The sequence below is a fragment of the Saccopteryx leptura genome, chromosome 2 (assembly GCF_036850995.1).
Source record: "Saccopteryx leptura isolate mSacLep1 chromosome 2, mSacLep1_pri_phased_curated, whole genome shotgun sequence".
Lineage (NCBI taxonomy): Eukaryota > Metazoa > Chordata > Mammalia > Chiroptera > Emballonuridae > Saccopteryx > Saccopteryx leptura.
Window position 1 is genome coordinate 182,550,787 of NC_089504.1, and position 53,048 is coordinate 182,603,834.

Consider the following 53,048-nt stretch of genomic DNA (forward strand, 5'->3'; position numbering starts at 1 on the left):
CCTTTTCTTCTGGGGCCAGAGACCCTCATGAGAATGAAATGAAACTTTATAACGAACCCTCTCCAGAGAAGGGCAGAGGTAAACAGATAAATAACTGTGGGTGGGGACACCTTAAAGACCTGAGGCCCATACCCATCTTACCAGAGGTCCATAGGGTCTGATCTAACAACCCACACTGGTGGCCGTGGGAGGCCCAGACACTCAGGATGGGCCCCGTGCCCTGCCCATCCTCTCACCCAGGCTCATTATATCCTATTTCCTTGGTTCCCCTGAGAAAGCTGCAAAACTCATTAGTTTAGGAGCTCCCCCTCCTCATCCAGTCCCTCCTCAGGTTAGCTGGTCCTTTCCCCCACCGACACCTCCTCAAAGGAACCACATCCCATGAGTTTCCATCACTTTATTTTGCAAAAATAGAAAACTCAGCAATATGCAATACAGCGGGGTGGAGGGGAGATGTAAACAGAGGGGAGGGGACAGCACCCTGACCCCCCGGAGGAAAAGGGGAGCCAGTGGGAATCTTATTTGGCAGCTAAATACAAACTGGGAATTGGAGAAAGAAGGGAGGAGTCACAGGGGTCCTGGGCTCCCCCTCCCAAGACCCCAAGAGGAATGGGTCAAGTCCAGGGTGTAAACAAAAGCTAATAAATAAATAGAGGCATCCTCTGGGTCAGGGCAGGATCAGCTAAGCAGCACCCCCCCCCCTTTCTCTGGACCAAGCTGCTCTGGGGTCAGGGCGAAAGGCACTAGGGGGAGAGGGATCCCCTGGTCCCTCTGTAGTGTAGGAGGGTCCCTGCCCCGATGGCTGAGATGGGGGGCAGGGGGAGCCCAAGGCACATGACAGGGATGGGAAAGGGCTTATAACGGAGGGCCCAAGGTAAACTTTGGGCCCAAGCAAAGAGGTGCAGAATGGGCCTGCTTCTGTCATTTTCACCCTCTGGCCTCACACAGCAATGCAGGGCTCAGCCTGCCCTATCCTGACCTGGCACAAGAATGGTGCACAGAGGGTAGCATGCTCCCAGCAGGTGCGTTACGTGGCATAAGGCGCCGAGGGTAAGGGCAAGAGGGTGGGCTCAGCCCTTCCTCTACACTTCCCTTTTGATCTCTAATGTTCCTGTTTGCTCCCAGAGGCCTAAGCCCTGGCAGAGGAAGGGACTGTGGAATTGCAGGGTCTTTCTCCTTTCCTGGGAAGCCTGGACCCTGGTGTCTGAGGGGCAGTGCTGAGATTTTAGAGTCCAAACCAATGCTCACCCATCTACCCTCTCTCTTAGAGGGAGTAGAACAGGCCCCCAAGACTGGAGAGGGAGCCAGTTAGAGTAGTAAGGGGATGAACAGAGGCACCCCTAGAAACTTTGGCAAAAACAAGGAGCTCATTGGAAGGGGTGGGGAGAGGGCAGAGCACATCCTCCCCCAGTCACTCGTGGTGTCTAGGAGATGGTCAGTCTGCTGCCTGGAGCCCCAACCCCCATAGCAGGAGAAATCAGGGGCCCTGGTCAGGCTGGGGGCTACAGTCCGCTTTGCTCTGGCCCCCCAAAACCTCATCCTCACTAGAGGCCCTGGGGTGGGGACCAGTCTGCGAGGAGTCGTCCTCAAACATTTCAGGGTTCTCCAGCATCTCTCGGATCAGGGGAGGCATCGGGCCTGGAATCTCCATTTTCAGGGTAATGGCCCTTTCTGCTCCTGCAATGGAGGGATAGAGTTTCAGGGGGGCAAAGGGACATGCCCCTTGAAATCAACTCTTTTATTTTAAATTTAAAAAAAAATTTTTTTTACAGAGACAGTGAGTGAGTCAGAGGGATAGACAGGGACAGACAGACAGGAACTGAGAGAGATGAGAAGCATCAATCATTAGTTTTTCATTGCGCGATGCAACACCTTAGTTGTTCATTGATTACTTTCTCATATGTGCCTTGACCGCGGGCCTTCAGCAGACCGAGTAACCCCTTGCTGGAGCCAGGGACCTTGGGTTCAAGCTGGTGGGCTTTTGCTCAAACCAGATGAGCCCGCGCTCAAGCTGGTGACCTCGGGGTCTCAAACCTGGGTCCTCTGCATCCCAGTCTGACGCTCTGTCCACTGCGCCACCGCCTGGTCTGGTGAAATCAACCCTTTAACCTCTCTTAACTGCCCTATGACTTCCTCTCTAGGGGGCTCCCAGCATAGGCCCTGCCACCTCTTCGTCCCATCTCACCCTCTCCCTAATTTAGGGTTCTTGTGAACCACTCCTCTGCCTGGAGCCTCTACCTGTGTTTTCTGCCAACCTGCTGACCATTCATCCCATTCTTTCAGACTGTCTTCTCAAAGATCATGCTGTGCCCAACCTCTAGCCCAGGGGTCTCAAACTCAACTCAGCATGTGGGCCACAGAGCAAGATCACAGCCGTTTGGCGGGCCACACTAGGTCTACAAAAGGCAACTGTTACGCAACACTTTTCTCACTGCAGTTGAAAACAAAAAAAAATCAGTACAACAAGCACAATCGTATATGCAGTTTACTCAGTGTCACAAAACGACCAGAAACTGTAGTTCACATCACAACTGCTGTTAACTAAGCTAATATCTAGCTAGGATGCTAGAGAAATGAAAAATACAAGTAGGCCCCTAGGCTTACTTAATTTTATCCAAAATATTTTGAACTTCGTGGATTAGTCTGTGGGCCGCACAAAATTGTTCGGCGGGCCGCATGCGGCCCCCAGGCCGCGAGTTTGAAACCCCTGCTCTAGCCCCTTTCCCCAGGGATCCTACCCTCTATTGTCCACAGTTCACCAGTTGTTCTTACATCTGTTCTTCATAACACTTATATTAATATTTATTACTTATAAAATACTCTGTCAGGCCTGACCTGTGGTGGCGCAGTGGATAAAGCATCGACCTGGAATGTTGAGGTCACTGGTTCAATACCCTGGTCTAAGGCACATATGGGAGTTGATGCTTCCTGCTCCTCCCCCCTTTCCCCCCCCTCTCTCTCACTCTCTCTCTCTCCTCTCAAAATGAATAAATAAATAAAAAAATTTTTAAATAAAATACTCTGGGCCCTGGCCGGTTGGCTCAGCGGTGGAGCGTCGGCCTGGTGTGCGGGGGACCCGGGTTCAATTCCCGGCCAGGGCACATAGGAGAGGCGCCCATCTGCTTCTCCACCCCCCCCTCCTTCCTCTCTGTCTCTCTCTTCCCCTCCCGCAGCCGAGGCTCCATTGGAGCAGGGATGGCCCGGGCGCTGGGGATGGCTCCTTGGCCTCTGCCCCAGGAGCTAGGGTGGCTCTGGTCGTGGCGGAGCGATGCCCCGGAGGGGCAGAGCGTCGCCCCCTGGTGGGCGTGCCGGGTGGATCCCGGTTGGGCACATGCAGGAGTCTGTCTGGCTGTCTCTCTCCGTTTCCAGCTTCAGAAAAATACAAAAAAAAAAAAATAATAATAATAAAATACTCTGCCAGGTATCCTTCTAAACCAGCACTGTCCAATAGAACTTTCTGCAATGATGGAAATATCTGCTCTATCCAGTACAGGAGTAGCCACATGTTGCTACTGAATATTTGAAATGTGGCTACTGCCACTGAGGAACTGAAAGTTTCATTCAGCACAATTCGAAGCCCACTGTGTATTTTTTTTTTTTTTTAAGTAGAAGGAGGGGAAATCATGAGACATGTGGCTGACTGAGATCCACCTGGCAACCCCGTCTGGGGCCAATGCTTGAATCAACCGAGCTATCCTCAAGCGTCTGAGGCTGACGCTCAGACCAACTGAGCCACTGGCTGCAGGAGGGAAAAAGAGAGAGAAGTGGGAGAGGGAGGAGAAGAGAAGCAGATGGTCGCTTCTCATGTGTGCTCTGACCAGGGATTGAACCTGGGACGTCCAAATGCTGGGCTGACACTCTACCCACTGAGCCACCGGCCAGGGCCCATTGTGTATTTACTTGTTTAGACCTCATGATAACAAATAAGGTAGGTATAAGTATAACCCAGTTTATATGCAGGAGAACAAGGCACACAAATTAAAGGAACTTTCCCAAAGTCTCTCCACCAGCATGTGGTAGAGCTAGATTCCACTGTAGGCTCCTTGGTTCTCACACACTCTATTTTTGTCTCTACCTGTCCACCTAACTGACCTGGAAGACCTGCACTTCTGGGAAGAGAGAAGGGAGGCTCACTAATGACTAACCCTTGGTGCTGATGCCCCGGAGGTCAGTGATCTTCATGAGCATCCTTGGGAACATGTAGGGCTGGCTAGGCCGCCGCCGCCGGGCATATAGCCTCAGGGCTTCCAGCAGTGGCTCCTGTAGCTTGTCCACTTTTTCAGGTTCCTCCAGGTCCATGCGGTCTATGAAATCAAGCACAATGGAGAAAGGAAAAGGTGGGGAGGACAGTGACAAGTGCTTGATTTCCAACTGGCCCTGCCTTATGAGCCGCCAGGCCTCAAACTTTGTCCCATTAGCCCCTCACCTATTATCCTTGAGCCCCACCTAGGTCATCTCCCCTGCTTCAGGCTCTTTACCTTCTCCCCATCACTAAGAGGCTTGCTCTGGCAAACCACTCCTGCCGAGACACCTATCTCAGCACCAGAATCTGGGGTCTCCCCAGGTCCCCCTGGCTCTTCCCCAATTTGTCCTATGTTCCAGGCTTTGGGGAACCTGCACTGGATATAAGATGTCTGTGGATAGGGCCAAGTACAACAATCTCAAGGGTAGGAACAGAGGTCTCCAGCCTGGTGAGAGATCAGGTATGAGGTGTGGTGGGAAAGGAATCAGAGAAAACACCAGGGGGCGCCCCCACACCTCCGCAGATGAGGCAGATGGCACTGAGCAGCCCAGTCTCTGTGTCATCCATCTCCAGTGGCAGGAGTTGACCGGCAAAGGCAAAGACAAGGTCTGTGAGGGGTCCGAAGCCAGCGTTGTGCATCTGAGTCCGGTTCAGGGTCAGCCCATCAGAAAAGGTCATGGTGTCCTGCTCTGGGGTGTACCTTGTGCAGATCCGAAGCATCTAGAGGTGGGTGAGGGGAAGGTTAATGCTGTCTCTAGAGAGGGGCACATATGGGGGTAGGGCAAAGAGGGAATGAGGTACACATGGTAAGTGAGGAGGTTTGGTGGAAAAGGAAGGCAACCTGAAGCAGGCATAGGGAGAAAGGCAAAGAGATGTGTAGGATCTGAAGCTTGGGGAGGGAAGAGAAGTCAGGAGGGAGGATGTACAGAAGTCTAGGATCAGGCCTGACCAGGTGGTGGCGCAGTGGATAGAGCGTCGGACTGGGATGCCGAAGGACCCAGGTTCGAGACCCCGAGGTTGCCAGCTTGAGCGCGGGCTCATCTGGCTTGAGCAAAGAGCTCACCAGCTTGGACCCAAGGTTGCTGGCTCCAGCAGGGGGTTACTAGGTCTGCTGAAGGCCCACGGTCAAGGCACATGTGAGAAAGCAATCAATGAACAACTAAGAAGTCGCAACGCGCAACGAGAAACTGATGATTGATGCTTCTCATCTCTCTCCGTTCCTGTCTGTCCCTGTCTATCTCTGCCTCTGTTAAAAAAAAAAAAAAAAAAGGCCCTGGCCGGTTGGCTCAGCGGTAGAGCGTCGGCCTGGCGTGCGGGGGGCCTGGGTTCGATTCCCGGCCAGGGCACATAGGAGAAGCGCACACTTGCTTCTCCACCCCCCCCTCCTTCCTCTCTGTCTCTCTCTTCCCCTCCCGCAGCCAAGGCTCCATTGGAGCAAAGATGGCCCGGGCGCTGGGGATGGCTCCTTGGCCTCTGCCCCAGGCGGGCGTGCCGGGTGGATCCCGGTCGGGCGCATGCGGGAGTCTGTCTGACTGTCTCTCCCCGTTTCCAGCTTTCCAGCTTCAGAAAAATGAAAAAAAAAAAAAAAAAAAAAAAAAGACCTGATCCTAGACTTCTTTTTTTTGTATTTTTCTGAAGCTGGAAAGCTGGAAACGGGGAGAGACAGTCAGACAGACTCCCGCATGCGCCCGACCAGGATCCACCCGGCACGCCCACCAGGGGCGACGCTCTGCCCACCAGGGGGCGATGCTCTGCCCATCCTGGGCGTCGCCATGTTGCGACCAGAGCCACTCTAGCGCCTGGGGCAGAGGCCACAGAGCCATCCCCAGCGCCCGGGCCATCTTTGCTCCAATGGAGCCTTGGCTGCGGGAGGGGAAGAGAAAGACAGAGAGGAAAGCGCGGCGGAGGGGTGGAGAAGCAAATGGGCGCTTCTCCTGTGTGCCCTGGCCGGGAATCGAACCCGGGTCCTCCGCACTCTAGGCCGACGCTCTACCGCTGAGCCAACCGGCCAGGGCTTAGGATCAGGTCTTAAGAGCAGGGGTTAAGACAAAAAGGGCTGGGCCCTGACAGGTTGGCTCAGCGAAAGAATGTGAACCTGGTCTGTGGAAGTCCTGGGTTCGATTCCCAGTCAGGGCACACAGGAGAGGCAACCATCTGCTTCTCCACTCCTCCTCCTTCCCTCTCTCTCTTACTCTCCCACAGCCATGGCTCAATTGATTCAAGCACTTTGACCCCTGACACTAAGGATGACTCTGTGGAGCCTCTGCCTCAGGCACTAAAAATAGCTCCGTTGTGAGCAGCACTAGATGGGCAGAGCATTGGCCCTAGATGGGGGTTGCCAGGTGGATCCCGGTTGAGACTCATGCAGGAGTCTGTCTCTGTATCTCCCCTACTCTCACTAAAAAAAAAAGAGCCCTGGCGGGATAGCTCCATTGGTTAGAGCATCATCCCAAAGCACAGAAGTTGCCAGTTTGATCCCTGATCAAGGTACATATAGGAACAGATCCGATGTTCCTGTATCTCTCTTTCTCTCTCTCTCTCACACTCTCCTTTCCTCTCTAAAATCAATCAATCAACATTTTTAAATAAGAAAAGTAAAAAAGGGCTGGAGTTTAGAGGAGATCTGGGAAGCCCCAGATTGAAGGGGGTGAGGGAAAAATCATAAAATCTTTGTGTGGTCCAACTCCTTGGTCTCATATGAAAGTCAGGCTGTGGCCATAGGGTTATTAACTTACCAGGATGTCCAGGCAGGCAGCCTTGAGCAAAGTGATCTGGTCAGCAATGCTGAGCCCTGTAAAGCCAGGCAGCCGTTTGGCAAACTCCACAATCTTGATGATGCACTTGGTGGCCAGCTCACTGAACTTGTCCCACAGCCCCAGATCCAGCTGCACCCGGTGGTCTGCACTGGAGTTCTGCAGGGAGGACAGATAAGAATTCAAGCTAAGACCTGCCTTGCAAGCTGTCTTCTTTGCCAATACCCCAAGCTCTCTCCTCTGGATTCTGATACCCTCCTTGTCCTCAGCACCAGACCATGGCCTCCAGCTCAATGCCTGTCCATTCCCCAAAATGAACAGTCAGTCCCCTGCCCTCACTGAGGCCCTGCCCAGTCCTCACCGTGGTGTATTTGCCCAGCTGACAGAGCGAGGGGAAGGTCTCCTGATGGGCTTTGCTGACCTTGGTGATGAGCTCTTCTAATTGGGGGCTCAGCTCATAGCTGTCAAGCGACCCTTCTTCCTTCACTTCTTTCTTTTTCTTGTTCCGGTCATTCCGAACAGCTTGGGGGTAGATGTGCAAAGAGAGGGTCAGGACCCTCAGAACCTCCCTCTGGATATCCCCTATCACCCTAATTTAATGTGTTCCATCCTTATCATGCACATCTATTCATCCTGGGACCCTAGTCAGTACCTCAGTTTCCCTATCTCCTCCTACATTAGCTCCCATTTCCAGGCTGGCTCTCCCCAGCCCCACCCAGGGCCTACAGCCCCTGCTCCTTCCCCAAGCCATTCAGCTCCATCCTGCCCTTCCTGTCACCCTGCAGGAGCTGAGGTGGGGGGGGGGCAGGATATGCAGGCGGCAGGATATCCACTTATAGCCTTGGCAGCACAATGGCGCGGGGGGGGGGGGGGGGGGTGAGAGGACGCGGGGGGGGGGGGGGGGGAAGACACCCCAGATCCACCTCAGGCTTAGTCCTGGGAGAAGAATAGGGGACTGGCAAAGCCCCTCACTGCTCCATGAAACAGGGGGATGTGAGATGGTAACCCCATTTACTCAAGAGTTAATTAAGCTCTGAGAGGGGAGAATGGGCAGAGCTTCCTGGGTGAATGCAGCTAATCAAATAACACTGGTTAGGGAGAAGCAACACCCCAGGGCAAGCTAGATCTCAGGTGAGGGAATTAGAAGAGGGTAACAAACACAGGATAGGATAGGAGTGCTCCTGCCCAGGCCAGGGCTAGGGGCCTACCTTCCTTGGACATGCCCACTTCAAAGCACTTTTGTAGCCGACAGTACTGGCAGCGATTCCGGGTCACCTTGTTGATGATACAGTTTTTGTCTCGGTGGCATGTGTACACCATGTTCTTTTGGATACTGCGTCTGAAGAAGCCCTGGAGTTGGGGGTGGGGAGAGTGTTAGTGAAACAGGATGCTGGGAGTACCAGCCTCTCATAGGCTTTGCAGGTTGCCCCAGGCCCACTCTATCTGCCACCTACATGCAGAGCACCCCCTCCCATTCCAGAGGGATGCCCACTCTCATGCAGTGTCTCACCCCTCTGCTCTGGTCCCTGATATCACCAGGCAACTACAGAGGCCCAATGCATCCACTGCCACCACCTTCACCATATACACACCTTACATCCTTCACAAGAGCTGACCCCATAGTGGTAGCCAGAGGACTTGTCATTGCACACGAAGCATGGCTTGTAGACCCGAGGAGGTGGAGGGGGTGAGGGTGAGCTGGGCACCATCTCCTCAGAGCTAGTGCTCTGTGTCTCCACCGCTGAGGGGGAAGCAGTGTGATATGAGGGTTGGGGGATAAGATCCCTTCAGATCTCCAGGTATCCTCATCATACATACATACTCATTCCCACTTCCTCCTGCTCAACAGTGACAACACCATCACCACCACAGTGATTTAAAGTCCCAACAACTATGTACAGCCCCATAATAAACACTTCCAGAAACCCCCAAACAACGGCGATTACTGTACTTCCCACAGTCTGATCATCTCCCCCTAAAATAATGCCAGGCAGAGGCTTACATGACACAGTTCAATTCTCCAAAATCCAGGCCAAGGCTATCCTGGAAGTTAGCTTCCCTGGGCCTTCCCAGCTATAAAGTGGGTAGGTGAAGGGGTTATGACCCATGGCTCTGAACTCTCTAGTCACTCAGTTGCATCAATATATCCTTGTCCGGTAATATACCTCCTACTGAGCTCCTCCTCATGAGGCAACAGATCTGGGGGTGAATGGCACTTATTATAAGTCACCTATAGCTGGCACCTAGCTAAATGACCTGCTGAGATACTTAGTAGGTAGAATAGGACTTCATTTTCTCTCAAGAGTACAGGGTAGATAGTCCTTAAGCTTATCCCTCTCACACTGCCTGTCAACTAATTGCCAATATCCTTATCCCCAGAAACCACTGAGATAGTGGAGCTAACGGGACACAGGCATCAGGAAAGTAGGTTAGAGGCTATGTAACAACCTTATTTTACACCTGAAGGAACTAAGGCCATGTAGGGCCAGTGACCGTGGTCAAGCAAGTTCACATTGGATCCAGGCAGACAGTAAAGGAACTGTGGAGCCAGAGGATGGTGGGCCATTCTGTTTATTAGAGTCTCACAATAGCTGACAAGTAAGCAGGCAGGGCAAACTGCTTCTCTCTCTCTCTCTCTCTCTCTCTCTCTCTCTCTCAGGACTCACAAGCAAAAAGGGGGGGGGGGCGCTTCTCCAGCAAACAATAGCAAAAAATGGCCCCTCCCAATGGCGGCAGGCAATCCACAATCTACAATCTGCCACCCTGAAGGCAAGCACCTGCAGCTTTACATAGACTACACACAAAGTGCTGCTCCATACTCATGCACCAATCAGGCAGAGTACAGGTGAGCAAGACTAACACACTTGTTTGCCCAACAGGCCACCAGAGGGGAGTGCCCAGCCCAGTACTGCACTGCCAGTTGACAGTGGAGCCATGTCACTTACGTATTCTGACTATATCTGAGTAGCCTGGAAGAGAGTTATAGAAGTTGGGGAAATAGACTGAGCTATTTGCTCAGATTCTCAGGTCTAGAAGCTGTTGGGGGTGTAGCAAACTGGAGAAGTCAGGTGACGGTGGGTAAACAGGGCTGATGGGGGAGGGGAGCTATCTCTGGATTCTCTCTGAGCCGTGTCTTCACTCCTAAACTTCCCAACAAATACCTAATCACAGCTCAAAAGGGGTCTCGACCCATGCCACACAGTGTGTGGAGAGAACACCGTCTGTTCAGCGGCTGATAAGTAAACTTTTTTTGGACGTGTGGTTGATCTTCAGAGGCTGGAAATACCTATAAATTATTCAATCTATAGGACCTGTTGCCCAAAGCTGGAGGGCCCAAGCAATGCAAGAAAATCCTAAGACCCTCCCTAAGGAGTATGCCACTCACCCACCTCATGAACACCTTCCTTCTTCTAACCTGCTGCAGCCCACCTGGTCAGAAGTCTATCCCATGCCCCAGAAGGGCAGAAGGAATGCCCAGGATGCAAGTCTGGGCTAGCTCCACCCCCACTTCCCAAGAGGGAAGCCCTTCCACCCCCTTAACACACCCAGACACTCAATTAACATAAGAATCCCGCTGGAGGGAGAGTTCCCAATGAAAAAGGAGTAAGAGAGGAGGGGAAGAAAGAAAGGTACTTGGAGTCTATTCAGACTAGGGGCGGGAGACTCTAGGAGGGGCTGGGCTGAGAGATGGGTGATGGGTTGGAATGCTTTTCAGGACCCCTCCTGGTGTCCTCTGAGGGCACCGGTGCTGCCACAGGCCACTGTGCAGGGTGGTGCAAACTGCTGACACCCTCCCAGCCCACAGAACACTGCCTCATTTCCTCTCTTGTAAAAGGGCTTGGGTGTGGTCAGACTGGCACAGGGCAGTGCCAGCCAATTATAAGACTGGGGGCCGCAGGAAGACAGGCCCAGGGACAGCTTTCCCATCGATGTGACACTGTCACCCCTTCTTGGCACTCCTCTGGTACAGCCCCACCCCTTGAGCCTTAAAATAAAGTACAGCCCAGTGGGCGAAGAGCGCAAGAAGGTGAATTGGATCAACTCAGCTCAGATCCCCTTCTCAGCTGAGCCCCCACCATCGGGATGCTGCTCCTGGGCTAGGCTGGGGCCCCTACTGGGGAGGAGGTGGTGGGCTCTGGGTTTTTCTCCTTTTAAAGCCCAAATTGCTGAAATTGAGGAAATTCCTGGCTAGGCTGAGCGGAGCTTCAAACAAACTCTTTATAACTGGCTGTAAACGCTCCCAGCTGCGAGGCCCAGGACTGAGAAGCCCAAGCTCACAAACTGCCACATACTTCGTTGGAGAGCCACACACTCTCACACGTCAACAATACACAGGGCACCGAAGCACCTATATCACCAATGGGCTCCTGGCTACAACTGGACCTTGGCACAGAACACACAGGTGGCATAAGGACACACTAACTCCAGCCACCCTGTGGAAGTGGACACAAAACACACCCGCATTCCACTTCACATATGCAAGTGAGCAACTCTGCCACCAGAGAAACACCCAGGCCTGCCAAAGCAGCACCAGGACACCAAAGCCGCCAAACACGCACAAACACACCAGGGGGCCCTTCCCTCAAAGAACCTCTTTGCTTCCCTGGTTTAGAGACCCAGATCTAAGTGACTTTCTCTTTAAAAGTGTGTGGAGTAGGCATGAAGTCCACCAAGATTCTAGAGGCCAAAATTATTGGTCCAAATTTAAATGAGAAAACGTACTGCCAGCCAAGTGCAAGTGGTCTCTGTGGTCCTGAAAAACCCAGGGTCCCTGCCCAGCTCCCACAGAAACCCTTTCTGAGTGATTTTCTCCACTCAACACCCCTTCCAACATAACCCAAATCCGCATCCTATTGGGCAATGAGAGGACGGTTAAAAATTGACAAGGATTGGCAAATTGACCTGTGGTGGCGCAGTGGATAAAGTGTCAACCTGGAAACGCTGAGGTTGCCGGTTCAAAACCCTGGGCTTGCCTGGTCAAGGCACATATGGGAGTTGATGCTTCCTGCTCCTCCCCCCTTCTCTCACTCTCTCTCCCCTCTCTATAATGAATAATAATAATAAAAAATCTTTAAAAAAAATTGACAAGGATTTGATGCGAAGCAATGGTCCCATGCTTTCCCCGCCCTTTAAATGCCATACATTTAATTCTTGCCCCTTCCCACCCCAAAGTACAATCTCCTGGTTGCCACCTCCCTCTTTCAGTCTCCCAGTTGTTAAATCTAAGCAGTTCTTCCCTGGAACTAAAAGACCAAAAAAAAAAAAAAAAAAAAAAAAAAAAAAGCCGAACTCGTAAACAGCGCTGCGTAGTGCCAAGGAGCGAGGCGCGTCGGTGGGGGCTCAGTAACCCCGCTGGCGCACTCCCCCAGCGCCTGCCGCCGCCCACCCCTTCCGAGCGTGCCCTCAAACCCCTCGTCCCCCAGAGTCCGCACCGGCTACGAGTGCGGTCCCACCCCCAGTAAATTTGGGGGGAGAGGGTTCCAGGCTCCCTCCATCCCCGGCTCCTCCCCACACCCCACCCCCGCCAGGCACTTGGGCCCAGGCTTCAAAGCCGCCTCTCATCTGGACTTCATTTTTACTGCCTCTCAGTCCCCAGCTTTTTATTACCTCCCTGGAAAGGGGTTCCAGGGCCCCAGGCCTGGCATCTCTCATTTCACAGAGGGAAAATGAGTATCTGAGGACCCAGTAGTCATACTCCTACCCACCGCCCCCGGCCTTTGCCACCTACAGGCCACCCTACACACACCCCCGCCCCAACACAGATTTAGCTCTAAACTTTTCGCTTCCTACTCAAGTTGTGTGTGTTGAAGTCAAAGGAAAAAGTCATCTCTCTACATACACTCTATACACATTTCTAAACATTTCTTTTAATGTGGGGGAGGGGGATGCCAGAGTCCAGCCTTCGCTCGTTGTGTGCACCACCCCTTCCACCCTGCTCGGAGAACACACAAGATGCACGCTCGAACACAGCACTTTCTAAAGGCGCCCCCGCAGCCACGCAAGGGCACACGCCCTCCCGGCCTTACGCCACAAACATCCCTACACAGGGCCATGTGGACATGCCAGCGCTGTCGGAGGGCGACACTGCGTGGAGAGACTCTTTGACCCACACCGCCCAGGCAAAGCGCTGCACACTCTTGGGATTCACATGCTCTGCAAATACTTTTTACATTCCCAACTTCCCACATGGACTTTACAAACGCCACGCATGGTCCCGGGTGCCATATCCCTCCAGAGCCACGGAACTGCGGGCACAAAAGTACCAACACACCTAGGTCTCTCCCTATCCCCAGAAACTTCGTAGTGGCATCAACCACAGGTCCTAGTGAACACCCACCATAAAAACCACACACACGCATAACACTACTGCACACACCCAAAGGAGTCGCTGAGGACCCCACGTTTAAAGGGCCAGTACCTCTTTCCTACACACTCGCATAGAGAATCAGAATCTCCGCTTACACCCCAGTTCCACGTTTTACACATGGAAAGAGTGAACCACTGCCTCTCCTGCACCCCACACCCCACCCCCGGGCTCGGGTACCTACATTGCAGACTGGCGGAGCGCGGCCAGGCAAAAGACTCAAGTCCAGCGAAACAGGAGCTGCCCGTGGCTCTGCGCAGCAAGCCAGCCCCGGGCCCGACAGCCCCGTATAGCCGTCGCGGACCCGTGGCAAACGTTTCCATGCAGTCGTACATCGAGACCCGGCTTGGAGGGAAGCTGGGTGCTAGGAACACCAAGGACCCGCGGCCGATACCCCCTCCTCCCCCAGCGGCGCCCCGCTCCTGGAGGGGGAGGGGGAGGGCTAGCATAGGGCGACGGGCTGCATGAGGGGTATAGGGTGGGCGGGGAAGAGGGGGATCCCCAGCAGGGGAAAGGGACTGGGCGGGGCGCAAAGCTGGGACTGCCGCCTCAACAGCGGTGCGGCACACACCGGGCGTCCCGGCGGCTAGCACTGGGGAGACCTTTTGTAAAAGCGAAGCCTGGAGGGGTGGGGGGTGGGGCTTGGAGAGCGAAGGGGGCCGGGCACCAAGATGAGCAGAGCTGGGAGTGGAGCGCACACACATACACATATACACTCTCGCACCGCGGCGCGCTTGCTTGGACACACATCCGTGCATGCATTTATCTTGGCAGGCACCACAATTTGCAAATATACAATAGTGCACATTCATATCTGCACGCACATAAGATCATGTATGCACACACGTTTGTGCAAGCACACCTGACTTGCAAGCATTCTCTACACCGGAGGCTCTGCACGCATTTACACTTAGGCGCGTGCCCTGGTCGGGATGGGGGTAGGAGTGGAGGAACCAAGCATACGCATTTCCTTTTGAGTTTCCCCCCTCCCCCAACACTCCCTTTTCCACACAAGTTAGTACAGGCTACAGTGTCAAGGATGACTTGGAAGCCGGGAACATGGAGGTTCCCGGCGCCCGGCAGTTCTCCAGGGCCCGGGAACATGCACTACCTCCACCCCCTAGTTCCCAGGCCTAGCTCCTCCCTCTCCTCCGCGCGCGCGCGCGCTTCAGGGCCCAACAGTACATTCCTGCGGCTGGGCGTGCACTGCCTCCTCCTTCCTTCCCGTCCTCCCCCGCCCCCGGTCGAAGGGCCGGAGCGCGCTCCCGCCGTGAACTCTCCGGGAACCCCCCTCGGGGCGGGTGGCCGGGCGCGCTCACCTCCTCCTGACCCGGCCCCGCCCCACCCCGCCCAGGCAGTCGCTTGCGCCGCTGCGGAGTACCCCCCGCCCCCTCCAGCGCAGCCTGTAGCCCTACCCCTCCTAGCCTGGGCCGTCCTCCCTCTGCGGCATCCTGGGCCGCCTCCCTCCAAGTTTCCGAAGCCCCATCCTACGACGGACACTGCTTAAGCGCCTCCACTGCCCCTTCCTCGACCCTAGCTTTACTTTTAGAGCACAAAACTACTACCTCAAACTGTTTCTAGAGCGCCAGCAGCGCCTCAGACGAAATTGCCCTCTTAAGTATCAACTCCCCCCACCGCAGTTTCTAGTGTGCCAACTGCCCCAAAATGCCAAGTGCCATTCTTGGCAATAACTGCGAGTCTGGTCAATAACTGTTCTCATAGCCATTAACTATCCCGACATTGGCAATAATCGCCCCCTGTTCCCTCAGTGCTTGCCACATTTAGTGCCCCTGCCTGTTCCCTCGGTTGCCCCTGCAGAGCACTGTGCGCCCTCGCCCGGCGTAGAAGGGGGTGAGGGGGCGGGGACTTGGCCACGTCAAGAGTTTGCCCTCGCTGGGCCTTGCCGAATGGGAACCCTGGCCCCGGGACAGCGCCAGCCGCAACGACTCCCGGAAACCACCCCCTCCTCCGCGCCTCGCCTGCGGCCCGCCCGGCCGGCCAGCGGGCCGACCCAGCCGGCACTGTCAGCGCTGCTCACACGGGTAGCGCCGTGGAAGCGGGAGCGGCTGGCCCGATCCATTCCCCGCCTGGCGGCTGTGGCTAGGCCAGGGCGGGGCGCACTTTTCTAAGAATCTGTTGTAAATACTTGGGTGGGGGGTGCACTAGGGTGCTGCAGGAGTGGGGTGCCAGTTTATAAGAATAAAGAGCAGGAAGGAGTGCCAGACTAGGCGAGGGAAGGGAAAACAGGAGCGGAGCAAAAGCCCAGGTGGCTGCCGGGGACCGACGAGGTGGGGGGCAGGGCCAGGAAGGAGGGCCGGGCTTGCAGATGAGGGGGTGCGGGGTGGCAGGGCTTGGCTCCAAGACTTGAAGCAGGGATGAAAAGTCATGCAGTGCTTTTTCCAACCCAGCGTGAGCTCCCTGCTCTTGCCCTCAACCCCAAATACCCATTTCTAATCCAGCCAAGCCTACACCAAAAAAGAAAAAAAGGGATTTCTGAATCAGAATCTGGCCAGTGCCCCCCACCAAAAAGAAAAAAAATCAATTAAGTGCAAAATGAGGAGTACCTCAAAAACAAGGAGAAAAGATCCCTGATTAGTCAATTCCAGGCTGTCAGTCCCCACCCACCCACCCTTCCCCCTCCGAAATCTGAAAGGTCCCAATTAAGTCTGGCCTGCCTGGTTGGTAATTAGAACCAGAAGTGGCCAGGCCACAGAGAGGGGGTGTGGGAGTGGGGCACAGAAGGAGGGGGGGAGGGCTCCAGGAAGTCATGAGTCCTGAATAGCCCCCCTTTCTCTTCACCAGATGCACCCCACTCCTCATCACCCCATCAGTGTGTGCTTCCCAGACATTGCAGGAAGAAGGGGTCTTATAAGGGACCAGGCATTATGGTGTTAGACCCACCCTTCCCATCAACCCCAATCCCCATTCTAGACAGTCTTAGTATGGCCTTAAGGAAAAGGTAAGAGAATGGGGGAATCTAGTGTCCCCTCTTTTCCCCAAAGTCTCCCCAGCCCTTATTGCAGCAATTAGGCCCATTAGCCTTCTAGCATTTCATGGGAAACAGATGTTCTACACCAGCCTGGTGGGAGTAGGGGGGGGGGAGGGCTGCTGCCTGACTCACCCCCTTCCCTGTGTTCCCCACCACCACAATGAAGCATCCCTCCCAGCTAGAGCTCCACAAAGGCATGGCCCAAGAGGCAAAGAGAAGAATACCCCTCCACCACTAACCAGGCCATTAGCACACAGAGTCTTGCATGGTCACCCCTCAGAGCCCCTACCACCCCTGCAAGCATGAGTTTGGCCGATGAGGGACTGTGGAAGGAGGGACAGCTAACTCCTTATGCACCCCTCTTTTCCAGGCTCCTGCCACCTTCTGGAATGGGGCTTGAGGATAACTGGCTCTAAATTCCTCATGCTAAATTCACCTTTTCTTCCAAAACCTTTCCTCAAAAAACTGAAGACCATCTCAAAGCAAAGATGTCCTATCTCCAAGGATAAATCCTAATTTAGGAGTCCCACCTGGAGGGCAATGGGTGGAGTCTCTGGAGGAGGGAGCTGCAGAAGAGTGGGGGGATTAGAAGTGTGAATGAGGAACGAGGCTCAAAGCACGGATGTAAGGAGTGCTGGCAGGATGGGGGCTGGGACTGGGTAGGGGGCCAGGAGAGGGGGGTGCAGCCTGGGCCCCAGTGGCGGCAGCTTGCCCAGCCCCCCCCCCCCCCCCCCGAGGTTTCCTGTTGCAATCAAAGCCCCATTTGTGTCGGGCCTGGAGCTGGAGCCTGAGCCTGAGCAGGAGAGACTAGGAGGGGCGGGACAGAGGCAGTCGGTTGGGGTTTTTTCCTGGAGGAGGCCTCGCTGCCTCCTGCTTGCCACCCTTATCTGCCTGCTTGTTCTCCTTTTCTCTCCCAGCATCTGGGTTCTCTCTGTGTCTGCACCTTTTGGCCTATGTAGTTCTCTCTCATCTGGCTTAGGTCTCTGAGTCTCTCTTTTTCAGTTTATTTTAAGTAGAACTATATTACTTCCTGTGCCAACCTGCCCTCAGTTTCTCCATGTGACATAGTGTGGTTGTGGTTCAGTATAGGCTCCTTGCCCCAAGGACACTGACACTAAATTCAGAGGACAAACAAGGCTAGGTCTTCAGAACTACAGCTTTCAAGTCAAGAGGTGGAGGAGGGCAAGGCTTCCCTTCCCTCCTTTCATACTCTGTTCCCTGCAGTCTTGAAAAAGCAAACATACAACACACCAGGGGGGACACAGACACCAGGGTTTCATGCACAGTGTGAGCAAGCACCCCCCCCCCCTGCTTTCCCATGCACACAGGCCCGTGCTTGCCTTGGCAGCACATGCTCCCCTTCTCTCTACCCTCCTGCCCCACAGGGTTCTGAGATGCCTACCTCCCTCACTCAGGCCTCTGGAGAACCCCAAGAGGTGGGACAAGACTTCCCTTATCAACAATATGTCTCCAAGGTGTTAGGGACCAATCATAGGGTCTAGGGCCAGCCCCAGGGAGAAGTCCCAGACTATGTCATAGATCACCCTGCCCCCATAGACTAAGAGGGAGTAAAGGGACACAGACTCAAGGTGAATGTAGTTTTGGCATCAGACTTCAGCCTCCAGTCCCCTTCCATTTGATGGCCAATAAGGGCCACCAGGTAAGAGAAATAACAGACCACATTCTCATCCTTCGGCTAATCTCCCACTGTGGGATCTCTCTAGGATCCCTTCCCTTCCCCTCTGCCACGCTCCCATTTACCCTAGGTGATGCATACCCGACTCCCATTCAAGCTGTCTGAACCCAAGCCTTCACCTCCTCCCCACCCTACCACTGCCTCTCTGCCCAGGCCTGTTCCCTGCTGCCAGCCACACCCTCCTAAACTACCAGCCTTGATTCTGGCTCCTCCCTTGGATTTTTCCTTTCAACCCACCCACCCCACCCCCCTTCCTCAGGGCAGCCTTTGGGGATAGAGTCCAGTCTGATTCTGTCCCCTACATTCACCTCACTTTGAGCCTTGACCTTGATCTTAATGTGTCCAGGGCACAGGGGCACAACAGCTTCACTGGAGATTGGCTGACTCTCAGCATTCTCCCCACTACCAATCTGTTTCTCCTCTCCCTCCTTAGTCCTGCTTCCTTAGTTGCCTCTCCCAGAACCTGAGAAAATCAAGTCCCAAGGGTTTGAGTTGTATGGCTCTCTGTAAGAAATACATTCATGTGGGGAAAAAAAAAAAAAAGAAAGAAATACATTCACATGGGAAGGGTGGTTCCTTCCCTACCTCCCCAGGCCCTGGACAGATTCATGGGCTGTAAATGAGACAGGGGAAGCCCAGCTGAGGTTTCCAAAAAGGGGAGCTTTGTGCTCTCTTGTTCACCTGCATAACACCCAAATAACCCCTGTTAGACTACAGACTTGCCACCAGCAGGCCTCACCAAACACCAGACACACCGTCAGCAGCCCTATTAAATCCCACCCCATTCCTCACACTGACTCTTTGTTGCACACATTGGAATTCTGTATCTGAGTAGAGTCTGAGGGACATGTTGTGCACACGCAACTGCATATGGTCTTTACACACACACATACACATGCACACACACACGCCTTTTCCAGATGAGCACACTCTTTCCAGTAGAGCTGCCAGCTCTGTCTAGTCACCCCTTTACACATACACACAACCCTCCAATTGCCCTCACCCAAAGACATGGCCCTTTTTCTGCAAAACTTGTGGAGCTATAAAGGATATATTTTTCTTTTTTTGTCTTTTCCTCTTGTCTCTGTTTCTGTCTCTGTCTCTCCTTCCATCACCTCCCCTTCTTTCCAGGTGAGGCCTTCTCTACACCAGCTCACACACTGGTCCTATAACCCACAGAGTTCAGTAACCCAGCTTTGTAACTCAAGGACACCCACTCCTATAATGACCTGGTCAGGAAGAACAACTACCAAGTCAAGTGGGAGGAGAGGGGATCTAAGGGGAAAGGGAGAGGACTAACTTGCCAGTTGTCAGCACTGAAAGGCTTAACTCAAAGAGGGCAAGTCTGAGGGACAAGTAGGGATCTGCACAGCAGTGGGCACTGAGCCAGACCCAAAGGGAGGGGAGGAGTCCAGAACCCACGTAGCTGAAAGACAGGACACTCCTGGAACAACCCCTTCACCTCCCTGGATTACTTCTGGTGAAGAAGCACCTTCTTTGTGACTGTTTCCACCCTTTCCAGAACTAACAGGAAAGTTTCCTGACCCCACACATCTTTGGGAACCTTGCATTAGATTCCATTCCTTTTTTTGCAGCCTCCCTTAATTCAGAACAATTTCACCTCTTGATCACAGTTAGCTGACTAGCCTCCCGGACTCCTCTACTTCCCAGCTGGCTCCCCATACCATTCCACTACATGTGGGTACCAGCCTCAAACTTCAGAACTCCCCTTGGCTGCACATACAAAGGTGTTCTCTCCTCCTAGTTGACTCAATCAGGAGGCAATGTTAGACCCCTCCAAATTTTAGGCATGCTACTTTCCCATCCTATTTGGGCAGGAGTACTCTTATTGGCAAACACCCTCATTTGCTCCATATCCAAGCCCGCTTCTAGCCACCCCTGTCAACTACTCCATTAGATCAAACTCCCATCCTACCTGCCTTCATAACTAGGATGCCAATTTTCTATATCACCCACCCTCCAAATGTCCTGTTTCCACTTTCCCTCATCCCCAATATCCATGAGACTCACACAGAGAGGCCATCTCCTTGGGGAGGTCAGGCTGGCCCAGGCCCCGGAAGGTAGGGCTCAGCATCTCGAAAGGTGGAGAACCCCTGAGTGCCCCTGGGAAGGTGAAGGGGAAGCCAGCTCCTGGGTAGCCAGATCCAGGCCCCAGGGCACCAGTGGCAAAGAGTCGCTCCTTATTGGTGGCCATGGTAGCTGCAGTGTGGGAGGCTAACTCTCCTGGGGTCTGCAATGGGCGGGGGAGGTCTTCAACCACAGCCCCCGCCCATGCCCACTGTCGAATGGGCCTGGGAGTCTCCGTGCCAGCCTTTCCTCGACTGCTGGATGGGTTACCAGGAGTCCTAGGGAGAAAGAGAAGAAAAGGAGGGATAAGAGAATGATCACTGACATTCCAAGTCCATGGCCCTCTCTCAGTTGAAGTCTTTTCCCTCTGTGCCGCTAGGGTTTGTACTAACTTGGCTCAGGGCTCTCGGGAGAGGAGGCCGGGCAGATGCTTAGGCAGGCTCAGAGAAACTCTCCAGGGAAGGGTAAACTGAGTTTCCAAGGTGAAGGAGTATCTTAGGACTCTTGGCAAAGAAGACTACTCAGCTGAGATGTGACTATTAAGCACCACAACTGGGTTAGAAACTTACTCTAACCCTCACATCAATCCTGTGAAGAATTATGATTCCCATTTCATAGATATGAAAACTGATGTTGAATGATTGGCTTAAGGTCACATGGCTGTAAGTGGTATGGTCAAGACTCAAACTCTCTACCTTTCTGGAGAAGGCAAACATCTATTGTAACTTTGAGGCCCTATATCTCTCTGGAGAGTATAGTGCAATGGTTAGGAACATGGGCTCTGTAGCCAGACAACCTGAAATTGATCCCCACTGCTAGCTGAGCTGCAAGACCTTGGGTGGGTTAATTTAATCTCTCTGTGCCTCAGTTTCCTCATTTGTCAATTGGGAATCATAATAGGGCCTACTTCATAAAGTTGTGAGGGTTTAACATGTGTAAAGTGCTTAGAATTGCCTGGCCTGTGGTGGCACAGTGGATAGAATGTTGACCTGGAACGCTGAGGTCGCCAGTTCAAAATCCTGAGCTTGCTGGAGTATACTGCCCCCCCCACCCCGCCCCGCCCCGCCCTGATCAAGGCACAGAAGACAAGCAATCAATGAACAACTAAAGTAAAACAGCTATCAATAAATAATTTTTTTAAAAAAGAATATAGGGCACACAGACTTGATATATAACAGTCTCATGTCATTTGACTTTGTATCTTCTCTTCCTCTATACCTCTCTTTTTTTAATTTTTTATTTATTTTTTATTTTTTTATTTTTTATTCAGAGACAGAGAGAGAGTCAGAGAGAGGGATAGATAGGGACAGACAGACAGGAACGGAGAGAGATGAGAAGCATCAATAATCAGTTTTTCATTGCAACACTTTAGTTGTTCATTGATTGCTTTCTCATATGTGCTTTGACCGCGGGCCTTCAGCAGACTGAGTAACCCCTTGCTTGAGCCAGCGACCTTGGGTCCAAGCCAGTGAGTTCTGCTCAAATCAGATGAGCCCGCGCTCAAGCTGGCGACCTCAGGGTCTCAAACCTGGATCCTTGGCATCCCAGTCCGATGCTCTATCCACTGTGCCACCGCCTGCTCAGGCCATACCTCTTTTTTTTTTTTTTTTAAAGATTTTATTTATTTATTATAGAGAAGGGAGGGGGAGGAGCAGGAAGCATCAACTCCCATATGTGCCTTGACCAGGCAAGCCCAGGGTTTTGAACAGGCAACCTCAGTATTTCCAGGTTGATGCTTTATCCACTGCGCCACCACAGGTCAGGCCCATACCTCTCTTTTAATTAGCATTTCCTTCTCTAACTTCTTTAATACTCCCCCTTCCAGTTTTTCCTCCCAATTCTTTCTCAGTCTCCAGTTACCCTTCACTTCCTGGCATCTTGCACACTCTCTTTCAAACCCACTATTGTTTTTTTGTTGTTGTTTTTTTGTTGTTGTTGTTTGTTTGTTTGTGTGGGATTTTTTGCATTTTTCTGAAGCTGGAAACGGGGAGGCAGTCAGACAGACTCCCGCATGCGCCCAACTGGGATCCACCCGGCATGCCCACCAGGGGGGGATGATCTGCCCATCCAGGGGGTCGCTCTGTTGCGACCAGAGCCAGTCTAGCACCTGAGGCAGAGGCCACAAAGCCATCCTCGGCGCCCAGGCCATCTTTGCTCCAATGGAGCCTCGGCTGCAGGAGGGGAAGAGAGAGACAGAGAGGAAAGAGAGGGGGAGGGGTGGAGAAGCAGATGGGCACTTCACCTGTGTGCCCTGGCCAGGAATCGAACCCAGGACCTCCACACGCCAGGCCAATGCTCTACCACTGAGCCAACCGGCCAGGGCCTTGTTTTTTTTTTTTTTTGTTTGCTTTTGCAGGAGAGACAGAGAGAGCGACAGACAAACAGGAAGGGAGAGAGATGAGAAGCATCAATTCTTTGTTGCAGCACCTTAGTTGTTCATTGATTGCTTTCTCATATATGCTATGCCTGGGGGTTCTAGCTGAGCCAGTGACCCCTTGCTCAAGCCAGCAACCTTGGGCTTCAAGCCAGAGACCTAAAGGCTCAGGCCAGCAACCATGGGGTCTTGTCTATGATCCCATGCTCAAGCCAGCAACCCCACTCTCAAGCTGGTGAGCCCACGGTCAAGCTGGATGAGACCATGCTCAAGCCAGTGACCTCGGGATTTGGAACCTGGGTCCTTTACATCCCAGGCTGATGCTCTATCCATTGTGCCACCACCTGGTCAGGCTCAAACCCAGTACTGTTGATGGAAGCCCCACTGTGGACCAGGTATGATGCCAGAGAGCTCCTCTTCTCATTCTCAGCTTACTTTGCTTCTACATCTCCTTTTCTCTCTTTTCTCTGAGCCCTCTGCTTCAAAGAAGTCCTCCCTGAATCCTCCCCTCCTCAAATGTAACCTGCCCCCCATCCCTGAGGTTTTTAAAAATTTTATGTATTGATATTAGAGAGAAGAGAGAGAGAGATCATATCATGATGATGCTCTAACCAACTGAGATATTCAGCCAGAGTCCTCACCCTTGAGATTTTTAACTTGAGATCAGGGAAGGGGGAGGAGAAAAAGGAAAAGAGGAAATGAGAATCCTAAGGCTAGGTAGGCAGTTCTTCTCCTGATGCTCTGACAAGGGAAAGCTTCTCCAGCCTGGGTACCTCCTCTACGAGCCAGAATCATAATGGACTGAGATGGAAAAGGGTGGAGAACGACCAAGAGAAAGTGAAACACCTAGAAACCATACAGTGGGCAGGCCCTGAGGTAGGTGATGGGTGTTTCTGCATCTCTTTCCTTCTAGGGTTTTTATCTCTCAGTCTGGCCCTGGCCAGGTAGCTCAGTTGGTTAGAGTGTCATTCTAATACACCAAGGTTTCAGGTTCAATCCCTGCTCAGGGCACATACAAGAATCAACCAATATAATGCAGTTGTCCCCAACCTCCAGGCCACGGACTGGTACCAGTCCGTGGGCCATTTGGTACCAGTCCGCAGAGAAAGAATAAATAACTTACATTATTTCTGTTTTATTTATATATATATTGTTGGGCAGATAAAATGTATTATGCTCACTTTGTAAAAGATAACGTTGCCCAGGTGATATTAATGTGTGTTGGGGGCAGGCAGGATCGTTGTAGCCTGGGGCTTGGTTTTGGGATTAAGCCTTTCCCACCCTTTTTGATGTGGGGCGGTACAATCCAATCATGCCTCAGAGAAGTGACTTTGTATTAGAGACTTCCCTATTTTGTATATTGGATTAAAGGTTTGGATTTCTACACTATAAAATAGGGGCAGAACGGGAGCTTGCCGGCTCTTGGTTCCTGAGATTATCATTAGAGGAGAGAGCAGAGCAGAGAGCAGAAGGAGGCCACGTGGAGGAGGCCAGGAGAAGCAGCCAAGAGGGCGGAGTGCTGAGTGAGATGCCAGTTTGTGCTGAGTTTGTATCTGGCATAAGGAAGGAGATGGAGAACTGAGGAGAATAAGGCTGGTGAGCTAGAAACCTTTGATTCTAGGAAACTCGGATAAGTCAGTGGCTTTGTGAGCACTGAATGTGATTGGGTTTTGGAGCCCAGTGTGTGTTTTTACTTGCCCGCCGGGTGGGGTGCAAGCTAGTATTAAAGACTATGGCCCACCAGTTTTTGGCTCCATTGTTTCTTTACCGACTGTCTGAATCCATGCGAACCTGCATGGGCCAGGCTGCTGTGATAGTGGCCCTGGCTGTGGCTCCTGGCTTTATATATATTTTTTAAATTTATTTTTTTACAGAGACAGAGAGAGTCAGAGTGAGGGATAGACAGGGACAGACAGGAACGGAGAGATGAGAAGCATCAATCATTAGTTTTTCGTTGCACATTGCGACACCTTAGTTGTTCATTGATTGCCTTCTCATATGTGCCTTGACCGCGGGCCTTCAGCAGACCGAGTAACCCCTTGCTTGAGCCAGCAACCTTGGGTCCAAGCTGGTGAGCTTTTGTTCAAACCAGATGAGCCCGCGCTCAAGCTGGCGACCTCGGGGTCTCGAACCTGGGTCCTCAGCATCCCAGTCCGACACCTGGTCAGGCTGTTTTATTTATATTTAAGTCTGAACAATGTTTTATTTAATTATTTTTTCGATGTTTTATTTTTTAAAAAATGACCAGGTTTCCTCTGTTACATCCGTCTAAGACTCACTCTTGACGCTTGTCTCGGTCACGTGATACATTTATCCGTCCCACCCTTTAGGTGAAAATATTTTCTGACATTAAATCGGTCCGTGGCCCCAAAAAGGTTGGGGACCACTGAATTAATGTATACGTAAATAGAACAACAAACCAATGTATTTTCTCCGTTTCTCTTCCTCTCTCTAAAATCAATAATAATATTTTTAAAATCTCAGTCTGTGTATATCTGTTTCCTTCCTTCCTTCCTTCCTTCCTTCCTTCCTTCCTTCCTTCCTTTCTTCCTTCCTTCCTTCCTTTCTTCCTTCCTTCTTTCCTCCCTTCCTTCCTTCCTTTTACTTCTTTCTTTCTCTCTCTTCTTTATTTCTTCTTTCTTTCTTTCCTTCTCTCTTCCTTCCTTTCTTCTTTTCTCTTTCTCTCTCTCTCCTCTTTCTTTCCCTTTCCTTCCTTCTTTCTCTCTTCCTTCCTCCTTTCCTCCCTTCCTTCCTTCCTTCCTTCCTTCCTTCCTCCTTTCCTTCCTTTCTTCATTCCTCTCTTTCTTTTTTTCTCTCCTTTCTTTCTTTCTCTCTTTCCCTTCCTCCCTTCCTTTCTTTCTTCTTTTATTTTTTTTCTTTTCCTCTCTCTCTCTCTCTTTTTCTTTTTTATCTCTCATCTCCCTTGGCCTTCAAGTTCCTGAGGGTAAATTGTCATGGAGGTTACAGGATCTCAGACCCCAACACCACCATTCTTCACTCAGTCCCAATGCATGAAGCAGCCCCTGCCCCTTACTAAGTAAGATCCATATCCCCAGCAGCCTTAGACTCTTCAGCCCAGTGTTTCCCCAGGCTTTAAAAGTCTAAGCTCCAAGCCCCCAGGGTCTCTCTCCTCTTCCTTCCCCTATTCCCAGAAATCCTTGTCCCTGGTTAAATCCAAAGTAGAGCCAGGAGTCCGGGGGGGCCCCTGAGGCCCCTGGGCCATAGCTCAACAGGCTGGGTCACATTCCAGATGGATTAACTTCTCTAATGTCAAGGGTGAGAAGCTACCAGAGCCCCCCCCCCCAACCCCATCTTCCTCACTCAGACTTAGAATGGGGACATACTCTGTGCTCCAGGCCTCATATCTGCTTCTCACCTGCAGTTGGTAAACAGAGACCAGAGGATGGGGCAGGAGGACTTGAGGGGGGTCCCCAAAGAGGGATACCTCTGACTTCTGGTCCTTACTGAAGAAAGAAGCTATAAGGAGTAAAAAACAGCCCAGCTTTACCTGGCCTTCCTTCTGTTTTGCCTCAGAGAACGGACTTGAGAGTAAAGGGAAGACAAGAAAGAGACAGAGATTCATTCCATTTCTGAGCCTTGGTTTCTCTGCCTTAGAATGGAAGGGAAGGGTCTTAAGGCTGGGGTGGAGGAAGGGGCCAAAGAATGGGAGACAGGGGTACAGAGAGTAAAAGGAAATCTTAAACTAGGGACCCAGATGCCTTCGTTCTTTGGGGGACTTGTAGAAAGGAGAGAACACTTCTGTCCTCCCAAGATGCCACCTCAGACAGAGGTGAGGATGACTAGCGGAAAGGGAACCATACAAAGCTGCTTCTCTTAGAGCTGAGGTGGAGTTAAGGGGAGGGCATAGATGAAGGGGGTTGCCGGATGAAGGGGGGGGGGAGCGTCTCCCTGCTGCCTTACCGGCTCCAGAGCCTGGAACAAAGCTGCTCTTGTCAGCTGCTTTCCATCCACTGCCCCCCTCCCCTCTGTATAAACACGACCACCTTTTTCCATGACCCCATCCCCAGCCTGGGCGGAGAACCCAGGCATCCTCTGCTCTAGCCTGGGCCCCCAGCCTTCTCCCTAGGAGGCAGCAGTGGTTTGGGTTTCCATGGCTTTGTGCCACCCTTGGGGTGTCCAGACCCTTGAATCTCCACCTCTCATCCCCAGGTGTCCTCCTTCCACCCCACTGGCCCCAGGGAGGGGCAGTGCCCAGGAGGCAAGCAGGCAGGCAGGCAGGCAATGCCAGTGGAATGTGTGTGGGCAATGGAGGGCACGGACTGGGTGGGGCAGAAGGGGGAACTGGAGGTGCCAGTTAGGTCGCTTTCTGAGCCAGGGGTGGGGGTGTGATGGGTGGGGGGGGTGCCCTGTGCTGCCTACCAGGCTGTAAGCCACAGTGTGTGTGTTTGTGTGTATGTGTATGTGTGAGTCTAATTGGGATACCTGAGCTCCAGCACACTACCCTGCCCCCTCCCCTGTCCTCTCCTTGCCTTAAGGATATGGGACACTGTCTGTGGTCCTCAACCCCAACTCAGCATCTAAGGAGTGACGATAAGGGCAGGAGCCTCAGACTTGAGGACTAGGATTGCAACTACCTGGACATGCGCTCTGAAGGGGCAGTCATCTCAGCTTCTTGCCTTATATCCACCTCCTCCTCTGGCCCCTCTGTTTCCCCCACTCCCAACCATGCACATTCTTACCCTCTGGCCACCTGAAGAATTTCCCTTCTACATACTGGGTCAGTTTGAGGGGACTGGGCTGTAACTGCTGAAAACAGAGAGGCAGCGTCAATGGGGCTCTGACTAAGACTCCTGGGTGTCTGCCCCAGTCTTCCTCTTATTTCTTTGTTCCATTTGAGCTCTCCTGAAGAATACGTTCAAGAAGCCCCTCACCTTAGCTGGAGGGACTCAAGACATACACTGCGGGCTGGGGAAATGAGAGAGGGAATCCTGAACTGTGGTTCAACGAAACTACACACACCCTATCCTATCCACTTATGTGGCGGAGATCCTTTCCCTGCCCTGCTGATGTCTAACTTGTGCCATTCCACTAGGGAAGAAGCAGCTTGGACCAAAAATTCACCCCTCAGACTCCCCAGGGGAAGCCTTAGGGAGGGTAGGCAGAGGTCTTTCCCCACAGGAGGGAACACTGTCTTCCCTCACACCCCAAGCACAAAGTAGACTGAAAGCTCCCTGGCTGAAGACTTCCCCAAATGCTGTCCCCGCTAATCACCGAGATGAAGGGTCGATAAAGCCCAACCCAGTCCAGCTTGTCTCAAATCTTCCCCATTCCCTTCCCACATCAGGGCTGACCCCCAAGTCCGGGCAGAAGGCCCCCCTCAAACCTTTCTGACAGCCTGACCGGCCTTGGAAGGGACGGAGCCAGCATCGCTTCTCGGCACCCCCGCCCCCAGCCCACCTCACTGGAGAAACCAGGCGTCCTGGACTGGCGATCCTGTTCCCCCGACTGACTCACCTGGAGGGGAGGGGAGGAGGAAGGGAGGCCGCGGAACCCCGAGGTCCCGGCGTCGGGAGGTCGCGGGGTTGGAGCTTCGCAGTGTCAGAGGCTCGCAGTAATGGAGGGGGGGGGGCTTTTGGGGGGTCACTGGCTCTAGGCTGGGACTGTCCCGGGGCCTCTCGGAGCCCGCCCGCCCACGTGACCGCCCCAAAATATCCGACACATTTTCTCCCAAACCGCACACTGACTCTGCAGGCGGGGACACGGAAAATATTTTCTTTCTTTTTCTCCCTCCCCACCCCCCCACCTCCCTCCCAACCCGGCTCCCTCCTCCCCCTCCCGCCCTCGCTCCTCCCTCCCCTGCCTCCTGCTCCTGCCCAGTTCCCTCCTCGGTGCCCTGAGGCTGGGGGGCGGAAGGTGGGTGGGAGAGAGGCTGGGCGAGGCGGCCCTGGACGCCTGAGTCTCTGCCCCTCCCATTTGCTGGGCTTCCGTGGCTCCATCCCCGGGAGGTCGGGCAAGCGAGCAGAAGAGGTCAGTGTCCTGAGCCCATGATGCTACCCTTTCTCTCTGGCACTTTCCCCCTTCCTGACATTTGTGGGGGCTGGTTGAATTCTCTGGCTGGGCTGTGATTCAGTGAGGCCAGTCTCTGGTACCTCCCCATGGTAGGCAATGGGAGCTGTATCCCTATGCTCCCAGGGGTGGAGTGATGGGACAGGAGTATGTCAGACCAGATGCCACAGTCTTTGCCCTTTGCTTAGCCTTCTCCTGCAGGTCAGAGTAATCTCTACTTCTCCTTGCCTACCCTAGATGGTCCTTTCAACGCAGGAGAAAACTGATTCATCTAGTCGGGATTGAAGGAAACGGGGTAGGGGGTGGGGGGGGGTGGGGGTGGGGGGGGCAGTGCTGAGTCCCAGGCTCAAAGACCTCCTCCCTCTCATCCTGCCTTCAGAAAGCTTCAGGAATTAGGGTGCCTGGGTCCCAGAATGCCAATCCCCACCTTGAATCTGGAGTGAGAGAGGCTGAGGAAGAGGGCAGGAGGAACTGTGCTAGGAGTGGGAGGAGCTTTGGGCTGGGTGTGAGGAAGAAAGCCCAAGCAGAGGGTGTGTGTCTGTCTTAACCAGCTCCTGCTTGCCTCGAAGATGCACCACAAATGTGATTGACTCTGTGTGTGTGTGTGTGTGTGTGTGTGTGTGTGTGTGTTTCACCCAGAGTCAATGGTCTAATGGGGACATTCTTTGACTTTATCGCAACTACCACAGACTCTCAGCCCTAACATGGGGAGGGAACCCAGGGTATCAGTCTCCATTCTACTGAGGACTGAACAAGAGAAAAGAAGGAGTCTGAAGTCCAAGCTCTGTGCATGAACCCCAAGCACTCCCACAGGGATTAAGGGTGGAAGTGATAGAAGAGGAGCAGTAGCAAGGACTGGACTAGGCTGGAGAGATGCATCCAAGGACCTTCCCCAGCAACAATTCCAAAGTGGCAACACTGGGTACATGGACTCTTGGTCATGTCACATTTTCCATACTGGAATTGCTCTGCTTTGTCCTCGTTGCCACCCTGGGGCCCATGTGTCCTCCCTCCCAGAGAAAGGACCCATTTGGTAGCCAGAGTCAGATGAAGGAGAGGGGCAAAGAAAGGGAAAGCTGTGGTTTCTGGAGAACAGGAGATGTCAATGGGGGTGCAGACAAGGCTCTTTCTTTCACTCCACGGATGGAGAGAGCTAGGAATAGGTGCTCCAGGGTCCTGGTCCCAGGTGGCCTGACTGCTGTTAACTGCTTGGTTACCCTGGGAGCAATTGGGAACAGTGTGGGAGGGGTGGGTGTCAGGGAGTTGAACCCGGGCTTCCTGGCTGGGTTGGGATGATGCCCCGCCTGTGTGGCATGGATTTTGCCAGGAGGCTGCAAAATTAATCCCTCCTGCCCTGGGGGTGTAGGCTGGGAGAAAGAGGACAGGCCCAGCTGTGGTTTATAAATGTGGCCCTGATTCCCTCCGCCCCCTCCCAGCACATCTGTACTTGGTTTACAGTGAATGAGTCTCCTGTCCTCATGAACCGGGCAAGGGCCACTCCCTTCCAGGCCCCTGGCGGGCATCCTAACACAGAAAGAACCAGGCATCACTCCTACGTCGCTCTCCCTGCTGGTCTCCCCTCACTCTACTCTTCCCCTTCTTCTTAGAGGGTTTAAGGGGCTGGTCCCCAGGTCAAGAGATCTGACTGAGGCTGTGCAGTCGGGATAGCAGATGGGGTCAGGGAAGCTAAAACGGGGGGACAAAATATTTGGAATAGCCTGGAAAGAGAGAACAGGTCTGGAATTCCATCTGTCTACTCTTTGTCTATTCCAACTGTCTAGGTCAGGGGTCCACAAACTACAGCCCGCGGGCCACATGCGGCCCCCTGAGTCCATTTATCCGGCCCCCGCCGCACTTCCGGAAGGGGCACCTCTTTCATTGGTGGTCAGTGAGAGGAGCATAGTTCCCATTGAAATACTGGTCAGTTTGTTGATTTAAATTTACTTGTTCTTTATTTTAAATAGTGTATTTGCTCCCATTTTGTTTTTTTACTTTAAAATAAGATATGTGCAGTGTGCATAGGGATTTGTTCATAGTTTTTTTTTATAGTCTGGCCCTCCAACGGTCTGAGGGACAGTGAACTGGCCCCCTGTGTAAAAAGTTTGGGGACCCCTGGTCTAGTTCTTTGTCCTGGTTTGTCTGCCAGTTTGCCCCTGTCCTTGTCTCTGGCGGGTGTTTGTCCATCCTTCTGTCTTGGTAACTGTGACTCCGCCCTTCTGACAGCCTCCTGGGTCCCCAGCCAAAGACCTCAGCCAGGGGGCGATGCCCAAGAAGACCTGCCCTATGGTGGCCCCGCCCTTTGGAATTGCGACGCCTCCGCCCCGCCCCTCCCCAGGATCCAATGACTGGGATGTCTCGTCGCTACAGCGGTTTGAAAGTCAAACCAAAACCCCCTAGACAGGACTAGGGAACAAGGAAAAGGGGCATTGTGAGAGGTTCAGATTTTTCTATCTTACCATGGAGCCAGTCTTCTTTTTAGTATTTTATTTACTGAATTTACAGAGAGTGGGGAGAGACAGTTGGAGTGAGAAGTATCAACTCATAGCTGCTTCACTTTAGTTGTTCGTTGGTTGTTTGTCAAATGTGCTTTGACAGGGCATGCCCAGGGTTTTGAACGGGCAACCTCAGCATTCCAGGTCAAGGCTTTATCCACTGGGCCACCACAGACCAGGCTGGAGCCAGTATTCTATCCAGGGATTCCAGGAGGAGGATTGGGGAGAGAGCCTCCCACTCTGGAAACTGTTGGAGAGAGCTTCCCTTATTTCTCTTCCTCTTGGGTCATCCCTATTTCTAAGTTTTGTTCTGTTTGTGGTGGCTGTACTTGGTCACCCTGGCAACTTAGAGAAATTATATCTTGGGGGCCCTAGAAGTGGGCTTCCATTGCACACTTCATCCCAAAGACCAGAAGGAGAGATAGTGAGAGGGAAAGGATTCAAACATCTGTCCCACCTCCCTGACTTTGCTACATTGCCCCATCCTAAATCTTCTCCTTCATACCCTCCTTACCAGGATCAGGACACTGAATAGGTAATTTTCCCATGTCCTGTCTGGTGCTGGGGGTGGGGGAGGAATGTCTTATGCCATGCTCAGAGGTGGCTAGTAGATGTCTGTGGGAGGTTGAAGAGCTCTGTTACGACCCCCAAGGACATCATTAAGGCACGGAAGTGCCACCGGGGCTTGGAGACCAGGGCACTCCGGGAGAGTGTGATAAAAACATGTTTTTTACAACATATGTCTTCTCCTTTCCCTTTATCCCCTTCTCTCCCACCTCCTCCGGTAGGTCTCTATGCCACAGCTAGTGCCTGTACTTGCTCAGTTCTACCCCTTGTACCAGGGCTATTCTGCTGCTTGCCAGTTTGTTGGCTCTCCTGGTAAATGAGCTTGTGTGTAGATGACCCTTACCAGCCTCAGTGCTGTCCAGATCCCACATAAAATAAGGCTTTGAAAAAAAAAATAAGGCTTTGATTTTGCACCCAGGATTTTATAACTAGCCTAAGCAACTCTAGAAATTTATCCTCTAAACATGCACCTTTCATGATTCCAACAAATCTTTATAAGCATCCAATGTATTCTACATACTATACTGGGCTCAGAGAATACCCAGGTATAGTCCCTACCCTTGAAGACCCCCTAGCCTGGGGGAGGAGTCAGATGTTAACCAAATAACCCACAAAATTGAAAGTGATAACCAATGTGGAGAGACATAAATTACTATATGATTGGATAGTAGCAGGATTTCGCCCTAGTCAAGGAGATCAGGAAAGCCTTCTGGGAAAGAGTTGGGGGGAGAGTGGAGAGAAGGGAGGGCAGCAGAAAAGTATGTACAAAGGCCCTGGAATTGGGGTACTGGCTTTTAGCCACCCTGCTCTCTCAGTAAGAAGAGAGACCCAAAGCTGCTCTACCTAGCTTTGGATATGCTACAAATGAGAGATAGCCAAAGTGCCTCCTAATGGCCAAAGGAGCCTGAAACACCTGTGACCCTGCCCTTGAATGATTCTACCCATTTCTTCATCTCCTCCTCCAGAAAGGGAAACAGAGGCACAGATAGGGGAGGGGAATCCATAGGTTTAGGCCTATGATTATACACAGAAAGCAAGGCTTCATTTTGTTGGCAAAGCCCTCAGGGTGAGGGATGCCTGCGTTTGCCCAGCTGGAGTCTCACTAGAAGCTCCTCTGAGCTGTTCTACCATGCGGCCCCAACCCCCCTTCAATCCAGCCCGGACCTGTCCTACCCCTGGAACGAGGTTCATGTCTGCCTCCACAGTCACCTGGAGTGTGTGTGAAGTGAATGCTCCAGGTGCCTGCCAGTCACCATGAGGGCGGGTGTAACAGTCTGTTTTGTATAGAACCTCCATCCTGGGGTTAAAGGATTATGTCTCCTCTGTCAATTAATTGGAGGGCTTTCAGTTCTTCCTGCTTAGACCCCAAAGTCCCAAGGTTCATTCTTTCTAAAGCAAAGGAATTTAGGGCTCTTTGGAGGAGGGAGCAGGCTTCATTGTGGCTGTGCCTCCTCCGTAACTGGCAAAGAGGTCATGGGACCAGTGGGGTTAAGTTCCAGACCTGCTGTGACCCACTTTCTTCCCTGTGTCACATCCCCTAAGGCCAGGGTGTTGGGTGGGGCCAGTCTGGCACCCCTGCACCCACACCTGGGACTTCCCTTAAGTGGAAATTCCCAGACCCTGGAGTCTTACCAACCTTGCCAGCAACCACCAACTGCCTGGGATATATTCAGCTTCAATCAGATCTCTCTATCTGCCCACTCTTGAGCAGAGTACATCCCTGCCTTAGTGCCAAGGGGCACTGAAGATGTCAGCCCACATTCTGGGACCATTTTTGATGTTTGGCTGTCCCTTCTAGTGGACTTCTTTGAAGAAAAGATGCAATGCTGGGGGGAAGGGGTTGGGAAGCTACCCCTTTTTGAGCACCTAAATGTTCCAGGCATTGTGCAAAGTATATGCATTAGTCATTTAATTCATGCAGTAGTCCTGAGAGGTAACAGTTATCATACTCATTTCACAGAAGAGGAAGCTGAGAACCAGAGAGGTTAAGTGATTACTCAATATCACACAGCTAGGAAGTGGCAAAGCTAAGATGGGAACACAGTTCTTAGGAATACTGTGCTCTCTTCACCACAGCAGGCTTTCTTTTATTCTGCAGCTGCCCACTTCTCCATGGGATGAGAGATTTGGAGGACTTCAATTCAATCCAATTCAGCAAACAGTTATTGAGCATCTGCTACATAGGAGGCAATGATAGGTACCTGTTCTCAAGGTTAGGTGGGAAAGATATGTGTACGAACTAGGAATATCTAACTTCAACATAATGATTTAAATAAGGTGACATAGAGCCCTGACTGATTTGCTCAGTGGTAAAGCATTGACCTGGCTTGTGGATGCCCCGGGTTCAGTTCTCAGTCAAGACATACAAGAAAGGAAACCATGTGCTTCTCCACCCCTCCCCTCTCACAGCCACTGCTCAATTGGTTCCAGCGCATCAGCCTCAAGCACTGAAGATGGCTCTTTGGAGCCTCCACCTCAGGTGTTAAAAATAACTCAGTTGTGAGCATGGCCCCAGAAGGGCAGGGCATCTGCCCAGACAGGGGTTGCTGGGTGGATCCTGGTTGGGGTGCATGTGGGAGTCTGTCTTTCTATCCTCCTCTCACTTGGAAAAAGAAAATAAATAAATAAATTAGGTGGCATGGAGCAGAAGAAGTAGTACTTTTATTTTCTCTTTCTGAAAAAGTATATAAATATTACAATCAGTGTACAGAATAAATTGGAATAAAATAAATATCTCTTTGCCTGACCTGTTGTGGTGCAGTGGATAAAAGTGTAGACCTGGAATGCTGAGGTCGCTGGTTCAAATCCCTGGGTCTGCCTGGTCAAAGCACATATGGAGTTGATGCTTCCTCCTCCTCCTCCTTATCTCTCTCTCTGCCTCTCTCTCTCCTCTCTCTAAAATGAATAAATAAAATCTTTAAAAAATATATGTAGCCTGACCAGGCGGTGGCGCGGTGGCGCAGTGGTTAGAGCGTTGGACTGGGATGCGGAGGACCCAGGTTCGAGACGCCAAGGTTGCCAGCTTGAGCAAAAAGCTCACCAGCTTGGACCCAAGGTCGCTGGCTCGAGTAAGGGGTCACTTGGTCTGCTGCAGGCATACGGTCAAGGCACATAGAGAAAGCAATCAATGAACAACTAAGGTGTCGCAACGAAAAACTGATGATTGATGCTTCTCATCTCTCTCCGTTCCTGTCTGTCTGTCCCTATTTAGCCCTCTCTCTGGCTCTCTCTCTCTAAACAACAAAAAAAAAAGTAAAAAAATTATAATAAATAAGTAAATAGCCTGACCTGTGGTGGCGCAGTGGATAAAGCGTCGACCTGGAAATGCTGAGGTTGCCGGTTCGAAACCCTGGGCTTGCCTGGTCAAGGCACATATGGGAGTTGATGCTTCCAGCTCCTCCCCCCTTCTCTCCCTCTCTGTCCCTCTCTCTCCCTCTCTCTCTCCTCTCTAAAAATGAATAAATAAAATTTAAAAAAAAAAAATAAATAAGTAAATAAAGTCCCGGGTTCAATTCTCGACCAGGGCACACAGGAGAAGCGCCCATCTGCTTCTCCACCCCTCCCCCTCTCCTTCCTCTCTGTCTCTCTCTTCCCCTCCCACAGCCAAGGTTCCATTGGAGCAAAGTTGGCCTGGGTGCTGAGGATGGCTCTGTGGCCTCTGCCTCAGGTGCTAGAATGGCTCTGGTTGCAATAGAGTGATGCCCCAGATGGGCATAGCATTGCCCCCTGATGGGCGTGCCGGGTGGATCACAGTCGGGTGCATGCGGGAGTCTGACTGCTTCCCCGTTTCCAACTTCAGAAAAATACAAAAAAAAAAAAAAGTAAATAAATAAATATCTCTTCAACTGCTATCCAAGAAAGACTATTTCCTACACCTCAGAGCTCCCATGTGTCCCTTCCATAATTCTTTCCTTCTCCTAAGAAGTAACCACTGTCCTGATTTGTGTGAGCATTATTTCCTTGTTTTTCTCTATAGTTTTAGCACCTATGTATTCATCTTTAAACAATATTGCTTAACTTTGCCTGTTTTTGAGGTTTATATAAATAAAATATTTTTGTTGTTGTTTATGGCACCATACATAGTTATTACAGTACTATTGACTATATTCCTATGCTGTACTTTACATCCCTGTGACCATTTTGTAACTGCCAAGTGGTACTTCTTAATTCCTTCACCTTTTTCACCCAGCCCCCAATTCCACTCCCACCTGGCAATCCTCAGTTTGTTTTCTGTATCTATGAGTTTGTTTCTGTTTTGTTTGTCTATGTATTTTGTTTTTTAGATTCCACACATAAACCCTGGCCAAGTAATTGAGTTGTTTAGAGCATCATCCCAACATGCTGAGGTTGTGGGTTTGATCCCAAGTCAGGGAACATACAGGAGTCAACTAATGACAGCATGAATAAGTGGAACAAGTCAATGTTTCTCTTTCTCTGTTTCTCTCCCTTCTTCTTTCTCTCAAAATAAATAAATAAATAAATAAATAAATAAATAAATAGATTGCACATAAAAGTGAAATTATATAGTATTTGTCTTTCTCTGTCTGACTTATTTCACTTAGCATAATACCCTCTAGGTCCATTCATGTTGTCACAAATAGTAAGATTTCATTCTTTTTTATGACCAACTAATATTCCATTGTGTAAATGTACCAAATTTTTTTTTTCAGAGACAGAGAAAGAGTCAGAGAGAGGGATAGATAGGGACAAATAGACAGGAATAGAGAGAGATGAGAAGCATCAATCATCAGTTTTTTATTGCAACACCTTAGTTGTTCATTGATTGGTTTCTCATATGTGCCTTGACCACGGGCCTTCAGCAGACTGAATAACCCCTTGCTGGAGCCAGCGACCTTGGGCTCAAGCTAGTGAGCTTTGCTCAAACCAGATGAACCCACGCTCAAGCTGGCGATCTCGGGGTCTCAAACCTGGGTCCTCTGCATCCCAGTCCGACACTTTATCCACTGTGCCACCGCCTGGTCAGGCCCAAATCTTTTTCTTAATGTTTATTGTATTAAGTTTTTTAGAAAGAGAGGGAGGAAGGGAGAGAGGGAGAGAGAGACAGGGACATTGATCTGCCCTGTATGTGTACTGTTTGAGAATCATACCAGCAACCTCTGCGCTTCAGGACGATGGTCTAACCAGCCGAGCTATCTGGCCAGAGCTATATGTACTAAATCTTTTAATTTTTAAATTTAAAATGTGTGTGTGTGTGTGAGAGAGAGAGATAGAGAGAGAGAGAAGGAGGGGGAAAGAGAGAGAGGAAGGGAGAGAGATAAGAAACATCAACTCCTGGCCCTGGCTGGTTGGTTCAGTGGTAGAGCGTCGGCCTGGGGTGCAGGAGTCCCGGGTTCGATTCCTGGCCAGGGCACACAGGAGAAGCACTCATCTGCTTCTCCACCCCTCCCCCTCTCCTTCCTCTCTGTCTCTCTCTTCCCCTCCTGCAGCCAAGGCTCCATTGGAGCAAAGTTGGCCCCGGGCGCTGAGGATGGCTCTGTGGCCTCTGCCTCAGGCGCTAGAATGGCTCTGGTTGCGACAGAGCAACACCCCAGATGGGCAGAGCATTGCCCCCAGGTGGGCGTGCCGGGTGGATCCCGGTCGGGCGCATGCGGGAGTCTGTCTGATTGCCTCCCTGTTTCCAACTTCAGAAAAATACAAAAAAAAAACCAAAGAAACATCAACTCCTAGTTATGGCACTTTAGCTGTTCATTGATGCTTTTCATACATGCCTTGACCAGGGTGGGGACTCCAGCCAAGCCAGTGACCCTTGCTCAAGCCAGTGACTTTGGCTCAAGCCAGTGATCTTGGGCTTCAAGCCAGCAACCTTTGGGCTCAAGCCAGTGACCCCACACTCAAACTGGTGAGCCCGTGCTCAAGCCAGATGAGCCTGTGCCTAAGCCAGTGACCTCAGGGCTTCAAACCTGGGACCTCAGTGTCCCAGGTCAATGCTCTAGCTACTGTACTACCACCGATTAGGCAAAAAATAAATAAATAAAATAAAATAAAATTATTGAGTCATTTTAGAGAGAGAGGAAGGGAGAGAACAAGAAACATCAATTTGTTGTTCCACTTATTTATGCATTCATTAGTTGATTCTTTTTTTAAAAAAATTTTTTTATTTATTCATTTTGGAAAGGAGAGGGGGGGGGAGAGAGAGAGAAGAAAGAGAAGGGAGGAGGAGCAGGAAGCATCAACTCCCATATGTGCTTTGACCAGGCAAGCCCAGGGTTTCAAACCGGCGACCTCAGCATTTCCAGGTTGACGCTTTATCCACTGCGCCACCACAGGTCAGGCCCATTAGTTGATTCTTGTATGTTTCCTGACCGGATATTGAACCCACAACCTTGGGGTATTGAGATGACACTCTAACTGAGCTATCCACCTAGTGCCTGTACCAAATCTTTTTTTTTTTTAATTAATTAATTTCTTTTACAGAGGCAGAGATAGACAGGGACAGACAGACAGGAACGGAGAGAGATGAGAAGCATCAATCATCAGTTTCTCGTTGCGCGTTGCGACTTATTAGTTGTTCATTGATTGCTTTCTCACATGTGCCTTGACCGTGGGCCTTCAGCAGACCGAGTAACCCCCTGCTGGGGCCAGCGACCTTGGGTCCAAGCTGGTGAGCTCTTTGCTCAAGCCAGATGAGCCCGCGCTCAAGCTGGTGACCTCAGGGTCTCAAACCTGGGTCCTTCCGCATCCCAGTCTGACGCTCTATCCACTGCGCCACCACCTGGTCAGGCACCAAATCTTTTTTATCCAACCGTTTATCAATGGACACATAGATTGCTTCCGTATCTTGGCTATAGTAATGAACATAGGAGTGCACACATGTCTTTTCAAATTAGTGATTTGGATTTCTTTGGATCAATATCCAGAAGTAGGATTGCTGGGTTATATGTTAGTTCTTTTTTTTTTTTTTTTTTTGTATTTTTCTGAAGCTGGAAACGGGGAGAGACAGTCAGACAGACTCCCGCAGGCGCCCGACGGGGATCCACCCGGCACGCCCACCAGGGGGCGACGCTCTGCCCACCGGGGGGGGGGGGGTGCTCTGCCCCTCCGGGGCATCGCTCTGTTGCGACCAGAGCCACTCTAGCGCCTGAGGCAGAGGCCAAGGAGCCATCTCCAGCGCCCGGGCCATCTTTGCTCCAATGGAGCCTCACTGCGGGAGGGGAAGAGAGAGACAGAGAAGAAGGAGAGGGGGAGGGGTGGAGAAGCAGATGGGTGCTTCTCCTATGTGCCCTGGCCGGGAATCGAACCCGGGACTTCTGCACACCAGGCCGACGCTCTACCACTGAGCCAACCAGCCAGAGCCAGTTCTTTTTTTATTTAATGTTTTATATTTATTTTATTGATTTGAGAGAGAGGAAGGAAGAGAAAGAGAGACAGGAGCATTGATCTGTTCCTGTATGTGCCCTGACCAGGGATCAAACCAGCAACCTCTGTGCTTTAGAATGATGCTCTAACCAATTGAGCTATCCAGCCAGGGCCTATGTTAGTTCTGTTTTAAATTTTTTGAGGAACTGTTTTCCTTAGTAAAACAAGTTGTTTTTTACTCTACTATTGGTGTATGTTTGGGTTGTTTTCAGTTTGGGCTATCATCATGCTTGCTAAGAACATTTTTGTACAAGTTTCCTAGTTCATATATGCAGGAAATTTTCAAGGCTATAAAATTAAGAGTCAAAATGTATGTACTGAGGCAATCTCAGTTTTATTCAATAAGGCCAAACTTTTTTCCAAAATGATTGTACTGGCTTCTCAAGGAAGCAAAACATTCTAACCAAGGGAAGGGATAAGATCAGGAAGACCTATACACTTTCTTGCCTAAGACAGTGGTTTTCCATTTTTCTTTAAAAAGATCCAAGTCCCTGATGTGACTCATGGCCTCTGCTTTGCTCTCTAGCTCTGTTATTATGACTCCTCTTTGTTCTTTGCACTTAAAAAAATTTTTTTTTAATTTTTATTTTATTTTATTTTATTTATTATTATTATTTTTTTACAGAGACAGAGAGAGAGTCAGAGTGAGGGATAGACAGAGACAGACAGACAGGAACGGAGAGATGAGAAGCATCAATTATTAGTTTTTCGTTGCACATTGCGACACCTTAGTTGTTCATTGATTGCCCTCTCATACGTGCCTTGACCGCGGGCCTTCAGCAGACTGAGTAACCCCTTGCTTGAGCCAGCGACCTTGGGTCCAAGCTGGTGAGCTTTGCTCAAACCAGATGAGCTCATGCTCAAGCTGGTGACCTCTGGGTCTCGAACCTGGGTCTTCCGCATCCCAGTCCAATGCTCTATCCACTGCGCCACCGCCTGGTCAGGCTTAAAAAATTTTTTTTAAAGATTTTATTTATTCATTATAGAGAGAGGAGAGAGAGAGAGAGAAGGGGGGAGGAGCAGGAAGCATCAACTCCCATATGTGCCTTGACCAGGCAAGCCCAGGGTTTTGAACCGGCGAGCTCAACGTTCCAGGTTGACGCTTTATCCACTGCACCACCACAGGTCAGGCTTAAAATTTTTATTTATTTATTTATTTATTCATTTTTAGAGAGAGAAGAGAGAGAGAGAGAAAAAGAGGGGGGAAGAGCAGGAAGCATCAACTCCCATATGTGTCTTGACCAGGCAAACCCAGGGTTTCAAACCGGTGACCTCAGTATTTGAGGTCGATGCTTCATCCACTGTGCCACCATAGGTCAGGCTCTTTGCACTTTCTGACACCCTCTCTGGGATTTTCTTCCACTAGATGTCTCCATGAATCACTCCCTCACTTTCTTCAGGTCTTTTCTAAAATGTCATTTCTCAGTGGCACATTCCCTGACCACTGAATTTTAGATTGCAGTCTCCAGCACTCTTATCTCCTTCTCAGCTTTGTATTTCTCCACAGTTACCTGGGTTCCATTCAACCTCAGGCAGCTCTCCCATGATCAGCTAGGGTTTGACAGACTTTACTCCCTCCAAACCGTTAAGGGCTGTCATATCTGACTATTTGGGCACTGTCTAGCTGCCCCTTCTGATGAATCCAGTTCTCTGAGTCACTTTTTATCACATTACCCTGTTGTTTCTTTTCATTGCCATTTGCATGCTCTGAAATAAGTTAATACATTTGTTTGTTTACCTGTTTGGTTTTCATCTCTAGCCTGTGCCACCCCTCACTTTTACGGGAGCTCCATAACAGAGGAAACTTAGCTCTTTTGTCCAGGTTGGTGTCAGTCTCCCAGAGATATCCGGGCATCCCCATAACTACACCTGGGACTTGCCCCTTCTGGAAACACCCAAAATCCAGGCATCCTCCCTCCTCTGCCAGCTCCCACCAGTATCCCTGGTTCAGTCTCTTTGCTTCTCTAAATCCCTTTTGGGGATAGTTTGGGGGCCTGAAGCAGCCATTCTGGCAATTAGGGCTGAAGAGTTTGTAGGCTGGAGTCCTTACCCAGCAGGCATCAGGTACCTGGAGCTCAAGAAACACTTTTTGATTAAATAAAGAGGAAAATGTCTGAGGCTATATGACCTTGCCAGGTAGAGAAGAGAGAAAAGGCACTCCAAGTCAAAGGAACAGTGTGAACAAAAGACTGAAGGCGCCTGACCAGGTGGTGGTGCAGTGGAGAGAGCATTGGACTGTGATGTGGAAGGACCCAGGTTCGAGACCCCGAGGTCACTGGCTTGAGCGCAGGCTCATCTGGCTTGAGCAAAAGCTCACCAGCTTGGACCCAAGGTCGCTGGCTCCAGCAAGGGGTTACTTGGTCTGCTGAAGACCCGTGGTCAGGGCACATATGAAAAAGCAATCAATGAACAACTAAGGTGTTGCAACATGCAACGAAAAACTAATGATTGATGCTTCTCATCTGTCTCCGTTCCTGTCTGTCTGTCCCTGTCTATCCCTCTGACTCTCTCTCTGTCTCTGTAAAAAATAAAAACAAAATAAAAACCGTTTATTAAAAAAAAAAGACTGAAGGCATGAAAGTGCACGTCATATTTCAAGAACATGTTCTGTTCTGGTGCAGTTAGAGCAGGGGTTCCCAAACTATGGCCTGCAGGCCACATGAGGCCCCCTGAGGCCAGCACTTCTAGAAGGGGCACCTCTTTCATTGGTGGTTAGTGAGAGGAGCATAGTTCCCATTGAAATACTGGTCAGGCCTGACCTGTGGTGGCGCAGTGGATAAAGCGTCGACCTGGAAATGCTGAGGTCGCTGGTTCGAAACCCTGGGCTTGCCTGGTCAAGGCACATCTGGGAGTTGATGCTTCTAGCTCCTCCCCCCTTCTCTCTCTCTGTCTCTCTCACCTCTCTCTCCCTCTCTGTCTCTCGCCCTCTCTCTTTCCTCTCTAAAAATGAATAAATAAATAAAAACATTTAAAAAAATAATAAAATAAATGAGTATATAAAAAAAAAAGAAATACTGGTCAGTTTGTTGATTTAAATTTACTTGTTCTTTATTTTAAATATTGTATTTGTTCCCGTTTTGTTTTTATACTTTAAAATAAGATATGTGTAGTGTGCATAGGGATTTGTTCATAGTTTTTTTATAGTCCGGCCCTCCAACGGTCTGAGGGACAGTGAACTGGCCCCCTGTATAAAAAATTTGGGGACCCCTGAATTAGAGGATAGAGTGGAGGGCCATGGGAGAGCACTGCTGGGCATGGCTGGAAGGGGAGGGGTAATTGGGGTGGTCTGAGCTTCCTGAAGGCTCAGCAAGGCTTAGCAGTGTCTTAACTTTAATCCTGCCCTCACTCCTGCTCCCCTCAGTCTGCCCCTCCTACTCCACCTGTGCCCTCCCCTTCACCCAACCCCTAGCCTGACCCACTCCTGCAGCTGAATGGACTTCTCTCTGGGCCTACGTTTGGGGCCTCGAAACAAGAAGGCCACCCACCAACAACCTCCTGCACCCTCTGGACACGGCCCACCAGCTGCCTCTTTTTGTCTATACTGTCCCCCCTCTGCCTGTGCCTGCCCCTGTCCTGTCTGTCCCCCTCCCACCTGCAACTGCGCTGCTTATCTCTCTTATACAACTACCTGCCCCTCCTGCCCCAGCCTCCTTGGCCCACCCTGCACCTGCTCCTGCCCTCCCTGCCCTGCCTGTCCTCCCTCAACTTGTCCCCATAGCTCCTGTGTCTCATGCTCTGTGACCTGCTGCCATCCCTCATCTTGCTCCATTTACCCTTGCCCCAAAGGCCGGTCTGCCTGTCCTAGCTCCTGCTTGGGCTACAGTGACAACTGTGGCTGTACCACAGCCTGGGGGCCTCCAGGCTCCACTGGCTACCACAGCTGCTGCTTCAGGGGACAAGGCACCTCTCAAAGGCACTGTCTGATAGTCTAAGCAGGCTGTTGCCCCCTGGAGAGACTGTCAGTCTTCTGGAGCATGTCTATAGCTGCTTCCTCAGGCAGGAGGCAAACACTCTGGGTGGAGTGAGAGCAGGCATCTGCTTTGAAGTTAGTTGCTGGGCATGTTCCTGCTGGTTCTAGAAACTTCTCTTCTGCAACTTTTGGAATGGAAACTGTTCTCAGAGCCTCCTCCAAGGTCCCTGAAGGTGAGCAAATTGGCCATTGTCCCCCTCTTGTCAGCCTCCCCTGGAGACCTTTCTTGGTTCCTCTGCAGTTCACATAGATAAGATAGTTTCTTCCTCTAGAGGTGGTAGGGGATCTTTTGTCCATGGGACATTTTTTGCCCCTTGAACCTCTACCCATATTCCTGACTGATCCAGGAGTCTCTGGACCCCTTACCTCTCATCTTGAGCCAGGCAAAGATGATCAGTGGCTCTTGAATCGGAAAAAGAGGCCGAGCAGAGGGTTTCTGGCTCCTGCCTCCCCTTGGATATCATGACATCATACATGGTCCTTGGCTTCTAGGAATCTGGCATGCTCTGCCTGGATGTCTTGTCTTGCAAATCTCTGAGTGCTCGCCCAGCCTCATGACCTCAATCTTCCAGGATTAAGCCCATCTGCAATATCTATGCTCACCTGACATGGGGGTGAGGGAAGCTGGGAACCCTCGAATCAGGTTCCCAATGATCCTATCCACACTTAGCTAGTCATAAGTTTGAAGAAGACACCAAGAGGAAGCTGGAGTGAGAGACCAAGTATCTGCCCCATTCATATTTCTCAGGTTCTCTGACATTAGTCAATCTTCTCTTTCTTAGCCTCCTTCTTTGAAATCCTTTGTTTGTTCCTTTCTATCTCTGTTTATTGTTCAATTTATGCTTCCTTCTATTTTTCTACATCACTCTCTCCAATTCTGTTTTCTTCTTTCTCTCTATCACTGGGGCATTCTGCCTTCACCTATCTTGTGTCTTTTTTTTTTTTTTTTCAGTGATACAGGAAGGGAGAGAGAGAGAGAGAGAGAGAGAGACCGGAACATTGACCTGTTCCTGTATGTGCCTTGTCTGGGGATTGAATCGTCAACCTTTGCACCTTGGGACAATGCTCTAATCAACTGAGCTATCCGGCCAGGACCTATCTTGTCTTGACATGTTTTTCCTACTCTCTGTCTCTTTAATTTTCTCTCCCTCTATTTTCCTTTCCAACTTAAAATCTATTTAACACATATGCATCTTTTTCTTTCCTGTTTCAATGTGTCTCCATGTCTATTTTCTTTTTTTAAGATTTTATTTATTGATTTTAGAGAGAAAGAGAGAGAGAAGAGGGGGTGGGGGAAGAGCAGGAAGCATCAACTCATAGTAGTTGCTTCCCTTATGTGCTTTGACCAGGCAAGCCCAGGGTTTCAAACCGGAAATCTAAGCACTCCAGTTCAATCTACTGCATTACCACAGGTTAGGCTCTCCATGTCTATTTTCTTCCTTGGTCTTTCGATCCACCTCACATCACACTGCTTTTCTGTTCTATTTGCTTCTGGGTGCATTTCATTTCTGATATCTTTTTTTGTGACAGAAACAGAGGGACATATAAGGACAGACAGAGAGGGAGAGAGATGGGAAGCATCAATTCTTCGTTGTAGCACTTTAGTTGTTCATTGATTGCTTTCTCATATGTGCCTTGACCAGGGAGCTACAGCAGGGCAAGTGACCCCACACTCAAGCCAGTGACCCTGGGCTCAAGCTGGTGAGCCTTGCTCAAACCAAATGAGCCCATGCTCAATCCTGCAACCTCAGGTTTTTGATCCTGGGTCCTCCATGTCCTACTTCGACGCTCTATCCACTGCGCCTCTGCCTGGTCAGACTTATTCCTGATATCTTGTTTCTGCTTTCCTTTCTGTCTTTATCTCTGTTCCTGTCTTCTGTGTCTAGCTGTTTCTTCATTTCTTACCTCTCTTTCTACCTCCTTATATCTGGCTCTCTCTCTTTCTCTCTCTCTGGATCCTGCAGCTGCCTACACTCCAGGCCTGCCTCATACCCATTTCGTTGTTGTCCAAGGGTCAGGACACCATGCCCTCTAGTATCTGTCCCCCACACACTCTGTGCTCTAGAGTAAGTGAGGACTGGACACAGGTGACAGGCTAGTCCCTCATTTCCCCACACATTATACAGGCCATGCATCCCTATTCAGCTCTTATATGAATTTTTTTTTAAATTATGCTTCTCCCAACTTAATTTGAAAACTGGCAATTAAAAAGAAAAAGAATTAAGTACTTATATTGCCTGTCCTATATAAACTATATTTCAGGGTAGCCATATAATTGTAAGTGGTGGAGAAAACTTCTTATTTACGGAAGAATTTCAGCTAATGTAGAAGGAATATGAAATCAGAAAAGTCATCATTTGGTAACCCTCCAGGAAATAATTGATCAAAACAAGAATCTTCAATGGATGAAACCAAGGATGATGGTTGAAGGAGAAATTTACAGTGGATAAATCAAGCTGTCACTACGAGAACCTGCCAGGCATCTTAGCATAACTAAAAAGGCAGAACCACGCACTGTTCCTCCTGATGTGATGCGTCTGAAGCTCTCAGCTCTCCCAATGAAGGGCTCTGCCAAAAACACTGAATATGATTCTAATCAAAACCGTAGAGCAACCTCCACTTAACAGGAAATACTGGGGAAGGAAGAACAAATTAAATGACACAATGAGGAATTAAGAAGACACATATAGAACATGGGACATTCTAAAGGAAATCTGACATAATTTCTTCAATTAGTCAATGGCTGGGGGGGGGAGGTGAGAGGTGACAAAAAATGACAACTGCCACATGGAACATGAGGACCTTGTTTGGTTTCTGATTTGGAGAACCCAATTGTAAAAAGACATTTTCAGACAATTGGAGACAGGTATGGACTGGGTATTTATGATGCCAGTGGATCATATGACATTTATGATGCCAAGGAATCAGTGTTGATTTTGTTATATGTCTTTAAAGTCATGTAAAAATGGTTCTTATTTTCTACAGATGTATACTGAAGGATGAAGTGAAGTGACATATTTAATTTTAAATATTTCAGCAAATAAAAAAGGACAGAAAGAAAAGAATGGAAGAAACAAAATAACAAAATCAATAGTGTTGAATTAAGTATATAAAGGTTCACAGAACTATGTCTCTACTTTTGTGTATGTTTGAACATTTTTATAATAAAAGTTTTAAATGATGCTCCTCCGGTAAGCATGGTTCCTAGTAACTTCCAGAGCATCCTTCCCACCTGCCCTGAAAGACTTCCCCTGTGTGAATCCCCACACACAGACCCTGGCCCTCCCTGCCCTCTTCTGAAATCATGTACTAGAGGTGGATTGTGGTCAGGCTGCCTTTTAGCCCCTCCAGTCCGCTGCTGGAACATTTCTCACTTTTATGTTTTTCCCAGCTGGGCCTCACAGCTCTGAAAGACCAGGGGAATCTAAAGAATAAATATATTTTGCCTGACCAGGCAGTGGCGCAGTGGATAGAGCGTTGGACTGGGACATGGAGGACCCAGGTTCGAAATCCCGAGGTTGCCAGCTTGAGCATGGGCTCATCTGGTGAGGCTTGCTCAAACCAAATCCCAAGGTTGCTGGCTTGAGCAAGGGGTCATTCGGTCTGCTGTAGCTCCCCCGGGTCAAGACACATATGAGAAAGCAGTCAATGAACAACTAAGGAGCTGCAACAAAGAATTTTTTTTTCTTTTCTTTTTTTGTGGCAGAGACAGAGAGAGTCAGAGAGAGGAACAGACACACAGGAAGGGAGAAAGATGAGAAACATCAATCATTAGGGTTTTTTTGCGCGTTGCAACACCTTAATTGTTCATTAATTGCTTTCTCATACGTGCCTTAACTGCGGGCCTTCAGCAGACTGAGTAACCCCTTGCTCGAGCCAGAGACCTTGGGCTCAAGCTGATGAGCTTTTGCTCAAGCCAGATGAGCCCTCGCTCAAGCTGGCGACCTCTGGGTCTCAAACCTGGATCTTTTGTATCCCAGTCCAATGCTCTATCCACTGCGCCACCGCCCAGTCAGGCCAGAAACCATAATTTTTGATTCATAGCGTTTCTAAAAGACTGCATGGGGGCCCTGGCTGGTTGGCTCAGTGGTAGAGCGTCGGCCTGGCGTGCAGAAGTCCCAGGTTCGATTCCCGGCCAGGGTGCACAGGAGAAGCGCCCATCTGCTTCTCCACCCCTCCCCCTCTCCCTCCTCTCTATTTCTCTCTTCCCCTCCCGCAGCGAGGCTCCATTGGAGCAAAGGTGGCCTGGGCGTTGAGGATGGCTCTGTGGCCTCTGCCTCAGGCGCTAGGATGCCTCTGGATGCAACAGAGCGACACCCCAGATGGGCAGAGCATTGCCCCCTGGTGGGTGTGCTGGGTGGATCCTGGTCAGGCGCATGCGGGAGTCTGTCTGACTGCCTCCCCATTTCCAGCTTTGGAAAAATGCAAAAAAATAAAAATAAATAAATATTTTTTAAAAAAATTTTATTTATTGCCCTGGCTGGTTGGCTCAGCGGTAGAGCGTCGGCCTAGCGTGAGGAGGACCCGGGTTTGATTCCCGGCCAGGGCACACAGGAGAAGCGTCCATTTGCTTCACCCCTCCGCCGCGCTTTCCTCTGTCTCTCTCTTCCCCTCCCGCAGCCAAGGCTCCATTGGAGCAAAGATGGCCAGGCGCTGGGGATGGCTCTGTGGCCTCTGCCTCAGGCGCTAGAGTGGCTCTGGTCACAACATGGCGACACCCAGGATAGGCAGAGCATCGCCCCCTGGTGGGCAGAGCGTCACCCCATGGTGGGCGTGCCAGGTGGATCCCGGTCGGGTGCATGCGGGAGTCTGTCTGACTGTCTCTCCCTGTTTCCAGCTTCAGAAAAATGGGGAAAAAAAATTATTTATTTATTTTTTTACAGGAACAGAGAGTCAGAGAGAGGGACAGATAGGGACGGACAGACAGACAGAAATGGAGAGAGATGAGAAGCACTAATCACCAGTTTTTCGCCGTGACACCCCAGTTGTCCATTGATTGCCTTCTCACATGTGCCTTGACCGCGGGCCTTCAGCAGACCAAGCAGCTCCCCACTCTAGCCAGTGACCTTGGGTCCAAGCTGGTGAGCGTTTTTGCTCAAGCCAGATGAACCTGCGCGCAAGACAAGGACCTCGGGGTCTCGAACCTGGGTCTTCTGCATCCCAGTCCTACGGTCTATCCACTGCGCCACCGCCTGGTCAGGCAAAAAAAAAAAAAAAAAAAAATTTAAATAAATAAATAAATAAATAAAAATGAAAGACTGCATGGGAACCACTGCACCTTTCTACTCTCTAGAAGTTTGCCAGTTAGGGATGAAGGCCCTTTGGAGCTTGGCTACAAATCTCAGCTGTTTCCTTTATCATAATTTCTCGAGACATAATTCCAGATTCTCCCACTCTTCTGCCCTCCAAACTTTAGTGTAAAGAAAACCAACATTTACTAATCGTCTGTGCAAATCAGTGGACTTATTTAATCTTTTCAAAAATCATATGAGAGGCCTGACCTGTGGTGGCGCAGTGGATAAAGAGTCGACCTGAAAATGCTGAGGTCGCTGGTTCGAAACCCTGGGCTTGCCTCGTCAAGGCACATATAGGAGTTGATGCTTCCAGCTCCTCCCCCCCTTCTCTCTCTCTGTCTCTCCCTCTCCTCTCTAAAATGAATAAATAAATAAATAAAAAAATTAAAAAAAATCATATGAGCATGGAATTGGAAAGATCTGGGTCCCATTTCTGACTCTACCTCTTTTTATGTGACTCTGGACATGTCACCAAACCTTCCCAACTCTGGGTGATAATGATAGTAGTGACCTTGTGGGTTGTTGTCACAGTTAAATAACTCACCTATAGCCATTGGCTCAGGACTTCTTGAAATAGAGCTTAGGTACATTTGATAAGTGTTAACAGCTAATACAGGTCAGCACTTTTTAGAGTAATTTACATTTGTGCCTGACCTGTGGTGGCACAGAGAATAGAGCATAGAGCTGGAACACTGAGGTTGCTGGTTTGAAGCCCCGGGCTTGCCTGGTCAAGGTACATATGGGAGTTGATGCTTCCTGCTCCTTACTCCTTCTCTCTCTCCTCTCTCTCTAAAAATGAACAAACAAACAAATAAATAAATAATAGAGTAATTTACATTAACTTCTTCATTTATCCATCAAAAATTTTTTATTGAATTTTTTTAATGTACCAGTAACTGTTTTAAGTACTGGAAATACAAGTGAACAAAGCATGTAAAAATCTGTAGGGGGAAGAGATAGGAAATAAGCAAGTAAGAATATATAGTATGCCAGATGGTGTTAGGATCTATGGAGAAAATGAAGCAAAGGAGAATAGGGAATTAGAAGGAAAGCAGGTAGATTACTGTGGTGGAGGTAGTGGTTGCTATTTTACACAGGATGGCCAAGGAAGGCATCTCTGATAAAATGTCATTTGTACAGAGAACTGGGGCACTAAGGAGGGAACCATGTGGGAGAACTAGAACCATATAGGGCACAATGTGCAAAGGCCCTGGTGGTAGCCAGTGTAGACTGAATAGAAAGAGTAGGAGGGAGAATGGTAGATGAGGTCAGAGAGTAGCAGAGAACAGGACATAAGAGTTTGTAGGCAGTCTAAAAGATCTTGGCTTTTATGCTTAGTGAGATGGGAAGCCATTGGAGGGTCTCGAGATCTTACTAAAGCTGGAGAAAAGTAACTTTCCCAAGGTAACACAGTAAGTGGCAGAAAGTGAGCTTTCTGCTCCAGGGCTGAAATTCTTAACTCTATGCTGCTGATGAACTTTAGCCTTTTTATTTGGGCACTGTTCTCCTTTGACTTCGGATGAAGAAATTAGGACACTGAGAAGTCATGCAGCTTGCCCAAGGCCAGACAGCTGGTAAGTAACTGGTGGGATTTGAGCCTTAGTCTATCTGCAGCTGGAGTCCAAGTCCTTTAAAAACCACACTGCCTCCCTCAGGTGTCTGGGCCATACTGACTTCTGTACTAGAGGTCACTACAATGAGAAAGGGGAAAACGGAAGAGCCCATTTCGGCTTGTAGCAGTGGTGTTCCCAGGGAAGCTCCAGTCGCCATTTCTGCGGGACTGAGGGCATTTTCCCGGACACAGCCGCGCTCTGTAACCGATGGCACGGAAAGAGATGAAATAGGCCTTTATTTCGAGGTGGCCCGCAGGTATCAGGGAGTCCCAGGAGCAGGTGTCACGGGGAGCAGCGGAGAAGGCCGGACCGAAAAGAGCAACCTTTCGGGAGTCTAGACTTCCCGCGGCGGAGTGCCGCGCCGCGCGGGGGTCGGAGCTGGAAGGCGGGGCGGGGGCGGGGCTTGAGTACCGCGCCCCCGTCACGTGATGGGGCCAGCATGGCGGCGACCCGAAGCCTGCCAGGCTTCCGGAAGCAGGCTGTAAGGGGCGGATGCGCTGCTGGAATCCGAGCCGGAGCCGGAGCGGGAGCTGGAGTAGAGTGGGCAGGGCGGCCGGGCGGCCTGGAGCCGGACGAGTCCGGAACGTCCCCGTAGACCGGGGCAGCAGGTGAGGGGAGTCTGGGTGAGGCGCCAGCGGGTGTGGCGGCCCTGGGGCGTTGGGCAGTAGCTAGGGGGCGGAAGGGGGAGCCCGTGACCTGGAGGGTGGGGGATCTGAGATGCACGCGCGTGACCCTAAATTAACTCTAGAGGCCCATGCCGGCGACATGAATTCCCTAGAGAGAAGACGAGGCACCGAGGGCAAAAACGGGCTCCCCAGAGAGGGTAGGAGGTAATAGAAGGAACTATGCAGAAGCTGTTGTGGAAGAGGGCAGCAGCCCCTTCATTGAAGGGATTGGGATTATTGAAGGGACTTCTTTGCTATGCTAGGCAAGGTGTGTGTGTGTGTGTGTGTGTGTGTGTGTGCGTGTGTGTGTGTGTGTGCGTGTGTGTGTGCGCTCAGTCTTCTTACCCCTCCCTGTACCACAGTGTCCGAGGAGACTACTCTGGCGGGCCACTCCTCCCACCCACCCGACTGGTCCCTCCGGTCTGAGCTCTGGGGAAATGGAGTTGAAGGGTGGGGAAGTACAGTTGGCAGGGGGTAGGGTGGAGCAGCCTTCTGCTTAGACATCCAGCCCCTTGACTGTGCTGCCTGGGCAATGGATGTGACTCAGAAACCCCATTCTTCCCCCAGGTCGTCCGGGGGCCCGCCATGCTGGTGACTGCCTACCTTGTCTTTGTGCTCCTCCTGGCCTCCTGCCTGGGGTTGGAGCTGTCAAGATGCCGGGCTAAACCCCCAGGAAGGGCCTGCAGCAATCCCTCCTTCCTTCGGTTCCAACTGGACTTTTATCAGGTCTACTTCCTGGCCTTGGCAGCCGACTGGCTTCAGGCCCCCTACCTCTATAAACTCTATCAGCATTACCACTTCCTGGAAGGTCAAATTGCTATCCTCTATGTCTGTGGCCTTGCCTCCACAGTCCTCTTTGGACTGGTGGCCTCCTCCCTTGTGGATTGGCTGGGTCGAAAGAAGTCTTGTGTCCTCTTCTCCCTCACTTACTCTCTGTGCTGTTTAACCAAACTCTTTCAGGACTACTTTGTGTTGCTGGTGGGCCGAGCACTTGGTGGGCTGTCCACCGCCCTGCTCTTCTCTGCCTTTGAGGCCTGGTACATCCATGAGCACGTGGAGCGGCATGACTTCCCTGCTGAGTGGATCCCGGCTACTTTTGCCCGAGCTGCCTTCTGGAACCATGTGTTGGCTGTAGTGGCAGGTGTGGCAGCTGAGGCTGTGGCCTGCTGGATGGGACTGGGGCCTGTAGCGCCCTTTGTGGCTGCCATTCCTCTCTTGGCTCTGGCTGGGGCCTTGGCTCTTCACAACTGGGGAGAGAACTATGATCGGCAGCGTGCCTTCTCAAAGACCTGTGCTGGGGGCCTGCGTTGCCTCCTGTCGGACCGCCGTGTGCTGCTGCTAGGTACCATACAGGCCCTGTTTGAGAGTGTCATCTTCATCTTTGTCTTCCTCTGGACACCTGTGCTGGACCCACATGGGGCCCCACTGGGCATCATCTTCTCCAGCTTCATGGCAGCTAGCCTGCTCGGCTCTTTCTTGTATCGTATTGCTACCTCCAAGAGGTACCACCTCCAGCCTATGCATCTGCTCTCCCTTGCTGTCCTCATCGTTGTCTTCTCCCTTTTCATGCTGACTTTCTCCACCAGTCCAGGCCAGGAGAATCCAGTGGAGTCCTTCATAGCCTTTCTACTTATCGAATTGGCCTGTGGACTCTACTTTCCCAGCATGAGCTTCCTGCGAAGAAAGGTGATCCCTGAGACAGAGCAAGCTGGGGTGCTCAACTGGTTCCGGGTACCCCTGCACTTACTGGCCTGCCTGGGGCTCCTAGTCCTCCATGACAGTGATCGCAAAACAGGCACCTGGAACATGTTCAACATCTGCTCTGCAGTCATGGTGATGGCTCTCCTGGCAGTGGTGGGGCTCTTCACTGTGGTAAGGCACGATGCTGAACTGCGGGTACCCTCACCCACAGGAGAGCCCTATACCCCTGAGCTCTAACCCTGTTCCAGGACAAGGGGGCTGGGACAGACTCTTGAATTCCATGTTTCCAGGATGGTATAGATATCTCTGTGACTGACTCTGTGACTATCTGGCCCCTTCACCTGTCCTTGGGGCTCCTTCTGCCAGTGCTTTGGGTTGGGGAGCAAATGGAGGTGATGGCCTGGAAAGAAGATGCCAAAAGTTGCCTCTGTGTTACTCCTTTTCCCCCTTTCCATTTAAAAATAAACACTTTTCACTGAGCATTAATTTGATTTACTCATCTTGACCTATACCCATTTTAGTAGTTTCTGATGGGTAGGCAGCTGGAGGTTTTGAGGACAGAGGTGTGGTTATCAGTGAAGGTTTGTATTCTAACCTAAGACTATATCCAGTTTAAACTGAAGCTGTGTACTTTTCTTTCAGAAGAAATGGATGGGAAATGCTTGAGGCTCTTAGGTCCTCCATATCTTGTTACCCTAGGGACAGGCATCCTCCCCAGTTGCCAAGCAAAACCTTTGCTCCACATCCAGAGTGAGATAATGTCTGGAGTATGGGATGAATGCCCAAGCGACTAAGCAAAGATTCCAGGGACTTGGGCTGCCTCTGTGCCCACCCT

At 50.8% G+C, this 53,048-nt stretch overlaps 3 protein-coding genes and 1 non-coding gene across 6 annotated transcripts; 2 read left to right on the top strand and 2 right to left on the bottom strand.

Annotated features, from left to right (window-relative positions):
- Positions 1–391: 391 nt before the first annotated feature.
- Positions 392–28,230, bottom strand: RARG (retinoic acid receptor gamma). 3 transcript variants are annotated; one of them, XM_066369627.1, is made up of 10 exons: positions 27,983–28,230; positions 27,208–27,274; positions 20,077–20,411; positions 8,589–8,737; positions 8,205–8,346; positions 7,358–7,518; positions 6,979–7,155; positions 4,759–4,963; positions 4,146–4,304; positions 392–1,677 (listed from the first exon to the last, which is right to left on the bottom strand). In XM_066369627.1, exons 3-10 carry the CDS (start codon positions 20,258–20,260, stop codon positions 1,478–1,480), a joined length of 1,377 nt encoding a protein of 458 aa, XP_066225724.1. In that variant the 5' UTR covers positions 20,261–20,411; positions 27,208–27,274; positions 27,983–28,230; the 3' UTR covers positions 392–1,477. The 3 variants fall into 3 exon arrangements, with proteins under 3 accessions (XP_066225724.1, XP_066225723.1, XP_066225722.1); XM_066369626.1 differs by lacking the exon at positions 27,208–27,274; XM_066369625.1 differs by lacking the exons at positions 20,077–20,411; positions 27,208–27,274; positions 27,983–28,230 and adding an exon at positions 13,545–13,931.
- On the bottom strand, positions 6,183–6,258 carry TRNAS-AGA (transfer RNA serine (anticodon AGA)). Its single transcript has one exon. It is a non-coding gene; the product is annotated as a tRNA-Ser (tRNA).
- A 14,154-nt stretch (positions 28,231–42,384) lies between the features above and the next one.
- On the top strand, positions 42,385–46,057 carry LOC136395227 (sperm mitochondrial-associated cysteine-rich protein). Its single transcript, XM_066369647.1, has 2 exons — positions 42,385–43,113; positions 45,203–46,057. Exon 1 carries the CDS (start codon positions 42,402–42,404, stop codon positions 42,900–42,902), a length of 501 nt encoding a protein of 166 aa, XP_066225744.1. The 5' UTR covers positions 42,385–42,401; the 3' UTR covers positions 42,903–43,113; positions 45,203–46,057.
- Positions 46,058–50,256: 4,199 nt separating this feature from the next.
- Positions 50,257–52,693, top strand: MFSD5 (major facilitator superfamily domain containing 5). Its single transcript, XM_066369571.1, has 2 exons — positions 50,257–50,455; positions 51,080–52,693. The coding sequence occupies exon 2, from the start codon at positions 51,098–51,100 to the stop codon at positions 52,448–52,450; it is 1,353 nt and encodes a 450-aa protein (XP_066225668.1). The 5' UTR covers positions 50,257–50,455; positions 51,080–51,097; the 3' UTR covers positions 52,451–52,693.
- The last annotated feature ends 355 nt before the right edge of the window (positions 52,694–53,048 follow it).

What these genes read in the sequence shown, in the direction of transcription:
- MFSD5 (XM_066369571.1), top strand. Translation starts at nt 51,098, where the DNA reads ATGCTGGTGACTGCCTACCTTGTCTTTGTGCTCCTCCTGGCCTCCTGC.
- LOC136395227 (XM_066369647.1), top strand. Translation starts at nt 42,402, where the DNA reads ATGGACTTCTCTCTGGGCCTACGTTTGGGGCCTCGAAACAAGAAGGCC.
- RARG (XM_066369625.1), bottom strand. Translation starts at nt 13,809, where the DNA reads ATGCTAGCCCTCCCCCTCCCCCTCCAGGAGCGGGGCGCCGCTGGGGGA. An exon ending in CTGCCTGCCTGGACATCCTG is followed by an intron (nt 4,964 to 6,978) that starts GTAAGTTAATAA and finishes ACCCACCTCTAG; the next exon opens with ATGCTTCGGATCTGCACAAG. An exon ending in CCGGGGCATCAGCACCAAGG is followed by an intron (nt 1,678 to 4,145) that starts GTTAGTCATTAG and finishes CCTCCATTGCAG; the next exon opens with GAGCAGAAAGGGCCATTACC.